Source organism: Medicago truncatula, chromosome 6 (assembly GCF_003473485.1).
Source record: "Medicago truncatula cultivar Jemalong A17 chromosome 6, MtrunA17r5.0-ANR, whole genome shotgun sequence".
Lineage (NCBI taxonomy): Eukaryota > Viridiplantae > Streptophyta > Magnoliopsida > Fabales > Fabaceae > Medicago > Medicago truncatula.
Genome location: NC_053047.1, coordinates 17,441,134 through 17,513,222, shown reverse-complemented (window position 1 = coordinate 17,513,222; position 72,089 = coordinate 17,441,134). Strand labels below are relative to the sequence as shown.

Here is a 72,089-nt window from a genome sequence, read left to right as displayed (position 1 = left end):
TGAGGTTTTCTGGCTTTGATGTGATCTTAGCCTGTGAACCAGAAGCTTCAGGTTCTGACTGAACAGCAGTTACAGCATTTGTACCTTCAGGCACAAAGGTGGATTTCAATCCATCCTTGATACAATCACAGTAGCTCTTGAGACTGTATTCTTTGGATTTCTCCTCAGAATAGCCAATCCCTTTGCCATTGTTCTTGTATGTGCTGTAGATCATAGAAGCAACTTTGCTTCTGTCTATTCCAGCCATAATAAAATCATCCAAGGCAATCTCATGTTTATTGCCTGAACCTTTATCACATTTTTCTTGTAGCTTCTGACAAAGAATTTTGAGTCTATCTTCATATGTTGTTGATATGAGGTTAAACCCTTTTAGTTCTTCTTCAGAAGCTTTTAGCTCCAATAGAGTTGACTTTTGTTGTTTCATTAAATCAACATATTTTTCTTTTAAATCTATCAAATCATTGGTTCTGTGCTCAAACCGTGATAAAAGTTCTTTTAGAGAATCCACAAGTTCTTGTCTAGGAATTTTGGAATATACCTCATTTTCATCTTCTGAATCTGATTCAGCTTCTGATACTGCTTCTGATGATACTGTTGCCACTAACCCCATGGCTGCTTTTGTATCATCTTCTGCTTCTTCTTTATCAGAACCAGATTCACTATCCAAATCTTCCCAGGTTGCCATCAAGCTCTTTTTGATTTGTTTTCGGAATTTACTGGAGCTGAAGCTTGATTTCTTTGATTTGCTTTTAGACTTCTCCTTCTGAAGATCAGGGCAATCAGCAATGAAATGACCAGGCTTCTTGCAGTTGAAGCACCCCTTCTGATCTTCTTTCTTTGAGTTCTTGTAGCCACCTCTCTTGCTCAAAAATTTCTTTTGCTTCCTTGCCAGATACTCAAGTTTGTTGGACAACATAGCCATCTTTACAGATTGATCTTCATCAGAATCTCCATCAGGTGATTCTTCTTCAGATTCACTAGCTTTATAGGCTTTAGAAGATTTTGAAGTCTTTCTTTTAGATGGTAAAGCAATGGATTTACTCTTCTTAGAGGATTCATGCTCATTTAAACTCATTTCATGCACTTTGAGTGAGCTAACAAGATCCTCAACACTTAAAGTGTTTAGATCCTTAGCTTCCTCAATAGCAGTTACTTTGGGTCTCCATCTTGAAGAAAAGCTTCTCAAAATCTTACTAACATGATCAGAAGCAACATAGCTTTTCTTCAGTATTTGCAATCCAGAAACTAAAGTTTGAAATCTTGAGTACATTTCTTCAATACTCTCATCATCCTTCATTCTGAATAGTTCATACTGATGAACTAGCATCAAAGCTTTAGCCTCTTTCACCTTCTTGCTGCCTTCAAAGTTGGCACATAGTGACGCAAACATAGCCTTCGCAGTAGATTTGTCACTCATCTTCATGTATTCAGTGCGAGGTATAGAAGCCACAATAATCCCTCTGATTTTGTGATGCTTCTTGTAAAGCTTCTTCTGAGCAGGAGTATGTATTTTTCTGTCTATAGCAGCTCCTTCTTCATCTAAATCCAGGTCATCAACTCCATCTTCCAATATATCCCATAGCTCTTCATCCAATCCCATGATAAAGCTATACATATTTGTTTTCCACCATGAAAACTCTTCTGGGTCTCCATTAAACTTTGGAGCTTTACCAGAGTCTGTTTTCTTGTCAGCCGTATCATAGTCATGTTTGACACTTGTGTATTTTATGGATGTAGTTGATTCTTCTCCTCCAGACATGTTTTTCTAAAGATCTTGAACTGTAACACGGTTAAGTGCTGTGATAACAGAGCAAGCTCTGATACCAATTGAAGGTGAGAAAAACACAAGAAGGGGGGGTTGAATTGTGTTTTCTTTTTCTCTCTTAAAATTCTTCTTCTGATAAACCTTCAGAAGCAGACTGTGAGTGCTTCTGATGAAATGATCAGAATCAGATATGCAGCGGAAAGAACAGAGCAGAGAAAAGAAAGACAAAGACACAAGCAGTTATCCTGGTTCCTTCCACAACACGGAAGTAGTCCAGTCCCCCTTGCCCTTCCAAGGAGATTTCACTATAATCACAAAGATTACAAATGCTCAATACTATCAAAGTATGAGACTTCACAAAACTGCTCAAGCACACACGCAAGAGTCTTCCAATGCTCAAGCACTAAGCAAGAGACTTCTAATGCTCAAGCACGCAGGCAAGAGACTTGTAATCAAACAAAAATTACAGAGAATTGAGTTTGACTTGAACACTTGATATACAATCAGTGGTGTTCTCAATACAATACAATAAAGACTCTAGACTTTGAATTTCTAAGATGTATCAAATCAGTGCAGAAATTCAGTGTGCTTTGTAGAATCAATTTTGACAGAGTTTTGGCGCTTTTGAACTTGTATATATCTCTATCTTATCTTCAAGTCTTCACTCCTTTATATAGAGGTGTGAAAGAGACGTTGAGATAATCAGCACGTCTAAAGAGTCGTTTGAAATGCTTTGATCATTCACCAGTGATCCTTTGCCTGATTTGGGTGTAGTCCTTTGAAGAATTAGCTTCAAATTCATTCCCATCTTGAAGGCAAATATTCTGCAGGCATAGCTGTTGTCTTGTCTTGTAGCGTGGACAAAAACAGAGTAGTGGAGGTAGTGGTTGTACACTTGTACTTTGTCAACTCAGTTAACGAAGGACAACTGCTCAGAGCTATCCAAATGACCGTTGATACCTCCCTTTCAATTCTTCGTTCTTCTTAGATAAGGTTGAAATGAGAAACAGCTACTTTGGATCTTCAGTTTGAATATATGGATTAAATGTAGCTTCTGGTGATGATATAGCTTCTGATGAAAAACTTTGCTTCTGATGACCTTCTGCTTCTGATGACGTCATCACTTCAGAAGCACTTTGAACTTCAGGAGCGGTTTTCTTCAGATGCTTGGAATTCTTTTTGCTTTTCATTGTTCTTCCAGAACCTGTTGAAATTACTTGACTAGCCTTTGGTCCTGTACACTTGAACAATAATTAGTAATAACCAATTGACAATTTTTAATACCTTGTTATCATCAAAACTCAATAAGGTTCATTGTGAAACATATTTTGTTCCAACAATACGGTGAAAGGTTTATCTATTTTAGTCACAACACGACTTGAGATTGTTGCATCCATCACGTGATCTCACCCTGCTCACCATTTGGTAGGTTTATATGATGATGACATTTGGTCATTATTTAAACAACATGCTGTTGGACCAAATGGGGAGGAGCGCGCAGAGCTTGCAGCAATAGGTAAGGAGATAGTGAGAAAATGCGTGGGTTCACCTCTTGCTGCCAAGGTTTTGGGAAGCCTTCTGCGCTTTAAAAGTGAGGAACATCAATGGCTTTCTGTAAAGGAAAGTGAGGTTTGGAATTTATCTGAGGATAACCCTATAATGTCTGCTTTGAGACTAAGCTACTTTAATTTGAAATCGTCCTTGAGGCCCTGTTTTACTTTTTGTACTGTTTTTCCTAAGGATTTTGAAATGGTGAAGGAAAATATCATTCAATTTTGGATGGCTAATGGACTTGTTACATCAAGAGGAAACTTACAGATGGAGCATGTTGGTAATGAGGTATGGAATGAATTAAACCAAAGGTCATTCTTTCAAGAAGTCAAATCAGATTTTGTAGGTAACATTACATTCAAAATGCATGATTTAGTCCATGATTTAGCTCATTCCATTATTGGAGAAGAATGTGTGGCTTCTAAGGTTTCAAGCTTGGCTGATTTGTCAATTAGAGTTCACCATATAAGTTGCTTAGATAGTAAAGAAAAGTTCGACTGCAACATGATTCCCTTTAAAAAAATTGAATCGTTGCGAACCTTTCTTGAGTTTAATGAACCCTTCAAAAATTCCTATGTGTTGCCATCTGTCACTCCACTCCGAGCTTTACGTATAAGTTTTTGTCATCTCTCTGCATTAAAGAATTTAATGCATTTGCGGTACTTGGAACTTTACATGAGTGATATAAGAACCTTGCCCGCGTCTGTTTGTAGACTGCAGAAATTGCAAACACTTAAACTTGAAGGTTGTGATATTCTTTCTAGTTTTCCGAAACAATTGACACAATTGCATGACCTTAGACATCTTGTTATTATTGCTTGCCGGAGATTGACATCTACTCCTTTCAGAATTGGGGAGTTAACTTGTCTGAAAACATTGACCACTTTCATTGTTGGTTCAAAAACTGGGTTTGGTTTAGTAGAGCTACACAACTTACAATTAGGAGGCAAGCTACACATCAAAGGCCTTCAGAAAGTGTCGAATGAAGAGGATGCAAAACAAGCTAATTTGATTGGCAAGAAGGACTTAAATCGCTTATATTTGTCTTGGGGTGATTATCCTAATTCACAAGTTGGTGGTCTTGATGCTGAGCGAGTACTAGAAGCTCTTGAACCTCATTCAGGTCTTAAGAGTTTTGGGGTGCAGTGTTATATGGGAACACAATTTCCTCCTTGGATGAGAAATACTTCTATTCTAAATGGTTTAGTTCATATTATTCTCTATGACTGTAAAAACTGCAGGCAACTTCCTCCATTTGGTAAATTACCATATTTAACTAATCTTTATGTATCTGGAATGAGAGATATAAAGTACATTGATGATGACTTCTATGAACCTGCGACTGAGAAGGCTTTTACGTCATTAAAAAAGTTGGTTTTGTGGGACTTACCAAATTTAGAGAAGGTGTTGGAAGTCGAAGGAGGAAGTGAAGTTAGATATAACAAATGTTGCCAAACTTGTGTTGCAGTCCCTTCCATCTGTTGAGTCACTTTTTGTTAGTGGAGGAAGTGAAGAATTATTGAAGTCCTTTTGTTACAACAATTGCAGTGAAGATGTAGCTTCCTCTTCACAAGGAATTTCTGGTAACAATCTTAAGTCACTTTCTATATCAAAATGTGCCAAACTCAAAGAATTACCTGTTGAACTCAGTAGACTTGGTGCTTTAGAATCTCTTACAATTGAAGCTTGTGTTAAAATGGAGTCATTATCTGAACACTTGTTGCAAGGTTTGAGTTCTCTTCGAACTTTGACTCTTTTTTGGTGCCCTAGATTTAAATCCCTGTCTGAGGGTATGAGACACCTAACTTGTCTTGAGACACTTCATATCAGTTACTGTCCACAGTTTGTTTTTCCACATAACATGAACAGTCTAACTTCCCTTCGCCGACTGCTACTCTGGGATTGTAATGAGAACATACTAGATGGCATAGAAGGCATCCCCTCACTGCGCAGTTTGTCTCTGTTCGGTTTTCCTTCACTGACATCCTTGCCAGACTGTTTGGGTGCCATGACTTCTCTTCAAGTATTAGACATCTATAACTTTCCAAAGTTAAAATCAGTACCAGAAAGGAAAAGGTGAAGATTGGCATAAGATAGCTCACATTCCTCAATTTCAATTGAATTGCCAATTGCAATCTGATGCAGAACCAACAAAAACAACAAGTAGTGGTAATTGAATTAAATGAGTCTCTTAATTTTATTCCTTTTGCTTTTTTCTTACTATATCAATGTCATTTTAGACTTATATTGAACAATGTGTGCAAAGGATAAACTGCCATCATGGGGGCAATTTATGGAAGTTCTTATAAAATACAATGTCCAGAGAGATTTTGACAGCATGATTGAAGATATAGACGTGTATCGCTCTGATTGAAAGATTTTCTGTATTTATTTGTATCTTTTTAGTGGAAAACGTTTGACCAAATTGATGTATGGTTCAACTATCTATTGAGAGCGTGTCCTACATACATGTGATATTATATGATATGATACATTTATAAATTCAAGTTTAATATCATAAGAATAAAATACTATTTCATAAGAGGTGTCTATTAAATGGGATCTTAGAAAATATAAAATATGAGTGGTTATTTGATTGGGAGAGAACCAAGCTCTCGAAACTTAGTGAAACTGTGTCTGTTTTCTATGAAATATTTTAATTCTACAGCAGTGTAAATGTTTGTATTCAATTTTCTGTTTGATACAACTTTCTTTTGAGTTTCCTTGATAAAATTGTTGTTATTAATGAATTTATCAATTTCCACTACCAAAGATATTTTCCCCACGCGTACGGAAGCAGGTTTGTTGTCAATGATTCGTTATAAAAACACATTTTTAGAGAGTACGTTATATGGATCGCGAGGATGTTTGAATTGCTGTATCACTAGGATGTTGGATGTTACATCTGAGAAAGAAAAATATGTGAATCAAACAACCTTTTTGTGTGTATCTAGTAGCACCAGATTGTCATTCTATTCTACTGTGATACTGAACCCAGAAGAATCCTTCAGTGGTTGGTTTCTGTTCGCGACAATACAACAATTGATTCAGACATGTTTGTGGAAATACTCAGAGGTGTAAAATCCCAGAGTGATTCTGTTCTGGTGTCTAATAAGGATAACGAGGTAGCTATAAATGATTGAACATTTTGCCATAAGTGAATATCATTGAAACAAGAAAGAGGTGAAGGTCCAATTTACTACAAGAGATATTTACTAGCCTTAGTGAATCCATCAAACTAAGTCCTAGGGATTTTTAAAGTTTAAAAACCTTGTTTAATATTCCATTTTTCTCAAAGCCTACTGGATTGTTCATGTAAACTTATTATAATTGGTAAAGACATTGATTAAGATTACAGAGACGTATGAAAATAATTGTGAAAATAGAGGTGTGAAATTCTGCGTATTGATGTATGGTTTTTTACGAGGGCTTGAAACTAGACAAATATTGTTTCTATCGCACCAACTTCTTAACAGTTTTTGCAATCTTCGTTTAGATGCACCAACTTCTGATTGGTATTGGTTATTTTATCATATGTATTTTTAGTTGAGTATTGCATGCCCAAGTAATATAAGCACAATGCATAGAAGTTTAACGGGTTATTATAATAAAACTAACATTAAGACGAATAGTCCTTAAAAGTTGAGGTTCTGTCTAGAGTATTAAAGAAAGACGCCAAGAAAGGATACCTATTATTTTGAGATAACACCAAACAGCTAAATTATACACTTGCCAACTTGATACCATCCCACCATACTTGATCCACTTGCACTTCAGGTACACTGCCAACTTGAAATATTAAATAATAATTAGTATTACAATTATTTGGTATTGGATTCTCTTTGACGAAATCTAGGCCACACAAGAACAAATGAACGGTCATGATGTTGTTTCATATGATAAGTTTTCCAATTTTGTTTTTTTCCTTTTCATGGCCATGTGCCTTCACAACTTGTTTTTTCCTACTGTCATTCACTAATTATTTATTTTTCTATAGCAGCCAATTTGGAGAAGAACTACATCCACTGATTTAATATATAATCTTTGAAAACAAATAACAACTCATATTTCATCTTCCTAGAGCAAAATCATCTCCAATCCAAACAACTTTGATTCATTTCTGTTCTCACATCTGAAAATGGCTGATGCTTTACTTGGAATCTTGATTCAAAACCTCGGATCATTTGTACAAGAGGAGTTTGCTACCTATTTGGGTGTTGGAGAATTGACCCAAAGCCTATCTAGAAAGCTCACTTTAATCCGTGCTGTCCTAAAAGATGCAGAAAAGAAGCAAATAACAAACGATGCTGTCAAAGAGTGGCTACAGCAACTGATTGATGCTGCTTATGTGATTGATGATATATTGGATGAATGTTCAATAACCTTAAGAGCACATGGCGACAACAAGCGGATCACTCGTTTCCATCCTATGAAGATTTTGGCTCGTCGCAACATTGGAAAGAGGATGAAGGAGGTTGCTAAAAAGATCGATGATATTGCTGAAGAAAGGATGAAGTTCGGATTACAACAATTTGCAGTCACGGAGGAGCGCCAACGACGAGATGATGAATGGCGCCAAACTACTTCTGCTGTCACCGAACCGAAAGTATATGGAAGAGACAAAGATAAAGAACAGATTGTAGAGTTTCTGCTAAGGCACGCCAGTGAGAGTGAAGAACTCTCTGTCTATTCCATTGTTGGCCACGGTGGATATGGAAAAACAACACTTGCTCAAATGGTCTTCAATGATGAAAGTGTAAAGACACATTTTGACTTGAAAATATGGGTGTGTGTTTCTGATGATTTCAGTATGATGAAGGTTTTAGAGTCCATCATAGAAGACACCATTGGAAAAAATCCAAATCTCTCCTCTTTAGAGTCAATGCGAAAAAAGGTTCAAGAAATTTTGCAAAACAAAAGGTATTTGCTTGTTCTTGATGATGTGTGGAGTGAAGACCAAGAGAAATGGAATAAGTTCAAGTCTTCGTTGCAACATGGAAAGAAAGGTGCATCAATTTTGGTCACTACCAGACTTGACATTGTTGCATCCATCATGGGAACTTCTGATGCTCATCATTTAGCAAGCTTATCTGATGATGACATCTGGTCTTTGTTCAAACAACAAGCTTTTGTAGCAAATAGAGAAGAGCGTGCAGAGCTTGTGGCAATAGGCAAAAAGTTAGTGAGAAAATGTGTGGGTTCACCTCTTGCTGCTAAAGTATTAGGAAGCAGTTTGTGCTTTACAAGTGACGAACATCAATGGATTTCTGTACTAGAAAGTGAGTTTTGGAGTTTACCTGAGGTTGATCCTATCATGTCTGCTTTGAGACTAAGCTATTTTAACTTGAAATTGTCATTGAGGCCATGTTTTACTTTCTGTGCTGTTTTTCCCAAAGATTATGAAATGGTGAAGGAAAATCTCATTCAACTTTGGATGGCTAATGGACTTGTTACATCTAGAGGAAACTTACAGATGGAGCATGTTGGTAATGAGGTATGGAATGAATTATACCAAAGGTCATTATTTGAAGAAGTTAAATCAGATTTTGTAGGTAACATTACTTTCAAAATGCATGATTTTGTCCATGATTTAGCAGTGTCTATTATGGGAGATGAATGTATTTCTTCAGATGCTTCAAATTTAACAAATTTGTCAATTAGAGTTCACCATATAAGTCTCTTTGATAAAAAATTCAGATATGACTACATGATTCCCTTCCAAAAATTTGATTCCTTGCGAACCTTTCTTGAGTATAAACCACCCTCAAAGAATCTAGATGTGTTTCTATCAACCACTTCGCTTCGAGCTTTACATACAAAGTCTCATCGACTCTCATCATCAAATTTAATGCATTTGAGGTACTTGGAACTTTCATCTTGTGACTTCATTACCTTGCCTGGTTCTGTTTGCAGACTACAGAAATTGCAAACACTAAAACTTGAAAAATGTCATCATCTATCTGATTTTCCCAAACAATTTACAAAATTGAAGGACCTTCGACATCTCATGATTAAAAATTGCAGTTCATTGAAATCAACTCCTTTTAAAATTGGGGAGTTAACTTGTCTGAAAACATTGACCATTTTCATTGTTGGTTCAAAAACTGGGTTTGGTTTAGCAGAGCTACACAACTTACAATTAGGAGGAAAGCTACACATTAAAGGCCTTCAGAAAGTGTCGATTGAAGAGGATGCAAGAAAAGCTAATTTGATTGGCAAGAAGGACTTAAATCGCTTATATTTGTCATGGGGTGATTATACTAATTCACAAGTTAGTAGTATTCATGCTGAGCAAGTAATAGAAACTCTTGAGCCTCATTCAGGTCTAAAGAGTTTTGGGTTGCAGGGTTATATGGGAGCACATTTTCCTCATTGGATGAGAAATACTTCTATTCTAAAAGGTCTAGTTAGTATTATTCTCTATGACTGTAAAAACTGCAGGCAGATTCCTCCATTTGGTAAATTACCATGCTTAACTTTCCTTTCTGTATCTAGAATGAGAGATTTAAAGTACATTGATGATAGTTTGTATGAACCTACGACTGAGAAGGCTTTTACGTCACTGAAAAAATTTACTTTGGCTGACTTACCAAATTTAGAGAGGGTGTTGAAAGTCGAAGGAGTAGAGATGCTACAACAGCTTTTGAAGTTAGCTATAACAGATGTCCCTAAACTTGCATTGCAGTCCCTTCCATCTATGGAGTCACTTTATGCTAGTCGAGGAAATGAAGAATTATTGAAGTCCATTTTTTACAACAATTGCAATGAAGATGTAGCTTCACGGGGAATTGCTGGTAACAATCTTAAGTCACTTTGGATATCAGGCTTTAAAGAACTCAAGGAATTACCTGTTGAACTCAGTACTCTTAGTGCATTAGAATTTCTTAGAATTGATTTATGTGATGAATTGGAGTCATTTTCAGAGCACTTGTTGCAAGGTTTGAGTTCTCTTCGAAATTTGTATGTTTCTAGCTGCAATAAATTCAAATCCCTGTCTGAGGGTATCAAACACCTAACTTGTCTCGAGACTCTTAAAATCCTTTTCTGTAAACAAATTGTTTTTCCACATAACATGAACAGTCTAACTTCCCTCCGTGAACTGCGACTCTCGGATTGTAATGAAAACATACTAGATGGCATAGAAGGCATCCCCTCACTGAAAAGATTGTGTCTGTTTGATTTTCATTCACGAACATCCTTGCCAGACTGTTTGGGTGCCATGACTTCTCTTCAAGTATTAGAAATCAGTCCACTATTTAGCTCCTCTTCAAAGTTAAGTTCACTGCCAGACAACTTTCAGCAACTCCAAAACTTGCAAAAGTTAAGAATTTGTGGTTGCCCTAAGTTGGAGAAGAGATGCAAGAGAGGTATAGGTGAAGATTGGCATAAGATAGCTCACATTCCTGAAGTTGAATTGAATTACAAATTGCAATCTGATGCAGAACCAACAATTAGTGGTAATTTAATTGAATGAATCTCTTTATTTTATTCCTTTCACTTTTTTTACTATATCAAATATGGTGTGATTTTATACTTATATTGAACAATGTGTGCAGAGGATAAAAAGCCAGCATCGACGCAATATTCGGATATTATGTTTGACTTCGTCGTGAAACAAGATTTTGACAACATAATTGAAGATATAGATGTGTAACGCTCAGATGTGCGCTGTTGTCTTCAATTTTACTGTTTATATATATTTATTTACTAGTGTATTTATCCCGCATCGTGGGTTACACATATAATTAAGGATGATCTAAATTATGTATGCACGGTATCCAGAAATAATATTTATCATGATTAGTACATGACAACTATCTTAACAGATACACGAATAGAATAAAATGAACCATATTTTAAGGGATTGCACTTCCGTAACATTGTGGTGGGCTATGTCACATGACATAGCCAGTAATATTGCACCATGTGTCACTTCTTTTTTTAAAAACAAAAATCAAATAAAATAATAGAAAGGAACAAAAATAGAACACGTTCAGTGCTACTCTCGTAGCAGACTCTTCTTCTTCTTCTCAAAAACAAAACACAACCACCGTCAATCATGTGTCACTTGCCAACTTGATGCCATCCCACCATACTTGATCCACTTGCACTTCAGGTACACTGCCAACTTGAAATATTAAATAATAATTAGTATTACAATTATTTGGTATTGGATTTTCTTTGATGAAATCTAGGCCACACAAGAACAAATGAACGAGCATGATGTTGTTTCATAAGATAAGTTTTCCAATTTTGTTTTTTTCCCTTTCATGGCCATGTGCCTTCAACACTTGTTTTTTCCCACTGTCATTCACTAATTATTTATTTTTCTATAGCAGCCAATTTTGACATGTTGCAGAAGAACTACATCCACTGATTTAATATATAATCTTTGAAAACAAATAACAACTCATATTTCATCTTCCTAGAGCAAAATCATCTCCAATCCAAACAACTTTGATTCATTTCTGTTCTCACATCTGAAAATGGCTGATGCTTTACTTGGAATCTTGATTCAAAACCTCGGATCATTTGTACAAGAGGAGCTTGCTACCTATTTGGGTGTTGGAGAATTGACCCAAAGCCTATCTAGAAAGCTCACTTTAATCCGTGCTGTCCTAAAAGATGCTGAAAAGAAGCAAATAACAAACGATGCTGTCAAAGAGTGGCTACAGCAACTGCGTGATGCTGCTTATGTGCTTGATGATATATTGGATGAATGTTCAATAACCTTAAAAGCACATGGTAACAACAAGCGGATCACTCGTTTCCATCCTATGAAGATTTTGGTTCGTCGCAACATTGGAAAGAGGATGAAGGAGATTGCTAAAGAGATCGACGATATTGCTGAAGAAAGGATGAAGTTCGGATTACATGTGGGGGTCATCGAGCGCCAACCAGAAGATGAAGGGCGGCGGCAAACTACCTCTGTCATCACTGAATCCAAAGTATATGGAAGAGACAAAGATAAAGAGCATATTGTAGAGTTTCTTCTACGGCACGCTGGTGACAGTGAAGAACTCTCTGTCTATTCTATTGTTGGCCACGGTGGATATGGAAAAACAACACTTGCTCAAACAGTCTTCAATGATGAAAGGGTAAAGACACATTTTGACTTGAAAATATGGGTGTGTGTTTCTGGTGATATCAATGCGATGAAAGTTTTAGAGTCCATCATAGAAAACACCATTGGAAAAAATCCACATCTCTCGTCTTTAGAGTCAATGCAACAAAAGGTTCAAGAAATTTTGCAAAAAAATAGGTATTTACTTGTTCTTGATGATGTGTGGACTGAAGACAAAGAGAAATGGAATAAGTTAAAGTCTTTGTTGCTAAATGGAAAGAAAGGTGCATCAATTTTGATCACTACCAGACTTGACATTGTTGCATCCATCATGGGAACTTCTGATGCTCATCATTTAGCAAGCTTATCTGATGATGACATCTGGTCTTTGTTCAAACAACAAGCTTTTGGAGAAAATCGAGAAGAGCGTGCAGAGCTTGTGGCAATAGGCAAAAAGTTAGTGAGAAAATGTGTGGGTTCACCTCTTGCTGCTAAAGTATTGGGTAGCAGTTTGTGCTGTACAAGCAACGAACATCAATGGATTTCTGTACTGGAAAGTGAATTTTGGAATTTGCCTGAGGTTGATTCTATCATGTCTGCTTTGAGAATAAGCTACTTTAACTTGAAATTGTCATTGAGACCATGTTTTGCTTTCTGTGCTGTTTTTCCTAAGGGTTTTGAAATGGTTAAGGAAAATCTCATTCATCTTTGGATGGCTAATGGTCTTGTTACATCTAGAGGAAATTTACAGATGGAGCACGTTGGTGATGAGGTATGGAATCAATTGTGGCAAAGATCATTTTTTCAAGAAGTTAAATCTGATTTAGCAGGTAACATTACATTCCGAATGCATGATTTTATCCATGATTTAGCTCAGTCTATTATGGAAAAAGAATGTATTTCTTATGATGTTTCAGATTCGACTAATGTGTCAATTGGCGTTCACCATTTAAGTATCTTTGATAAAAAACCAAATATAGGTTTCTTTTTTCTAAAATCAAAATATGACCACATAATTCCCTTCCAAAAAGTTGATTCCTTGCGAACCTTTCTTGAGTATAAACCACCCTCCAAGAATTTAGATGTGTTTCTGTCAAGCACCTCTCTTCGAGTTTTGCTTACACGTTCAAATGAACTCTCATTATTGAAGAGTTTAGTGCATTTGAGGTACTTGGAAATTTATGATAGTAACATCACAACCTTGCCTGGGTCTGTTTGTAGACTGCAGAAATTGCAAACACTAAAACTTGAACGTTGCCATTTGCTATCTAGTTTTCCCAAACAATTTACAAAATTGAAGGACCTTCGACATCTCATGATTAAAAATTGCCATTCATTGATATCAGCTCCTTTTAGAATTGGGCAGTTAACTAGCCTGAAAACATTGACGATTTTCATTGTTGGTTCAAAAACTGGGTATGGTTTAGCACAGCTACACAACTTACAGTTAGGAGGCAAGCTACACATCAAATGTCTTGAGAATGTGTCGAACGAAGAGGATGCTAGAGAAACTAATTTGATTAGCAAGAAGGACTTGGATCGTTTATATTTGTCTTGGGGTAATGATACTAATTCACAAGTTGGCAGTGTTGATGCCGAGCGAGTACTGGAAGCTCTTGAGCCCCATTCCTCCGGACTGAAGCATTTTGGGGTGAATGGTTATGGTGGAACAATTTTTCCTTCTTGGATGAAAAATACTTCTATTCTAAAAGGTTTAGTTAGTATTATTCTCTATAACTGTAAAAATTGTAGGCATCTTCCTCCGTTTGGTAAATTACCATGTTTAACTATTCTCTATTTATCTGGAATGAGATATATAAAGTACATTGATGATGACTTGTATGAACCTGAGACTGAGAAAGCTTTTACGTCACTGAAAAAATTGAGTTTGCATGACTTACCAAATTTAGAGAGGGTGTTGGAAGTTGATGGAGTAGAGATGCTACCACAACTTTTAAATTTAGATATAACAAATGTCCCCAAACTTACATTGACATCCCTTCTATCTGTTGAGTCACTTTCTGCTAGTGGAGGAAATGAAGAATTATTGAAGTCATTTTTTTACAACAATTGCAGTGAAGATGTAGCTGGTAACAATCTCAAGTCACTTTCTATATCAAAATTCGCCAATCTCAAGGAATTACCTGTTGAACTCGGTCCTCTTACTGCTTTAGAATCTCTTTCTATTGAACGTTGCAATGAAATGGAGTCATTTTCGGAGCACTTGTTGAAAGGTTTGAGTTCTCTTCGAAATATGTCAGTTTTTTCATGCTCTGGATTCAAATCCCTGTCGGACGGTATGAGACACCTAACTTGTCTTGAGACACTTCATATCTATTATTGTCCACAGTTAGTTTTTCCACATAACATGAACAGTCTAGCTTCCCTCCGTCAACTGCTACTCGTGGAGTGTAATGAAAGCATACTAGATGGCATAGAAGGCATCCCCTCACTACAAAAATTGAGACTGTTCAATTTTCCATCTATAAAATCCTTGCCGGACTGGTTGGGTGCCATGACTTCTCTTCAAGTATTAGCGATCTGTGACTTTCCAGAGTTAAGTTCACTACCAGACAACTTTCAGCAACTCCAAAACTTGCAAACGTTAACTATTTCAGGTTGTCCTATATTGGAGAAGAGATGCAAGAGAGGAATAGGTGAAGATTGGCATAAGATAGCTCACATTCCTATATCGCCTTCTTCTGTAGAAACAACAACACCAACAAAATCAACAATTTGTGGTAATTTAATTTAATGAATCTCTTTAGTTTATTCCTTTCTCTTTAATTTAATTATATGGTGTGATTTTAGACTTATATTGAACAATGTGTGCAGAGAATATTATAACAACATGGAGGATAGCAAAGGCAACATGGAAGATATTGTGGAACTATAACATGCAAAGCAGTGGGTTTGAGGAGATGATTGATTCAATAACCCAAGTACCATAATAATATTTATTTGTATCTTTGTTTGTTCATTTATAACAATCACTTCATTTATCCCTTTCTAATTAAAGGAAAGCCCCTGAAACACCCCTCCCCTTATAAAAGGAATAACTTCACTTTTTAGTGGAAAATGTTCGTTGAATGCTATTGTTTGGCCATATTATTATATGGTTCAGTTATATTATTTGGTTAGGAATATAAATTTCAACTATCTAATGAAGATGTGTCCTATATATTCTTGTGACTACAGATATCTGTTCTGCCTACACAAAAGTGTTAAGTTCTGTTAATCTCTTTCTTGGGATTTTCTTTGGAAAAGATAATTAACTTCATTTGCTATTGTATAAGTCGTTTTGACCTTTATAAAGGATTAAATAAGTAGATGGTCCTCTTAAATATACCAAGAGTTCATTTTAGTACTCCTCTTGAAATATTCTTTAGCCTTTTGGTTCGTTTAAAAAATTTCATCTATAAAATTAGTTCTTACATTTTAGTCAACACATGTCTAACCTTCATATTTTTAATCAAAAACATGAATTAAATATGAAATTTCATGTTTTTGGTGCTAAACAATTCATATTAAAATGATTTATTTAAGATATTGAAAAAAGAGATTAAAATAATTGAAAGAAAATAAAGTAATAAAGGTAAAGAATATGTTAAGAATAAAATAGCATTAATGATGCATTTATCGTAAAGTGATTTAAAATAAAACTATTGTGAATTCAATGAAAAATCACACCATTAAAATACTTGATGTATCAAACAAGTAATAATCAAGCAACAAAATAAAAGTGTATGGACGTTATAAACGCAAGCCAAAAGTAAAAACAGCGAGAGGAAGAAAGAGAGAACACAATTTTTTTTACCCAATTCGGTCCAATACTGACCTAGTCTGGGGCAGAGAGCAGTTCTATGTTCCACTATAATGATGAGTATCTTTACAAAAAGAGATATCAATGGGTTACAAAAATAAGTCTCCCGCCTAATTCTACCAAAAGCTTCAATCTCTTCTCATGACCAAGAGACTCAATCCTAATAGTGTTTCCCAACATGAATCAAACTCAACTCTAGTGTTTGTTGCTGAGAGAAAACGCTATATAAACCCTAGTTTGTTGCTTACTTCTAAATCCTTTTTTTCAGACCCCTCTATCTCAAGGTTTACTCTGATACAAGGTCTATATTTATAGAGAAATATAACTCATAAATTTGAAACGAATATCACACTGAAGATACGTTTCTTTTTTTTTTTTTCTTCAGTGAAAGAATATTTGCATCAAATTGTCCTTCATACAGTACAAAAATATATATATTGTCCATAAATATATTTTCAGCACGAAATATATTCGAAACAAATCTTTTATATTTTTAGCAACAATATTCTTCATCCATCAAATTTTGAGTTATACTGCAACATTCTCCATCAAATTACTGATGATGCCAATTTAACATCAACCACCATGTTTCTCTTTCCCTTGCTTCCCAGTACACCATGTAGCTCCACAATTTACACCTAACTTCTTAAACCATCGGAATGCCTTCCGCCTTTTTGAAGATTCTTGTATCCAACTACGCGGGAAATTTTAAGTAGCTCCACTTCAGCCATCATAATGTTTTCCGACTTCTCGAAGGTCCTTGCAGTCCAACTACACTAGGAATTTGAGGTAGTTTCCCAAGTATCCACCATAAGCTCTTCAGCCAACGGAATGTCTTCCGCCTTCTCGAAGAGCCTTGCAGTCCAACTACACTAGAAATTTTAGGTAGTTCCATATTCCACAAGTATCCACCATAACCTCTTCAACACAGGACATCTCCCGCTTCCTTGAAGATCTCCTTACATCCAATCACCCTTGGCTTTTTAGGGTAATCCCGCAAGTCGTGCTATACATTCTTCAAACTTTGGAATGCCTTCCGTCTTCATGAAGAAATCCCTTGCTCACCACTAGAGCATATCACCCAAGGTCCTCCATAGTCGTACCATTTCTGGTGTGTTCAATGTAACGCCCTATTTCTATTAAAGCGATAAAACACGCGAATAATATAATATTCAAGAAATAGACGTCACGTCATCAACAAAATCCTAAACAACATGCATGTATAAAAATTCTCAACAGTTGCAGCAGATATAAACCATACACCTCAAAAGTATACATGTCATGAGATCGAATACATCATCATAAAATTCTCCAAAACATAAATAAATCCAGGATAGACAATCTATAATAAATCATAAGACAACATCCTAGATCAGAGCCTATCCTACGACTCTACGGAACCGATAACGGAGATAGCTCCCGCTATCCAAGCAATCACCGAGCAACTCACCAAAGCAACTAATTCTGCACTTCGTCTACCCATCCATACAGACATGTAGGCGGTCAAAACCACTGGGGGTAAGTTTTACATCAATCATAATCAATAAAATAAATTTGAACATAAATGAATCATTTCAAGTTCCAAATAATTACATGAATATTTAATCTCAATAATAATTCGTAATGACAAATCCAAATATCACAACCAATCACTCGCGTCCACAAGCATATCAATTATTTTCACAATTAGGACTCATGCTACAATATGATATGCCCCTAGACACGACACATAAATTCATGCGGTACCGTCATCACCAACGTCTAGGCCGTCGCCCCATGATGCCAACAGAACACCATAATCACCTCAATTGGATATAAAATTCGTCACCATCAAACATGAATGCATGAACATATGACTCTACAACAATGCATATGTTCACACAAACCATTCACCACATTGGATATAAAATATGTCACCATCAGTCATGTATGTATAAACATATATCTCAACAACAATACATATGTTCACACAAACAATTCACCACAATCTCACCAAACACTTAGCATATAGGCATGGCAAAGGGGCGGAGCGGGAACGGTTTTTACCTACCCCATCCTCAAACCCAATTCCCTGATAAAGCCCCGTTCCCCGCCCCGTACCCCGACGGGGATGAATAATTGAACCCAAACCCCATCCCAAATGGGTTCGGCTATCCCCGCCCCACCCCCATACCCGCAGTGGATTCGGATTTTTAATAAACATAATCCCTTGACCTAAACTAGAACATATATTATGAACCCAAAATTCATCCGAACATACAATAAAATTATTTCAAATAAAGTAATGCAGCAACCATACAACTCGTAATCCAAATTATCAAAACCAATATCAAATTTATCAAAACCAAATAATATAGTACTAGTAGATAAGAGTATTCCAAAATACCATCAAAACAACCACATAACCAAACCAATATTCCAAAACTACATCATTGTTCATTGAAATTGCTAACACAAGTAGATAAAAATCATTGTTAATTGAAATTGCTAACAAAAGTAGCTAGATAAGCTGCCACCACCAATGTAGTCTTCTTTTTTTTCTCTTTTCTCAAAATACTATTGACCATCTTCAAAGAGGGAAGTAACGCCACTAGCTAAAATTTCACCTATATAAAATATAAAAGTTATAATATAAACATTAAAATTGATAAAATTGAGAATAACAAGTACAAAGAACTATAACAAATTGATAAAATTGCACAAGCAATTACAACACTAATCATCACAACTATAACCACCTAACCAAAACTAATAAACCACCAGACTATTAAGAGAAAAACAATGCCTTCCCAAACAGAACCAATGCTCCTTCAAAGCTAAATGACTACAAACTAGATAAAAGTTTGTTAATGCATAAACTAAAATAGATAACATCTTTATGCTGTAAATGAAACCTCTTTATCCAAAATAGAATAACACTAGAAACTAGTAATAAATGTAACCTCTTTATGTTGTTTGTTTTTAGGGGCTGCTGTCATGTGACAGCCACTGTTGATTTTCTTAGCTTTTTTTGGTTTACTTGTGCTGAGGTTTGATTATATAATATGCTAATTAAAAAAAAAACACTCCACACTAGAAAGTAGTAATGATAAATAAATGGAAGGAAAATCTCACCTTCATCCTCAGGCTCTATTTCATCAAGTAAACTAGTGTAGTCATTGCTTAATTTAGAACTCCTACCACCTATAAAAATGAAAGGCAGTACAATTTAAATAATAAGTAGTTAACAAATACAAAATCATTTGTCATTTCATAAGATATATAAATTGAAAGAACTGTAAGCATACCACTGTTTTCGGTACTCCATAACCAGCTTCTAGCACACATCAAAGTCTCTAAAGTTGTCCAATGAAGTCGACTGCGATGCGGGCTTAAGATATGACCGCTAGTACTGAATGCGGATTTTGAAGCTACTGTAGAAATAGGAATTGCTAAAATATCTTTTGCAATTCCTTGGAGTGTTGGATATTTGATGCCATTCAACTTCCACCACAATAGAATATCAAAATCAGGACTCCGCGGTAAAACTTCCTCTTCCAAATAATGATCCAGCTCAGTCCTAACTAATGAAGTTTTAGCTCTTTTTTTCTTCTGAACATATGCATCATAATCATCTAAACCATCATTAGCCACACGACTAGCTTCCAACATTGACGAGTCACCACAAGTGTCTTGATTGAACTTCAACTGATAATCAGCTATTAATTCATAACACAATTGTCGGATCGTCCCAACTTGCTCAACAGAGTCTTGTTCATACAATTTTTCATAATAATACTCAAGTAAATCCATTTTGTATCTAGGATCCAAGACAGTAGCAACTCGCATTATATCATGGGTGACACTCCAATATTTATCAAATTTTTGCAACATCTTTTTAGCCATTTCTTCAATCAATTTATTGGAGGAGTCAATCCAATCAGATATTGCTAATTTGATCTTACAAATCTCAGGAAAAAACATATTGGCAGTGGGATACTTAGTTCCAGAAATGAGTTCAGTGATAGCATTGAATAATTTCAATCTTTCACAAACATCCTTTGCAAATTTCCATTGTGAACTAGTTGGAACACAAGTGTATTGAGGGTCACATAACTTTAGTCGGTTAAATACATCCTCATACAAAATAGCAATGTCAAGCATCTTGTAAGTGGAGTTCCATCTAGTTGGACAATCTAGACTTAAATTTTTAGTGCACGAAATTCGCAATTGTCTAGCTATCTTCTCAAATCTTTCCTTCCTTTTAGGAGTTGCAGTCCAATAAGCCACACTATCCCGAATCCTTTCTATCCCATCTTTCACTACTTCTAACCCATCCTTTACTATCAAATTTAATATATGTGCATCACAGCGCATATGAAGTAAGGATCCATCCCTCAACAAAGTATTTAAGTTCAACTTCTCTTTAATTTTATCCACCATAGCATCATTTGTGCTACAATTATCTCGAGTGATAGTTGATACTTTTGTATCGATGTTCCATTCCATTAAACATTGAACTAAAGCAGCACAAAGTCTATCCCTTGAATGAGGAGCAGGGACATAAATGAACCTAACATGGATTTCGATAACAAAAGTATAATTATATCATATATACAATCTAAAATAATATATATAGATAATATGTGCAATAACAACCATATAAAAATAATATAAGAATTTGTAATCACCTCAAAATGCGACTCTGCCACTTCCAAGATCCATCGATATAACGCACAGTAACAGCTATGTACCCCTTTTTTGATTACTTGAAGTCCACATGTCTGAAGTAAAGGCCCCTCTTGACTGAAGATTATCTAACAATTTTGAAGTTTTTGACATCTCAAACTCGTACACTTTAAATATCTCCTTCTTGATGGTGTTTCTGCAAGGAACTTGAAACATTGGTTGTAGAAAAGCAGCAAATCGTCGAAAACCAATATGATCTACAATTGAAAGTGGATATTCATGCATAATTATTGCACATGCAAGCTCTTTCTTTGAATTTTCAGCATTATAAGAACCAACTCCAATTTCTTGCTTTCCTTTTGGTATGAGAAATGTTTGCCCTTTGTTTGTCTTGTTATCATGAATCTTGCGATGCAGGCATCTATCCTTGTTGTTATCATGGTTTTTGGGTACCAAGCCATTAATTGGACTTGAACCTTTCGACCGTTGATATCTCTATTTTTTCTTGGGAAGGGCAAAAGGAGAAAAACCCTTAAAAAGTTCTAGATTCGGGGGTCGTTTTCGCTACGGGAAGGTGTTAGGCACCCGGAGCGATTATGGTATTCCATAAGAACCGCTCTCCTAAGTTTATTTCTACGCTTTAATTTTATTGACTATTTGTAAAAAAGATGAAGGTGTGATTAGTTAAGAATGGGGGCGAGAAGAAGTAGAATTTGATTTTATTTCGGCTTGGATGAGTTTTGACTCATTGCCTACGTACCGTTTTACGGGATCAAAACCGGCGTAGTTCTTGCTAAAAGACTTGTTGTTTTTTGTTTTAATTGTTTGATTTTAAGTTTTGAAAATGGTTTTGAAGAAGGAGATTGGGAGGCTTCATGAGCATTAGATTTAGCAAAAAAGTGAGGTTTGATTAGTGATTAAAAGGAAAGTCTAAATGATTAAGATGAATTGAATTTTTCTTAAGAGAGAAAAAAAAAAGAAAGGAAAAAATGAAGTGTTGACTTCATATTTATTATGAAAATTTTTGAAGTGAAGTTCAATTGTTTTTTTTTGAAAAAAAGGATGGATTTTCTCTAGGTGTTTAAAACCTAAGCATTCACCTAACCATGCAATCCTATGCATACATCTAAGGTGAGTGTGTGCGTGTCGGTGCGCCATAGTGTCCATAGTCCATATTACAACATTGCCTAAATACATTCTATGGCCCCTTTGCCAAGCTACAAACCAATGATAACAAATTACATCACTAAATGAATCAAAACTTGCAAAAATAAATGCTAAGCTAAAGAAAGTGGAGGGGGTAGTGAAATCACATGGGGAACAAAATGTTAGTGCAACAAGGGAAAAAATATAATTGGAAAGATGCAAGATGTGCCAAATGAGTATGCAACATGAGAATTTAGCAAGCACGATGTATAACCAAGTCAAGATAAAATAATAAAAAAACAATTCAAAACAGCAAGATCAACATGTGATTAGAGGCATAAACATCTCACATCAACATATCAAAAGATTATTATCACATATTAACACATTAAGGATAAAAATACAATGAAAAACTCGTGGCAAATGATCCAAAAGGAATTAAAATGCTATGAATTAATCATGCAATACTTTTATCAAGCTCAACATGCAAAAATGTCATAGAAACAATAAGAAATCAACAAAACGTATACCTAAAAAAATCTAGGAATTTTTATCAAAATTTTAGTCAAGGCACAGGTTTCAATAGCACAGAAAAACGGTGTAAATAGCACAAAGGAGCAAAAAAACGTATGGAATCTTAGGCCCAAACCCAAAGCCCAAAGTCAAAACACAGGAAAGCGCAGGGACCGTTGGATTGATCCAGGAGATGGAACCCTAGATCCAACGGTCTAGATTGAAGGGAACGAACCAGAGCTGGACCGGTCCGGTTCAGCTGCTTATAAAAGGATTACAGGACCGGTCCAGTCCATTTTTCCTTCTCCTCTCTCTCTCTAACCCTAAACCTAGTGAGAGAAGCTCTCACCTCTCTCCTCTCCTCCGGTTGTCTTCTCCGGTGAGCTTCACCGCTCCGGTGTGGTGGCTTGCCGGCCCAACAGGGCGGCGCCGCCGCACCGGAGGCGAGAAACTCTACCGTTTTCAAAAAATTTTACAGATTAAGACATCCTTTTTCGTTCTAAACAAGAATATGGCGTTAGATTTTGCATGCAAGGTCTGAATCGTTATAGATCTGAGGTTTTATGTCACGGTTTTGAAACTCTTTTTTTCTTTGAAACTTTCTTGGATCAAATCTTTTTATCCTTCTTGATCTGTAACGATTCGCTTGCGTTGATGCTTTTTGAAAAGAGAAAAGCGAGATTTACGTGTTTACGGTTACGGTTACGGTTTGTGATTCTGGAAAATTTTTGATATGCTTGCGTGATTTCTTCAGGTTCAACTATGATTTTATTTTGAAAATGAGGTTCTGAGTTTTACCTGATGTTTGTGATGGAGATTCTGTTGAGTTTCTCCGGGAAACTTGATTCTGTGCTTTCTGTGTTGTTGATTCTTGGCTTTAACACTGAAAATAAATCAGTGATTCTTCGTCTGCTTCACCGGTTCAATCTTCTTCGTTTTCTTTCCCTCTTCTTCTCACTGTCTTCTTCGTGATCGTGCTTGAGTCCGTTGCTAACAGCGATGGATTCGCACTCGTATTGTGAAGGAGGCGATTCAATGATGAAGATTCAGTATTGAATCTCTGAGAATTGCAGAGAATTTGATGAATTTGTTGATGATTCAATGATTCTGGTGATTCTGAAAAAACGGTTAGGGTTTGAATGTTCTTGGTGTTCTTGAGAAATTTTGAGAGATTTTCTGTTTTGATTCAGTAGCTGAGAAAGAGAAAATTGAGTTTGTGTTTATGAGTTGGCGTGTTGTTCTTGGCTTTGAATCTGACTCACTGTTTATATAGTTGACATGTGTACACTTGAGCCAATGGAATTGTGACATCTGGATTTGTATGGGAGGGGCACGGCCTTGGACTTAAAATGGACTTTGGACCTTTTTGCAAAAATAAGAATTTTAAGGACTAAACTGCAAAATTAAAAAGAACTTGAAATGAAATAAATAAAAAACAGTTTGGACAAAAATGCAATTTTGGGACCTCAATTGAGGGACCAAAATGCAATTAAAAATAAAATTTGAATAAAAAACATAATTTGACCAAACGTAAAGTGAAACAAAAATAAAACTGACGAAACGGACTAAAACGAACCAATGGCTTAAATGAGGTACTTCAAAGTAACCTCCCTATGCCAAAATTTCGTGTGAAATGACCAAAATGCCCCTGGGGCTAAAAATGACCTAAACCAACTCAAATTGACTTTGTCACTGACTCAGATGCAAGTTTGAAATGAATTTAAACAGGGTTTTACTGATGAAACGTTAAAAATGAATTTGAAAAGACTCAGAGACAGTCACAAGGATGAAAATGGGTCCCACTGCAGGAAATGACCAAAATACCCTTCTGTATGACTTTTTTGCAAATTTTGAAATAAACTGTAGAAAAAGCAATGCAATGATTCAGAGACACTTTTGAATGACTTATAAGACAAGTAAAGACATTTCAAAAGGTTTTATGCAAGAAAAACATAGGTAAAAGATGTGATTGAAAACTCTGCGTAGCAGAGACAACTTGAACTGTGCAGTTGAAATTTGATATTTGACAAAGTTTGAAATGAAATTGGAGCCCAGTATTTTTAGGTCCAAAAACAGGGTATAACAGCTGCCCCTATTTAAGTTTCTTTGTCTGGAGAGTCAAGAGACGGAGTCTTTGGCTTGACAGGACGAAGATACTTAAATATTAGCATTTGCACTGTGTTTGGACGTAAAAATACGCCTACCCATTTTCAAATAATATGCATGCCATGCATCATTTGGATTATGAATGCAAGTCCTCATGGGGATTGGAATTAACAAAATATGTCGTATCCATTGCGGGATTGGTAGACATTGACGAAGATAGTGAATAGCAGAGTAACGGGAAACTAGAAACAAGTTGGACAGGTACAAGCTGTTCTTGGATTCAAACTAGCCACTTGACCGGGGATGAAACAAACAGACAACTGCGAGTTGTTCTTATGGATTCGAACTGGTCACTTCACAGGGGATAGAGGTTACTGGACAAACATGAGTTGTTCTTATGGATTCGAACTGGTAACTCACTCGGGGATATTGGGAAGTGCGAGTTGTTCTTATGGATTCGAACTGGTGACCCGACTGGGAAAAAGAGAAAATTGGCAAGTACGAGTTGTTCTTACGGATTTGAACTGGTGACTCGACTGAAAACATGTAAAATTGGCAGGTACGAGTTGTTCTTAAGGATTCGAACTGGTTACTCGACTGAAAGCAAGGCAAATAGACAGGTGCGAGCTTGTTCTTGGATGCGAACTGGTTACTCCACCGGGCAGAAACAGATAGACAGGTACAAGCTGCTCTTGGATTGAGCTAGCCACTTGACCAAACGGAAACATATTGACAGGTACAAGCTGCTCTTGGATTGAGCTGGGCACTCGACCGATAACATAAGCAAATTGATAGGTACAAGCTGTTCTTGGACTTGAACTAGCCACTTGACCAAACAGGAACATATTCACTGGGGATTAGTTTGTTTGACAAAATATAGATTGAGATTGACTTGACGTCGATTTGGTTTGAAAGGTAGAAATTGAGACTGATGTTGACATTGGAAATGCAATATGCATGGTTGATATAACAGTTTCATTAAATGCATGGATACGTAATATGCATGATTATGCATGTATGAATGCTTGTAATGCATGACTGTTGGCATTTTGTAGGCACGACTTCACGGGGAAGACAAGACATTAGAGCATTGGGCACGTAGTGGCTCGTGCTATATTACACATTCTTGGAAATCCTCTTTGGAGATGACGTTGTTGGGAGACGTGTCGGAACCAAAGCTGAGGGCAGGTAGATATACAACTTGCTGGAGATAGAATCTTGGAAGACCTGACTGGGGAAAATGCCGTTGTGCTGGGCATTTCAGGGCTGGGTATGTTGTAGACATTGCATCTGTGGTCAATGCTTTTTGCATGTTATATTCTTAATTTCATTCATTCATTTTTTGCATCCCATTTTTGCTTGGATCGCCCTTTCGGGTTTTCGATCCACCGGGGAAGTAAATTCTTTTCAATGCCCCATTTTTGCCTGAACTGCCCTTTCGGGTTTTCAATCCAGCGGGGTGCTCATTCTTGCCTAAGCCGCCCTTCCGGGTTTTCGACTTAGCGAGCCTTTTCATTTTCATGCATTTTCATTCTGTTTTTTCATTCTTGCCATTGACCACAGACTATCCCGGAGGAGAACCTGCTTGTAACATATATTGAAATAGACATTAACATACTCTCGCTCATGCATGTTTCATTTGATCGTACCCTGTTGCTCAGGTTTGCTTTTCAAAGTAAACAAAAAGTTTTCAATTTTCAAAAATGTTTGTTTCAAGCATTGTCATTATCAAAATGGAAGGAAAATGTTTTGTATATAGCTTTGAAAGTAGAAGAAAATAGAGTTTCAAACAAAAGCACAGGCTCAAATTGATGTATAAGAGTGGTGGTCAGCCGAAGGCGTGACTCCACGGATTTACAAAGCTTGGAAAATGGTAATTTTTATTGGTTGGTGGTACATTGAACACAGTAATCACTACATTTCCTGGAAATTTTGAATTCATAAGCACAGAAACTTCTGATGAAGATGGTCATTAACAACTGCAGATGCCCCAAGGGGGACGGTGGTTGGCCAGATATAGTTACTTGCCTTTTGTTTCAATCTCATTTTTGCATGAACCGCCCTTTCGGGTTTTCGGTTCATCGAGACGCTCATTCTTGCCTGAGTTGCGTGCAATCTCAGCGAGCTTTTCATTTTTGTTTTTTTGTCCCTTATTTTTGCCTGGACCGCCCTTTCGGGTTTTCGATCCACCGGGAAGCGCATTTTTGCCTAGGCCGCCCTTTCGGGTTTTCGACCTACCACGCTGTTCTTTTCATATTTCTAGGCAAAGTATTTCTTGACTATATCGGCATTCACTGGATTTGGAAGTTCTACACCATCCATGTGTGTAAGGATTAAAGCACCACCGGAGAAGGCCTTCTTGACAACATAAGGACCTTCATAGTTAGGCGTCCACTTGCCCCTTGGGTCGGGTTGCTGGCTTATCCTCCTTTTCAATACAAGTTCCCCTACCTTGAATTCTCGAGGATGGACTTTCTTGTCAAAGGCAGTCTTCATTCTTGCTTGATATGACTGTCCACGAGCCATGGCATCCATACGTTTTTCCTCAATCAAATTCAACTGATCATACCGGCTTTGGCACCATTCAGCCTCAGATAACTTTGCTTCCATGATCACACGGAGAGATGGGATCTCCACTTCCAAAGGAAGAACTGCTTCCATACCATATACAAGAGAGAAAGGGGTTGCCCCGGTTGAACTGCGCACAGTAGTACGGTAGCCATGCAGAGCATAGGGTAACATCTCATGCCAGTCCTTGTAAGTGGTTACCATCTTCTGGACAATTCTCTTGATATTCTTGTTGGCGGCCTCAACTGCACCATTCATCTGAGGTCTATAAGGAGAAGAGTTATGATGCTCAATTTTGAATTCTTCACAAAGAGCTTGCACCACATTGTTGTTCAGGTTGGTACCATTGTCAGTAATAATCTTGCTGGGAACACCATATCGACAGATGATGTTGTTCTTGATGAACTTAGCTACCACTTGCTTGGTCACATTGGTATAAGATGCTGCTTCGACCCACTTGGTGAAGTAGTCAATTGCCACTAAGATGAAACGATGACCATTTGAAGCTTTCGGTTCAATTCTTCCAATCATGTCGATGCCCCACATTGAGAACGGCCATGGGGATGACATAACATTGAGGGCGTGCGGAGGCACATGAATCTTATCAGCATAGATTTGACATTTGTGGCATTTTCTGGCGTACTGGTAGCAATCATGCTCCATAGTCATCCAGTAGTAACCTGCCCGTAGCAACTTTCTTGACATAGTATGCCCTGTAGCATGGGTCCCGAAGGTACCGTCATGTACATCATGCATTAACTGCTCTGCTTCATGTTCATCAACACATCTTAACAATACCATGTCATAGTTCCTCTTGTACAGAATATCTCCATCTAACAGGAATCTACCGGCCAATCTTCTCAAGGTCTTCTTGTCTTGTTTGGAAGCACCTGGCGGATACTCACGGCTCAGCAAGAACTGCTTGATGTCATAGTACCAGGGTCTATAGTCAACCACATTTTCACCAGCCTGATCGATCACATCCCCAATAGCAAACACATGCGAAGGTCTTTCAAGGCGTTGCACTTTGATTATTGGCACATCATTCCAATGGTTTACTCGAAACATGGAGGATAGAGTAGCAAGAGCATCAGCCATTTGGTTCTCATCACGAGGAATATGGTGCAGCTCAACCTTTGTAAAATATGTCAGCAAACGTCTCGCATAATCACGATAAGGAATCAACTTAGCATGGTGGGTCTCCCACTCACCCTTTATCTGATTGATGACGAGCGCAGAATCTCCATAGATGTCGAGGTGTTTGATTCTCATGTCAATTGCTTCCTCGATCCCAAAGATACATGCTTCATACTCAGCCATGTTGTTTGTACATTCGAACAGAATTCGGGCGGTAAAGGGAATGTGATGCCCTTGCGGGGATACAATGACTGCCCCAATTCCTTTGCCATAAGCATTGACAGCACCATCAAAGACTAAACCCCACTTGCTAATGGGATCTGGACCTTCATTAATCAACGGTTCTTCGCAGTCTTTTGATTTCAAATACATGATTTCTTCATCGGGGAAATCAAATTCAATTGGTTGGTAATCATCAAGAGGTTGATAAGCGAGGTGATCGGCAAGAATGCTACCTTTGATTGCCTTTTGAGTTTTGAACACAATATCATATTCAGACAAAAGCATCTGCCAGCGTGCAATCTTCCCAGTAACAGCAGCTTTCTCAAAGATATACTTTATCGGATCCATTCTGGATATTAACCAAGTTGTATGATTCACCAAATAATGACGCAGGCGTTTGGCAGCCCAAGCTAGAGCACAACAAGTCTTCTCAAGCATTGTATACCGAGTTTCACAGTCGGTGAACTTCTTGCTTAGATAGTAGATAGCATGCTCTTTCTTTCCAGTTTCATCTTGTTGACCAAGCACGCATCCCATGGATTCATCAAATACTGCCAAATACATGATCAAAGGCCTTCCTTCCACGGGAGGGACAAGGATAGGTGGTTCCAGCAGGTAATTCTTGATGCTATCAAAAGCTTCTTGGCATTCATCATTCCATACAATAGGCTGATTCTTCCTTAGTAGCTTGAAGATCGGCCCGCAGGTTGCGGTCATGTGAGATATGAATCGGGAGATGTAATTCAAACGCCCGAGGAAACCTCTGACTTGCTTCTCTGTTTGTGGAGCTGGCATTTCTCGGATGGCCCGGACTTTATCAGGATCGACTTCAATGCCCTTTTGGCTGACAATGAAGCCTAATAACTTCCCGGATCTGACGCCGAATGTACATTTGTTGGGATTCAATCGCAGCTTGTATTTTCTCAACCTTTCAAACATCTTTGTTAAATATTCAACATGCTGCTCCTCATCTGTTGACTTCACAATCATATCATCCACATATACCTCAACTTCTTTGTGAATCATGTCATGAAACAGAGTGGTCATTCCCCTTTGGTAGGTAGCACCAGCATTGATTAGGCCGAACGGCATCACTTTGTAGCAGAAAGTACCCCATGGAGTGATAAAAGATGTCTTTTCTCTATCTTCAGGAGACATTTTGATCTGATTATAACCGGAAAAACCGTCCATGAAGGAGAACACCTTAGATTGAGCAGTATTATCAACAAGCACATCAATATGAGGTAATGGAAAGTTGTCTTTTGGACTGGCCTTGTTCAGGTCTCTGAAGTCAACACACATCCGGACTTTACCATCCTTCTTTGGCACAGGCACAATATTGGCAACCCATTCGGGATACTCAACTGTCATGAGGAAACCCGCATCAATCTGCTTTTGAACTTCACTCTTAATCTTGAGAGCCATATCAGGATGAGTCCTTCTCAATTTCTGCCTGACGGGAGGACATTCAGGCTTGGTAGGGATCTGATGCTCCACGATCATAGGGTCTAGACCTGGCATATCTTCATAGGACCATGCAAAAATATCCGGATATTCCCGGAGGAGTTGGATGATCTTCTGTTTAACCCCTTCCTCTAGAGTAGCACCAATCTTGATTTCTCGCTTGTTTTCCTCGGTACCTATGTTGACAAGCTCAATCTCTTCTTGGTGAGGCTGAATGGCTTTCTTTTCCTGCTCAAGTAGCCGAGTAATCTCATACGGTATGTCATCACCTTCCTCATCTTCGGCTTCATACACAGGGAAATCAAAACTTGGAGGAACCGTAGGATTACTGTGTTCAACGGGTTTATTATGGTTCAACCTGCATATAATGATTGGATGATTTTAGAAAGAGTTTTTTTTTTTTTTTTTTTTTTTCATGCAGATTTTTGAAATTAATAAGAAAATACAGACGTTTTGGTTTTTTCTGGCATTACCATTGTTTCCAAGGGAAAAACACTAAAAAAAAGAGTAGTCGTGGAAGAAACGACAAAATTTTATTAATCAACGGCAATGCCGAAACAAACATGCCCTTACAGAAAATATCACTCTCGCTTTGGGCAGAACGAGAGGATCGTTATTTTGAAAACAAAGCATTAAAGCAACAAGACACATTACTCAGAAACATGCATGATTGAAGGAACGTCAATGGCATTCCAATCTCTCGCAATGCCTCCTGGTGTAACAAATACAGGCCTGAGACCAGATCCAGTGGCTTCTTCAGAGATAGCATTAACAAACCCAGCACTGTGGAAGACTCCCGAGGAAACCCTTGATGACGGAGAGAACCCGAGACCTTCTTTACGCTTGTTCTCACAGAGCTGTATCACCTTGCCCCAACCGGCAGTCTGACCTTCCTGGATAACCTTCTGAGCATCTTTCAATGAAGCCATAGCAGCCCCAGCTTTCTTAGGCTCTGCACCTTCAATGGTCAAACCTTGGAAAGCAGTCCCTTCAGCAGACCCTGCTTCAATACAAGAGAAAGAAGTCAGCTGGCTGACTAAATATGCTTCCTCACCATGAACGGTAACAAGTTTTCCATTCCTTATGAACTTCAACTTCTGATGTAAGGTGGAGGTTACCGCACCCGCATCGTGTATCCACGGTCTTCCCAGCAAACAACTGTAGGATGCATTAATGTCCATCACTTGGAAGGTAATCAAGAAATTCTCAGGGCCAATGGTTATTGGCAAGTCTATCTCCCCCAGCACATTCTTTCGAGATCCATCAAAAGCTTTGACCAAGAAAGTACTTCTCCTCAAAGGGGTCCCACGGTAGCTCAACTGATCTAGAGTTGTCTTGGGCATTACATTGAGAGAGGAACCGGTATCCACCAACACATTTGATATCAAGTCTGATTTACAATTCACCGAGATGTGCAAAGCCAGATTGTGACTCTTTCCCACTTCCGGCAGCTCTTCTTCACTGAACCAGAGGTTGTTACAAGCCGTAATATTTCCCACTATGCCACCGAAACGATCTACCGTAACCTCGTGGTCAACATAAGCCTGCTCTAGCACTTTCAACAAGGTATTCCTGTGAGCCTCGGAACTCAAGAGTAATGACAAGACAGATATCTTCGAAGGAGTCTGCAGCAACTGATCAACGATCTTGTAGTCGCTCCTCTTTATTATCCTCAGAATCTCATCTAAATTCGAATCCTCTATAGATTTGCCTGGCTGATTCACATCTGTAGCAATGGGTGAAACAACGGTTGGAGTTGCTTCTTCAAATGGTGGAGTGATTGGCGTAGCTACCTTCTTCTGAAATAATGGCGGACGAACCTTCCCGCTTCTTAGCGCTGCAGAAGTCCCTTCGGCTATATTGCTTACTGTGGCAAAGGAGGCTAGAGGCACCTCTACTCCATTTTCTATTATAGTAGCATTGTACTTGTATGGCACTGCCTTGTCCGAAACATAAGGAATTGGTCCTGGCAGCCTTATCACCAAAGGCTCAGCATTCTTCTTCAAAGGTACACTCTTGATAGGCGGATCGTGAAAAACTGGCACAATCACGCAAACATCACTGACAGTCAGAAGATTATCATTCATCAAGCTTTGGATGTCGTCTTGAACAGCATGGCAACCCAAAGGATCACGGAGGCATCCTAGACACTTGGCATGATCATGGCTGAACAGAGAAGCTTTGCACAGCTTGATGTGCAGAGGCACCAGAGGAGTTGCGACGTTGCGGACATCAAGTCTAGGAGCTTCCTCACACACTTCGATCATATTCACAGCGGCATGATTTGGAAGAGGATTGTCAAGGACATGTGGAACATTATTCTCAAAAGTCAGCTTTCCCTGATCAATGAGCTTCTTCACGATATACTTCAAAGCATAACACCCCTCGACATCATGTCCTAAGGCACCTTGATGAAAATCACATTTAAGATCAGAGCGGAACCTTGGAGGTAAAGGGTCCGGTGGAGGCTTGCCCTGCCTAGTCGTGCAGTGTCCTCTCTGGAGTAGAGTTGGAAGAAGTTCTGCATACAACATTGGTATAGGAGGAAAAGTTGGTCTAGTATACTGCTGCTGCTGCTGTTGCTGTTGTTGTTGTTGTTGAACCGGCAACTGTTGTTTCATCTGTTGGGCAATTGCATTGACGGGCACTTGAGGCTGGCCCGGTGGCAAAGGGTACTGATGATAAAACGGTGGGAAGAACGGATGCTGAGAATACGGCATATATGGGTATGACGGAGGCATTTGGGCTGCATTGATAGGAGCAACAGTAGCCATAGCTTGACCGGCTCCAGCTGACACCATTCCCACTTCCGTTTCTTTCTTCTTGTGGTGTCCATTACCATACCTCTTCGATGCATTCACAGAGGATTCGGCTTTCTCAAACACAATGATTCCATCCCTGACGGCTTCCTCAAGACGGGTTCCCATGGTGACCATCTCCGAAAAGTTGTTCGGGGCAGCGATGATCATCCTCTCAACATAATCTTTCTTCAAGGTCTTTAAGAATGTCTGGGTCATTTCTTCTTCATCTAAAGCAGGGGTGATACGGGCAGCTGCCCCTCTCCACCTTTGCGCATATTCACGGAAACTTTCCTCCTTTTTCTGAGATAGGGACCTGAGGAACTCCCTATTCGGCTTCAAACGAGTGTTAAACCCGTAGTGGCTCTTGAAAGCAGTGGCTAGCTCATCAAAAGTATGGACATCGTCTTTGCTCAGACTAGTATACCACTCCGCAGCATCTTCCATCAGACTGTCTTGGAAGTAATGGATCATAAGGGAATCATTGTCCTTGTAGTTGCCCATCTTCCGGACATATTTGACAATATGATTTTGAGGACAAGTCAGCCCGTTATACTTGTCGAACTCCGGGACTTTGAACTTTTTGGGAACATCTACCTTCGATACTAAGCAGAGATCCTGGGTTTTAATGGAGTCTCCATTTCCCCTGTTGGCCTTAATTTCCCGTCGGAGCTCTTTGGCAAGTTCTGCCATTCTCTCTTCTATAGTTCCGGTTGTGGCAGTACTCCCGTGGTGCGCATTAGCATGGACAAATAGAGGCACCGCATTCACAATGGGCTCGGTAACAGTTGTTGCAGCTTGAGTCAAGGCGGTACTAACAGGGGTTAAGTTTGCCCCTGGGATTGGGCCATTGTTGGTAGTACCAGAGGTTCCTGCCCCTGTGTTAGCAGTATAGTACAGCGGAAGTCCGTAAGGATACCCGGATGGCATGATAGAGCGGGGATCAGTTGTTACGGTAGGAGTCACATTTGCGGCTGTAGAAACTACAGGAACTGGTTGTTCCTGAGTAGCCAACAGAGCAGTCATAGCATCATGAGCTTTGGCCAATTCCTCCCTTAGAGATGCCAATTTGGTACGGAGCTGTGTGTTTTCTTCTTCCATAGCCCTTTTCTTTCTTCTGTATTCTCTGGTTCGATCAATTCTATCAGGTTCGTAAATTCTCTGAGCACGAGCCACTTTTCACACTGCGGCAGAGAAACCAGGAGGTGGTAAGCACTTGGAAGCCTTTGGGACCGATGCATGATGCATATGATGCATGATATGCAAATGCAAATGCGAAAGACTTATTTTTTTCATCGAAGGATTTTTAAACAAATTAGAAATCTTGCAAATAATCAAAACTACATAGCATTTTCAAAAGGAAGACTTTGAAATTTCAACAAGATAAACAAATGAAGCTCTCAAGCATAGGAAGTAGTCGGAAGATCATCGGACTCGGAATCTGAATCACAGTATCTGGCAAAGAAGTCTCGTCGTCCTCGAGCTCTCTTGGAGTCCCTCATAAGCAGCTCATCTTTCTCTGCCAATTCCCTCCGGGCCTTAGCTAGCTCTTTCTTCAACATTAGATTCTCATGAGTCTTCTGCTCATCTCTACCATCCAAAGTCATGATTAGATTCTCGGCTTGATTGTACCGAGCTTTCCACACTTGTTTCTCACGACTCTCCATAGCTAGATGCTCCTGATACATATCCTGAGTCGCGGGAAGTAGAGGTAGAGGCATAGACGGAGTGAATGAAGACACGTATCTCATAGCTGGATAAGGCATACCAATCTCCTCAGCTCGGTCTATCACCCACTGAGTATAAGCCTCATGAGCAACACCAGATCTCACACCTAGATGCTTCACACTCTTCCTTCGGACCTTAGACCAAGCATCCATGAAAGCTTTCCTTTGTCCTGTAGGGGCATTCGTGTAGAAGAAGAACTCTGGAGATGTAGCAAGATTGATGGGCTTCGACTTCATAGGAAAACCAAACTGTCTCATAGCAAGCTCGGGATTGTAGTTGATTCCTCCGCGGGTACCAAGAAGAGGTACATTGAGAAAGTCTCCACAACCCATGATAATTTCCTTGGCTTGAGAGGCGGGAGTGATCCAGACGACCTCGTCAGGAGTGAGAGCCATAATCCGCTGAGAGTAGGACCAATTTTCCGAGTTATCATGGAAGGAACTCGGAAGGTGCGAAATAAACCACCTATACAAAAGAGATGTGCAGCAAAGAATATACCCACGGCCCTTGAGAGTCCTGTCATGAATGGCGTGGTAGGTATCCGCTAGCAAAGTAGGAACCGGGTTCTTGGAATGGAAGACCTCGATAGCATTCATGTCCACGAAGTTGTCGAGGTTCGGAAAGAGAATGAGCCCGTAAATAAGCAAAGCAAGAATAGCCTCGAGTGTATCCTGACGAGTAGTACTGAGATTAGCCTGATCAAGAAGATACTTTGAAGTGAACCCCCGGATGTGAGACTTGGTAATAAGATGGTTGGAGACGTCGGAAGTCTTGAGGTAGAGATCCTTAGCAATAACCAGAGGAGTAAGAGAAGTCCCGGGACCAGTGAAAGGCGTCTTCTCGGCTATAGATAAACCCACTAGATTGGAGTAAGCCTCGAGGGTGGGAACCAACTGGAAGTCCGGGAAAGTGAAGCAACGGAAGCTCGGATCATAAAACTGCACTAGAGTGTGCACTAGCTTCTCGTCCACATCGGTTCGGAGCAAAGTAAGCAATCCCCCATACCGGAGTCGGAACCCTGTTTGACTCTTGACCTTGAGTGCCAACTCTCTCAAACTAACCAAATCCACTTCCTTGAACTTGTAGCACTTAGTCTTCTTCATACCTGTGATTATTTACAAGAATTTCCATTTGTTTAAACCCTTCGATGAATGCATGAAAAATGTTTATGCATGAATGCATGTATGCATGATTTGTGTTGTTAAAGAACGAGGTGGGTTGAGTTTCAAAGTAACGGGGCCACGGATGGACACGGCGTCCGGTGAACTAAGGCTTTGGATAGTAGTAACCAAGGTTCTAACACAGTTCCCAAACTGCAACCTCTCTCACATATATCATGGTAGTACAGGACGACACCTGTTCCATGATTATTTGTGAGAAGGTCTAGTTTGAGTGTAGTATCGCGTGACGACTAAAGCTTGAGACAACACTCAATTTAGCCACCGCACTACGTCCTAAAAAGGCTAGGATGGGTTTGGTAACTACGGTTCATAGCTTCGTCGAACAATTGAAAGTGAAGTGCCTAAGCATGACAACACACGCCGACAATATCACCTTCAAAATGCCTCAGCTATGTGAGATTGATCGCATAATCCAATACACGAGGCAACCCCCGGATCGAATTGTCGATTATATCTCTACCTAAACATAAGTTCACTCAGCCCGGGTTAGGACTTTTGATATTCTCACCCCACACGTTAAATGAAAGTAAACAAGTATTCACATAAGCAATAAAACAAAGCGTAAATATAAACTAAGGAAAACTAGGCGCGACCCGCTAAAAAGATAAGTCCCCAGTGAAGTCGCCATTTCTGTTATCATGGTTTTTGGGTACCAAGCCATTAATTGGACTTGAACCTTTCGACCGTTGATATCTCTATTTTTTCTTGGGAAGGGCAAAAGGAGAAAAACCCTTAAAAAGTTCTAGATTCGGGGGTCGTTTTCGCTACGGGAAGGTGTTAGGCACCCGGAGCGATTATGGTATTCCATAAGAACCGCTCTCCTAAGTTTATTTCTACGCTTTAATTTTATTGACTATTTGTAAAAAAGATGAAGGTGTGATTAGTTAAGAATGGGGGCGAGAAGAAGTAGAATTTGATTTTATTTCGGCTTGGATGAGTTTTGACTCATTGCCTACGTACCGTTTTACGGGATCAAAACCGGCGTAGTTCTTGCTAAAAGACTTGTTGTTTTTTGTTTTAATTGTTTGATTTTAAGTTTTGAAAATGGTTTTGAAGAAGGAGATTGGGAGGCTTCATGAGCATTAGATTTAGCAAAAAAGTGAGGTTTGATTAGTGATTAAAAGGAAAGTCTAAATGATTAAGATGAATTGAATTTTTCTTAAGAGAGAAAAAAAAAAAGAAAGGAAAAAATGAAGTGTTGACTTCATATTTATTATGAAAATTTTTGAAGTGAAGTTCAATTGTTTTTTTTTGAAAAAAAGGATGGATTTTCTCTAGGTGTTTAAAACCTAAGCATTCACCTAACCATGCAATCCTATGCATACATCTAAGGTGAGTGTGTGCGTGTCGGTGCGCCATAGTGTCCATAGTCCATATTACAACATTGCCTAAATACATTCTATGGCCCCTTTGCCAAGCTACAAACCAATGATAACAAATTACATCACTAAATGAATCAAAACTTGCAAAAATAAATGCTAAGCTAAAGAAAGTGGAGGGGGTAGTGAAATCACATGGGGAACAAAATGTTAGTGCAACAAGGGAAAAAATATAATTGGAAAGATGCAAGATGTGCCAAATGAGTATGCAACATGAGAATTTAGCAAGCACGATGTATAACCAAGTCAAGATAAAATAATAAAAAAAACAATTCAAAACAGCAAGATCAACATGTGATTAGAGGCATAAACATCTCACATCAACATATCAAAAGATTATTATCACATATTAACACATTAAGGATAAAAATACAATGAAAAACTCGTGGCAAATGATCCAAAAGGAATTAAAATGCTATGAATTAATCATGCAATACTTTTATCAAGCTCAACATGCAAAAATGTCATAGAAACAATAAGAAATCAACACAACGTATACCTAAAAAAATCTAGGAATTTTTATCAAAATTTTAGTCAAGGCACAGGTTTCAATAGCACAGAAAAACGGTGTAAATAGCACAAAGGAGCAAAAAAACGTATGGAATCTTAGGCCCAAACCCAAAGCCCAAAGTCAAAACACAGGAAAGCGCAGGGACCGTTGGATTGATCCAGGAGATGGAACCCTAGATCCAACGGTCTAGATTGAAGGGAACGAACCAGAGCTGGACCGGTCCGGTTCAGCTGCTTATAAAAGGATTACAGGACCGGTCCAGTCCATTTTTCCTTCTCCTCTCTCTCTCTAACCCTAAACCTAGTGAGAGAAGCTCTCACCTCTCTCCTCTCCTCCGGTTGTCTTCTCCGGTGAGCTTCACCGCTCCGGTGTGGTGGCTTGCCGGCCCAACAGGGCGGCGCCGCCGCACCGGAGGCGAGAAACTCTACCGTTTTCAAAAAATTTTACAGATTAAGACATCCTTTTTCGTTCTAAACAAGAATATGGCGTTAGATTTTGCATGCAAGGTCTGAATCGTTATAGATCTGAGGTTTTATGTCACGGTTTTGAAACTCTTTTTTTCTTTGAAACTTTCTTGGATCAAATCTTTTTATCCTTCTTGATCTGTAACGATTCGCTTGCGTTGATGCTTTTTGAAAAGAGAAAAGCGAGATTTACGTGTTTACGGTTACGGTTACGGTTTGTGATTCTGGAAAATTTTTTATATGCTTGCGTGATTTCTTCAGGTTCAACTATGATTTTATTTTGAAAATGAGGTTCTGAGTTTTACCTGATGTTTGTGATGGAGATTCTGTTGAGTTTCTCCGGGAAACTTGATTCTGTGCTTTCTGTGTTGTTGATTCTTGGCTTTAACACTGAAAATAAATCAGTGATTCTTCGTCTGCTTCACCGGTTCAATCTTCTTCGTTTTCTTTCCCTCTTCTTCTCACTGTCTTCTTCGTGATCGTGCTTGAGTCCGTTGCTAACAGCGATGGATTCGCACTCGTATTGTGAAGGAGGCGATTCAATGATGAAGATTCAGTATTGAATCTCTGAGAATTGCAGAGAATTTGATGAATTTGTTGATGATTCAATGATTCTGGTGATTCTGAAAAAACGGTTAGGGTTTGAATGTTCTTGGTGTTCTTGAGAAATTTTGAGAGATTTTCTGTTTTGATTCAGTAGCTGAGAAAGAGAAAATTGAGTTTGTGTTTATGAGTTGGCGTGTTGTTCTTGGCTTTGAATCTGACTCACTGTTTATATAGTTGACATGTGTACACTTGAGCCAATGGAATTGTGACATCTGGATTTGTATGGGAGGGGCACGGCCTTGGACTTAAAATGGACTTTGGACCTTTTTGCAAAAATAAGAATTTTAAGGACTAAACTGCAAAATTAAAAAGAACTTGAAATGAAATAAATAAAAAACAGTTTGGACAAAAATGCAATTTTGGGACCTCAATTGAGGGACCAAAATGCAATTAAAAATAAAATTTGAATAAAAAACATAATTTGACCAAACGTAAAGTGAAACAAAAATAAAACTGACGAAACGGACTAAAACGAACCAATGGCTTAAATGAGGTACTTCAAAGTAACCTCCCTATGCCAAAATTTCGTGTGAAATGACCAAAATGCCCCTGGGGCTAAAAATGACCTAAACCAACTCAAATTGACTTTGTCACTGACTCAGATGCAAGTTTGAAATGAATTTAAACAGGGTTTTACTGATGAAACGTTAAAAATGAATTTGAAAAGACTCAGAGACAGTCACAAGGATGAAAATGGGTCCCACTGCAGGAAATGACCAAAATACCCTTCTGTATGACTTTTTTGCAAATTTTGAAATAAACTGTAGAAAAAGCAATGCAATGATTCAGAGACACTTTTGAATGACTTATAAGACAAGTAAAGACATTTCAAAAGGTTTTATGCAAGAAAAACATAGGTAAAAGATGTGATTGAAAACTCTGCGTAGCAGAGACAACTTGAACTGTGCAGTTGAAATTTGATATTTGACAAAGTTTGAAATGAAATTGGAGCCCAGTATTTTTAGGTCCAAAAACAGGGTATAACACTTGTGTTGAAGCAAATGTTTTGTTCCATTTCTCGATTTTCCACCAAGAAGTTTCTTGCAATATTTACATTGAGCCTTATCTTCACCATTAACTTTCATCCTTGTAAAATGTTTCCATGCCTCACTCCTTAATCTCATATTCTCATTTTCAGCCAATTCCGCAATATTATCACCTGTGTCCATGTTAGCAGCACTCTCACCATGAGGTGTTTCAACTATTTCATTCGGTGGTGTGAGAGCATTAGACGAAGGATTGGAACTTCCTTCCATACCAGGTGTAACACCCCGTTTTCCCAATATACAAATTTCTTAAAACATTTATCAGAGTAAGCATCGTAAACAATGGGATATCACATAAAACGTAATCCAAAACAGTTAAATAATGATTTAACCAAATAGTCGTAAACATTGCAGCGGAATTTAGTTCATAATCCATAAATCAGTTTGGAACGTAGGCCCCATCAAAATATCTCAAATGAGTTAAATCAACTTAACAAAACATAATAAATGTTCAACATCATAAAACATAAACATGATAGTCACGTAAGAGAATGAAGCATGCATAATCATAAAGCCCCATCCCGTTACGTATCAGAGCGACCTAGACGACACAGTGAAGGCAAGGCCACTCACGACGGAATCAGCACACTAAGCACGATCACCTGCACGTTACCCACGGTCGAGGTAACATTCAAACAGAAGGGGTGAGATTTCATAACAGAATAACATTAATCAATGCAATAAAGAATCATGAATTAACATCCTAATTAATCTTGATCATAATCAATTTAAAACATAATCATCATTGTATCCTTAATAAGCATTTATCAAGTAATCACATAATTAATCATCTTCAACAATATAACGTTATCACGTAATCACATAATCAATCATCATCAACATAGCATAATAGACATGACAATGTGACAATGCTCCTAGACTCCATATATGCATGTGGTACCAATCGTCATCATAAGTATAAATATACTTTAGTCGTGCGGAGGACAAAGCTCCTAATAATCGTGCGGAGGACAAAGCTCCTAATAAAACGTGGTGAGGACTAAGCTCAATGATATGCTATGCATGGACTCTTAACAACAAAACATCGTAATCATGTGCATTCAATAACTTGAAGCGAAACGTCATCATTTTCATTATATTCATAAATAAACATTGCATACTCAGTTAAATAACAGCAGCAGCATAGTCAAGTCACATATCAGCAGGGAGATATCAATATATCAACAGCAATTCAATAGAATCATAATTGTTTCATTATATCTCACATATTGCATAATACATTAATCATGCTCAATTAATATCAACATATCTTAATAGCTTTACAGACTGCATTAAACGTTATCATAAGGTTTCATTACCAAATAGGGGTTCACTCTTGATCAAAAGGTGCGACACAGATCGCACAACCACTCAAACAGCTACATTCTGGACTTGCTCGCGAGGCGAGAGTTCTCACTCGCCATGGCGAGTACCACTCAGATTCCCAACTAATGTTGTTTTGGGTTCAATCCTGTCCTAAAATCATTCCTAATCATCTCTAGGTGTGTTTAGGCACTTAAAGGCACTCAAGGTCCAACTAAAAAGTCGAAACTACAAAATATGACATGCACTCTGCCTAAGCTCGCGAGGCGAGGAAGGGTTGCTCGCCATGGCGAGTTGCACCAAACAACTCGCGAGGCGAAGGGAAAAGGCTCGCGTGGCGAGCGACGAACTTCATCACTCGCGAGGCGAGGATCATAGCTCGCCGTGGCGAGCGATGAACGTCGCTACGGCCAGGCTTCCTAAAAACACAAAAATCCGTCGATTCACATGGTTCTAAGCTTGGTTTTGATTCCAGAATTCTTCCTAAACATATTCTAAGGTTAAAGGACGGTTCTTTCATCAATCTAAACAAGTTTTACCGTTTATTCTCAAATTTTAGGGTTTTGACCTAATTCCAAAACTTCTCTAAATCAATCCTAACTTTGTCAACTAATCATCAGAATTACAGAGATTAATGTTACTGAGTTATTAGTCCCACCCTTACCTGGTTATGAAGAAAATCGCAGCCCTCTTGGTCTCTTGCTCCTCTCTAAGCTTTTTCTCCCTTTTCCAAAAGTTTTCACGTACAAAGTGTTTTTTTTCTAAACCTAGGTCTATTCTTTTATATCTCCTCTTAAAATACTTATCTTATCTCACTTTTTCCCCCAAAACTATCTAAAATATCAAAACAGCCCTCAACTAAATATTTTATATTATTTTCAAATCTTTATTCTATTTAACAATAAAATAAATCTCATATCATAATCAAATCCTCCAAAACTCATAACTTATCACGTCATCAATCAAATCACTAAATTCATCGTGGATCACCAAAACATAACAAAATCACGCATATACTATATAATTATAATATAATGGCCTAAACTCGATTAAATAACGATTAAACGAAAGTGGGCGTTACACCAGGAGCTTGCTGGTGTGCACTTTCTTGTGAAATGAGTGGGTTAGAATTACCAAAACTTTCCATGTTAATTTCCATGTTAACTTTCTCAATTTTGTTCTTCTTGGGGGATAAATAAAAGTAGGAGGGTCAATTAAACAAACCCAGTTCAAGGAATCAATTTTAGATTTGAGATGAAGAGAAAAATTAGAGTTTAAATTGTGAAGCAAAAACAACAAAAATGGAACAATTGAACTTGCAAGAAGAAGACTGATGAGGAGTTGAATGTTGTTATGGGTTCCGATTTTCAGTGAGGATGGATTATAAGAAATGAGAGAATGAAAATTTGAGACGGTTGGAATGGTACTCATAGACAGAAGAAACCATTATTAGTGTTTTTTTGGGAAGGAAAAATTTTGGAAGTGAAAAAGAGTCTTACTTGGAACTCGAAGTGAGGAAGTGAGAAAGTTCAGAGAATGGTTAATTGAGACTTGTGGGAAGTGACTACAATATGATTAATTGAGACTTTCTATTAAAATAGGGGTAATTATGTAATTTAATATAATCGGGGCGGGTTCGGGGTGGGTATGTGTTTCCCCATTACCCGCCCCACCCCCATCCTTTAAAATCGGGGAAAACCCAAACCCAAACCCAGTCAAAGCGGATTTTCCCCGTCAAAATCGGGACGGGTTCGGGTGGGTACCCGCGGGTACGGGTTCTGTTGCCATGCCTATTAGCATATATGCATTCACTAACAATTCACCATCACATGTCATATATGCACTCACCAACAATTCACCACAATCATTCAATATCAATACATGAATTTCCACATTCCAAGTAAAGATGAAATACAATAATCTTATGATGAACATCATATCCAACACTTAACAAGTCACTCACATAACTTCATTTAACCATACAAAGCTATTCACCACAGATTTACAAGTTAAACGGGTTTAAAGAATCATTATCGACAAAGTCTGTATCAAGTGGCAAAACGGCCAACATTGATAATTTTCAAAGCTAGGTAACTTATTCAAGTTTTAAACCCTACAATTCCATCTTAATCAATCATGTAGTCATGAGCTTAAGCCACCTACGAACTTTTAAACATTAGTTCAAAGATTAGCTTAAGTTCGTCTGAGAAAACCCACAGTTCACATATTCCACATTCCCACCCGAAAAATGAAGTTTGATATGATTAAGACATTAAACCACTATACAAGCCTTGCCTAAGTCCACATGGACTGTAGACTCAACTTGTAATCCATTTTAGTTCACAAAATTCTGTTTCCGGCAAAATCCGAAAATCGCCAAAAGTTCAAGTTTCAACCAAAATAGAAAATTCCAAAATTCGAATGAGTAAATCACGTTCCAGTAGGTTTAGGAGTACAAACAGAGATTAAACAAGTTGAAAGAAGCATTTTACAAAGTTTGGATTGGCCTCCTAAAGCTCGGAACGAAAATCAAAGGTTGCTGAAACTAGGCTTGTTCTCTTAAGCGACCACGTGGTTCGCTTAAGCGACCAAGTTCCAGAAGCTACAGCAGTTGTTCGCTTGTTGTTCACTTACCGGTTCGCTTAAGCGACCGAGTTCTAGAACCTACTGTGATTGTTCGCTTACGCGTTTGTATAAGCGAACAGTCATCAGTTCTGTAGAAAATTACGAGTTTCACCCATTTTTCATCCAAAAATCCCAATTTTGATCTCCGAAGGTTCAAATATGTTTCCGATGTTTGTTTACAGGTCATAGTACTTAAAATGGCTCTCAAGAACACATCAAACATTACAACAAATACCCTTTAATCATAATTCACCAAATCCACCCATTTCAACAACAACCACTCATTTCTCATCATCAATTCATCATTTATACATACTCAGGCTATGAATCATCAACAACAATATTTCTTAATAACAACAATCATCAATTAAACATGAATCTCATCACAAATCAACAAGAACATAGCACAATTCAACAATTAAAGCACAATTCACAATATATCATTTTCACATACTATGAACAGGCAATTTCACCAACAACAATTCAATTTTCACCAATTTCATGTACTCAAACATATCATCATAACAAGAGCACGAATTTCAACAACTAAGAGCAAAATAATCACTTACTCAATTAAGCACTTAAGCATGCAATTAATGAAAAAATTACAACTAATTGATTATGGTTGAACTCTAACTCCCTTACCTCAATTAGCAACTAATCCTAGCCAAAGCTTCAATTTAGCTCCTAGAATCTCTATCACCTCTTGAGTCTTCAAGCTTTTCTCCCTTCTAACCCTTTTGCTCCTTCTCTTGAACTTTCTCTCTCTACCTCTCTCAACCCTAATGCCTTAGTCGGCCTAGCCCACTCATTCACTAATTCTAAAATGTTTCTACTCACTTAATAATAAAATAATAACAACGGTCACTTACCGGCTCACGACTAATTACCACACAAGTAACTTAGTAAAATAATGGTTCTCAGTTGAAACACTACAGAATAATCCTCACCATGAAATTACTAATTTACCCTTGCTCAATAATGGCCAAAATACCCGAGTCCAAAATGACTAAATTACCCTTCTAATCTCGAATTCTAATAATCCGAACCAAAAATACACACAGAGGCAATTAATCACATAAAAGCACATATAAACACATATTAACAATTAAGAAAAATCTAGCGAAAATCAGGCTATTACATTCAACTCCACCTAAAGCTGAGCTTTCTACCTCTCAACTAGCAAATGTGTACATCCCACTATGTCTTCCACCTTGAAACTCGAGAGAAAATATTCTCCAAGTCATCAAGGATTTTTTGAACTCCGCAAGTTTCTCCATGATGGCCTTTGACTCTACCATCTTGAATGAGTAAAGTTGTTGCTTTTGGAATTGCCGATGAGCCAAAGACTTTATCATATACAAATATTCGAACTTTGACCACATCGATGTCGCAGTTGGTTCCTTTGCTACTTCCCTCAAAACTTAATTCTCGAGGCACAAGACAATAGCAATCATGGCCTTGTCCACCATCTCGGTCTTTTCCGTTCGTGACATGGTGACCTGTAACGCACCTTCACCCTTCAAAGCTTTCTTACATTTTTGTTGTATTAAAACCGCTTCTATCTTTACCTTCCATAACCTAAAATCGTTATCTTCGGTAAACTTCTCAATATCCCACTTTGAACCTATGGTACTTGATTATCCTTTTACCGTTGCCCCACGGTGGGCGCCAATTGTTGTGAATTCGATGAAAAATCACAACAATAAAATACTTGATGTGTGGAGCAAATAATAATCAAGCAACCAAAACAAAGTGTATGAACGTTAAAACACAAGCCAAAAGTAGAAAATAGTGAGAGAAAGAAAGAGAGAATATGAAATTTGTTTACCTAGTTCGGTCCAATACTGACCTAGTCTGGGGGAGAGATGATCTCTATGTTCCCTATAACGATGAGTAACTTTACAAAAGAGATATCAATGAGTTACAAGAATAAGTCTCCCGCCTAATTCTACCAAAAGCATCAATCTCTTCTCGTGACCAAGAGACTCAATCCTAATATTGTTTCAGAAGGTGAATCAACCTCAACCCTAGTGTTTGTTGCCAAGAGCAAACTTTATACAAACCCTAGTTTGTTGTTTACTTCTAAACCCTTTTATTCAGACCCCTCTATCTCAAGGTTTACTCCGATACAAGGTCTATATTTATAGAGAAATATAACTCATAAATTTGGAACGAACATCACTCTGAAGATACGTTTTTTTTTTCAGTGAAAGAATATTTGCATCAAAAATATAATATTCCCTTTCAAAATATATTTGCATCAAATCGTCCATCATACGGTACAAAAATATATTTATTGTCCATAAATATATTTTCTACACAAAATATTTAAAACAAACTTTTATATTTTTAGCAATAATATTCTTCATCCATCAAATTTTAAGTCATACTACAATAAAAACCAAAACATTTTGTTAAAGTAACTTATAATAAAACACGGAGCGACTATGATTTATATATGCAGTTGCAATTAAATATATTCAATTGTATATTGGTTTCATTCTAGCTGGATCCCTCTGGTACATCCTTATTAAATTGAGAGAGGAGATAAATAAATAAATTCATATATAGTTTCAGTGTACTTGTTCACAAAAATATCGTATATAACTAGATTTTTTACCCGTACTTCGCACAAGTTTATTGTAAAGGAATTAACACATAAGAGATTGTTGCAGACCTAACAAAATTAATAAATAAGAATTAGGGTATTCTGTTTGTAAACGTGTTAAATAAGTGTAGAAAATATTGTCCAAAAAAAAAAGGCATCAGGATAAGAATGAAATTTGTGCGATGCATTTTTTTAGTATTAAATAAGTGTACAAAATATTTCCTTAAAGAAAAAAGCGTACAAATTATTGTAAAAAAAAAAAAAAAAAAAAAAAAACATGAAATTGGTGCGATGCATTTTTTTAGTATTAAGTAAGTGCACAAAATATTGTAAAAAAAAAAGCAAGAGGATATGAATCAAATTGGTTCGATGCACTTTTTTAGTATTGCTAACATAATACATCAAATGAGCGGGAAAATATTAGGTTAAATTGCTGCAGACTTAGAGCCAAAATTTTAGGATTGAGTTGTTGCAAACCTAATAGGGATTAGTGGAGGGAAGAAATTAGGTTAAGTTGCTGCAGACTTAACAAAATTAATAAATATGGATTTAGAGCCATAATTTTAAGATTTAGTTGTTGCAAACTTAATAAGGGATTAATGGAGAAAAAAATTTGATTAAATTGCTGCAGACTTAACAAAATTAATAAATAAGGATTTCACCGTAATTTTTTTTTCTTTCTAGGGTTAATCAATCAATAAATTTTGTTAACTTTATTCATAACTAAGCCATGTATTCGATAATTTTTAATTTACCGATGATATTTACAAATTAAAACTTAACTGGCAACCTAAATTCTTAAGGAACTTCTACCGTACACCCGTAAATTAAAGTGTATCGGTACTCCTACTTCAAAAATCTTTAAATTAACTATTAATTTTATAGGATAAAGAGTTATTTGTTGATATTTATATTTTAGAAAATGTAATTTTATAAGAAAAAACGTCATTTCATTGTTTATAAAAATCATACTATTTTTTTTATATATATTTTATTGTAAAAATAATCAAAATTCTCTATTATGAGTACAAAAAATTCAGAAAAATTAAATTTTATTTCTTCGACGTTTTTGGTAAATAAGATTTAATTATTATAATTATAGGTGATATAAAACAATTTTTCTCTTCAAAAAATAACACATTTAACTATTAATTTATTGAATTGGTGTACTAATACATCCAAAAATTTTAGTGTAGCATAGAATTTGCCAAATTTTTATGCAATTGATACATCTTCAGTCGTGCTCCCCCTATTCTGTTGCAATTAGAGCTCTCATGTCTATAAAATGAATTTGACTTGTTCTTTGCCTTGCATTCCGCCTATGTGGCACAATCTCTCCCTTTGCCCAAAACCTCTTCTTACGCTTGGATTTTTCCTACATGGCACTTCTCTACAGTCTTTCCAATAATTAAAAAAATTAATGATACATAGTCAAGTAAACAAAAATTCATGTATGGAAAACAACAACAGTTCCATTCCCACTAGCCATTTATAATGTTAAATATGGAAGAGAAAAAACCAATTCATGTACCACAAAAAAATAATGGTTCCATTCATTTGGTTTTATTTTACGAGCGGCTATATGGTACGAGAGAATCTGCACGACGTGTTGATCTACATGTGAGATTCTCTCTTAATGAATACTAGCTTGTAATTTTTTCAATATAAAAGACAAAAGAAGATAAAATAAACACTTAGAAGTGGAAAAATCCTTGAATTGTGTACTTCAATATATATCCACTTTTTGACACATCATTGGAGATGTAACTAAGAAGCTAGAGTGATATATATGAAAAAGCACAGTTAGAAGAAAAAGGTGCATGTAATTTCTCAAATTCTTATAAAGAAACATATATGAGATACTAACATGGGGTCAAATGACAATAACATAGAGTCAAAGGTGCAATGGGTTTTAATGCTTCCAATCACTTATTTTTTAACTGCTCTATTAGGCATGGTGTTCAGCAAATAAATTCTTCATGGGTGTACTTTCAAATGGCATGAAATCAATCATACGTGCTTCTTTTAAAATAAAAATGCTTCATTAGAGGTTAGATATCAAGCATGAAAATTAGAAGTCCAGTTAACATAAAGGACATTAAGAGATATATACTAATGTCATAAAGGAGAGTCTTTCAGGTAGAGAGCGAGAGTGAGGCAGTGGCTCGGGGAAACTTGGGAAACCGTGAAGACAATCCTTTTCGTCGGAGGTGAGACTTTTCAGGGGGAAGGGGTCCAAGCAGGGTGTCAGCAAATGGTGGGGGTGGGGGGGTTCAAGGATGGATGGACTGATGTGAGACAAAGACGTCAGAAAGCGTCAGGACAGGACAGAGACGACAGGAGGTTTTGCGGCAAGGAGGATACGGGGATTTTCATTTACGGCAATCTAGGTTTCGGTCACGTGTTGGTTCACGACGAGGACATAGTGGGGAGCGGAAAGCTAGAATTTTTGTAGGGTACGGTTCACGTTATCACAAGAGGGAGGATAAGCATACCGCACGATCAAACCACCATAACAGGTCTGCTCGTGGTGCTTCACTGGGCAGCAATGAAGGCCGCGATTGTGTGAACTCAGAGGAAAGGATGTAGACGTCTTGGGTTCTGAGTTTCGGCCGTTTGTGACTTCCTATTTTACTAATGTTCCGGAGGCAGTATCAGTTTTCCATCTAAAGAAAGAATTTGAGGTTTGTGCAATCTTAGATGATGTATTTTTGGCATGTAAACGTTATATGCATGGCAAGGTGTATACTTGTAGTTTTTGTACTCTTTAAAATTATTCAATATTGGTTCTTTGGGGTTGCCGCTACTTATGTTTGGTTCATTTTGTTGGTCTATATGACAAACTAAGAGAATGCGTTATAGGAGGGTGAATAGCATTTATGAAAATTTTCATGAGTTTAGCGAAAGTGTAGTTAGAAAATATTACGACTTTTGGATTCGTGCACAATATATGATAACAAGAATTAAAGACAACGAGTAACACTAAGATTCACAATGAATTGAGAAGTTCAAAAGTAGAATCTTAATTAATACAATCAATTATCAACAATCACAATTTACAAAAAAGCTCAAACTAAATCTAATTGGTATAATTGCCTGTTTGGTATAGTGGTGGGGGGAGCTTAAACCACGTTTTGGCTAAAGCTCCAAATTGGAGCTTCTACTTTTTCACGTTTTTTATGCATTGGGAAGTGTGAATAGTGCATTGGAAAGTGGTTTCTAGCTAGCTTCCAAAAGCCTTCCCAAACACACACTAAATCAATTGTGATCATTGTGAATTTAAAAGGATCTTAATTCAATGAATTAAGACCCGGTCAAGTCTCAAAATGAATCGCAATTAAATCAACTAGTAACAATCATTAAACTTCATATGCATCAATTAATGCAAAATCAAAGTGGGAAGGGAATAGAAAAACAACAGGATTTATTGTAGTTTCCCCTTTCATCATCGCTTTGGGGTACGTCTACTCTTTTTGATAGAATATGTCTCTATCAAGGACTTCCACCGTTGCACATTTGCTGAACTTTGATTATAATTGTTGTGATTACAAAGAATTCCCTCAATTACCCTAATCTTTAATCCTAAGCAACCGTAACCCCCAATCTTCATGTAACCCTTGAAATTGGTGGTTCTCCAAGTCTTCAAAATCTCAAACTCCCATGCAATCCTTGAAGCTCTTCACCTTGAACTCTTCTATGTTATGTCGAAAGCTTGGATCCCATTGAACTTGAGAAGATTTGTAAGAACCCTCATTCCCCTTAGAGGTGGAATGAAATCACTCTATTCTCTTTGTACCCTTGATTCCCAATCAGGTTACTTGAATGAAAACAATATACAATCCCTATAGCACTCTGACAATCTATGACTCAAAGACCATAAAGATTCTTAGAAAAAGTTTTTTATATGAAGAACTGGTGGAAATAGTTGCAATTTATTTAGTATTTCGGGAGTTGTGAGAATAAAGTTATATATAGAAATGAGTGGCAAGTGTAAATTTTTTCACAAAAACAATGTATGATTTGAATTACCAAAAGTTTGGTTCGATTCAGGTTCCATCCTAAACAATGTATGATTTAAAAAACAACAAGTACCATCCTACACTAATTTCAGGTTCCATACGTCAAACGAAATTTTTTTATAAATAGAATCAGTATAAGGTTTAAGGTACAAGGTTTAAGGTGGCATTGTACTTTAAATCTTACACTAATATTATTTATCAAAAGTTGTTATTCGATCTATCATACCTGGAAGGCTAGCAGGGTTGTCTTCTATGAAAATTTACGACACGGATACAAGTGGCAAGAGACTCAAGTAAGGGCACATGTAATACAATGGCTTCAATATACAATTAGTATCCATGTATTATTAATATGTGACCTTTAGTACTATTAAGTAGCTTACCTCCTATTTTGTTTAACACTTTTATTAATTTTGAATCTGAAAATGAATTATTATTATTATTATAATAGAATCTCACCAATTACATACAAGGATAAAGCTTTTGATCGATTGGAAAGGATATGAAACATAATTTTGTTGTGTTAGATTGCTAAGGTGTAGACTTCAAATTAAGGTGATGAGGGTTGAATTCATTTCCTACAAACCCCAAGAGGTTTTACGACGCAATGAGAACATGGCTGAGCCGGAGAACAGCAGGACCGTAATGGCTGCATTAGTGTTGTGTCATTGATATAAAATTACGGAGATAATGCTTTGCGATATATATCACTACGCTCTTCATGACGAGTGCGCTAACTGAGTTGCAAGGAATTTTATCATGAAAAGATTCAAGGACAGGTAGTAAATCCATCTTTATTCAAATGTGTACTTATTACGGTCAAGTGCATGTTGAGTGTTTTGCATTTCAACTTGCAATAATTCATGCATATACAACAGTTCATGAAACAACTAAATAAAACAGAACATCAACAAACTTTGACAGTGATAACTTCAGTCGGTAATGTTGTCCGAATGGCTAATGGTAGAAGTTGTTCCATTAATATGTGGCCATCATGACTCTTCAACATTCCTTTCAACTTAAGAGCTTCCAAGTCAATGCATCTAGAAATGTTGCTTGAATAACCATCCGGCACTGTGATATTCTTTAAAATTGTTAAAAATTCCCTCTTACATTTACCAGTCAAAGTAAAAATTGTCGGAGAAATTTTTCCATTTTCATTGCACCAAAGGTCAGATCTTATGCCCATAACTTCAAGGTCTCTTCGAGCATCAACATGGTCTTTATTCTTTGAACTATCGTTAAGCAAAGTATATATGATATTATCCAACACATTTTTCTCGATATGCATCGGGTCAAGATTATGACGCAAAAGATTGTCCTTCCAATATGGAAGTTCAAAGAATATGCTTTTCTTCTTCTAGATTGGAGGGTCATCTTTTGTAGATTGCCTCTTGCCTGTCCTTTTTTTCTGGTTTGGAGGGTCACCTTGTGTAGGTTGTTTCTTGCCTTTTCTTTTTCCCAACCCTGCTTTCTTTGGCTTTTTACCAAAAATGACCTTTATGTTTTCAACCTGTTGAAGAACTTGATGTCCAGATAATGTTACCGGTGGACTACGCATTTCTTGCTCACCATCAAAGTGAACCTTGTTCAATCTAAATTTGTGTCTCCGATCAAGGTAACGACTATGACCCATAAAACACCATTTACTGCTATTTTGAAGACGACAAGGTTCAGTGTCGGTGTTACACGAAGGACATGCAAAACCGGTGTATGTGTTCCAACCAGAAAGCATACCTAACCCCGGAAAGTCACTAATCGTCCACATCAAGGTTCCGTGTAATGTGAACACCTCTTTCTTAAAAGAATCATATGTGTCCACACCAGTTGTCCATAACTCCTTCAACTCCTTGACTAAAGGTTGTAAGTAGACATCGATATCATTTCCTGGCGAATATTTACCAGGAATTATCATCGACATTATAAAAGATGTATCTTTCATGCACAAGCATGGAGGAGTGTTGTATGGGATGAGCACAGCTGGCCAAATGCTATAATTTGAACTCATTACACCAAATGGATTAAAGCCATCACTAGCTAATGCAAGACGCAAGTTTCGCGGATCTGATGCAAACCAAGTGTGTTTCAGGTCAAATTGTTTCCAAGCTTCAGAATCTCTAGGATGCCTCATCATTCCATCGTTGTTATTATCAACTGCATGCCATCTCATATCCTCGGCAGTCTTTGATGAAAAAAACAGTCTTTTCAATCGAGGTTTTAATGGAAAATAACGAAGAACTTTTGTTGGAACTTTTTTTCGATTATTGACAACACAATCCTTTTCCCCTGATTTCCATTTTGAAGTGTTACAAATTTTACATGTCTCCCTCTCTTCATCTTCACCCCAATAAAGCATACAATCGTTGGGACATGCAGGTATCTTCACATAATTCATACCAAGTTTTGTAATTGTTTTCTTTGCTTCATAAAACGAACTTGGAATACTTGCAAATTCAAATGCATCCTTTAATAGCTCTAAAATCATTGTCAACGACTTATCACTCTACCCACACAAACACTTGATGTGATACAACTTTAACAAAAAAGACAATCTTGAATATCTTGTACACCCTTCATACAAAGGTTGTTCTGCATCTCTAGTTAATTCATAGAATTCTTTGGCTTCATTCCTTTCTTCACTTACACTTGGTATCACATCTTCATCTCGATCAATCTCTACATTTGATGCAATGGGTTCCTTATTTGTCTGATCCCTATCAACTCCAAACGCATCATTGATCATGTTTTGAATAGAATCTTCAACAACCACCGTGTCTTGACCTATATTTGGAATAGTACTAGTTGAGACGCTACTAGTTTCTCCCAAGGACTCCCCATGATGCAGCAAAACAGTGTACCCCTTTGGAAATGGTGACCACTTTAGGTGGTCGAACATTACGCTCCTACTTTGCGGTTTTTTGAAACGGCAAACTCTACAGGGGCATATTACTTTACCATTTTCCACTTCGTCTTTAAAGGCAAAATTAATAAATTCCACTATCCCTTGCTCGTATGCAGCCGACGTTTGTGGTTTCATAATCCATGAGTTATCCATTGCTTTAAATATAAAATATGGATTTCAATAAGTTGACATATCCGGTCAACGGTGGTGTCCGGTAGTCAACGCCGGTGCACCACCACCTTTTATTTATTTATTTTATTTTCAGCTTTGGACTTAAAAAAAAATATGTTTTTGGGCTTATACAAAAATAAGCATTGGGCTTAATTAAAAAAGGAATTCTGAATGTCGTTACTTTCTGCACCAATTTATTAACAAAATAATTAAGTAAAACCAATTAATTAACTAAAAAATTATGTTAAAAAAATTTAAAAAATAAATAATGCATTTTATTAAACGGATTGGATGGATAATCCATCCATTTAAATTTAATAATAGATGGGTTGGATGGACATAAAACCTAATGGATGGATTGGATGGTTTTTTTTTTTTTAAAAAAAATTTGGTGAATTTTAATGGATTAATCACTAATGGATTTTTTTGGTCCATCCATTAAGATCCAAATCCATATCCATATAATCCACCCATTTTACCACCCTAATAATAGCTATACATTCTATAATCCAGCTTTTGTCAAAAAAATAAATAAAAAGTTCTATAATCCAGCTATTGGTATTGCAATATACTACGCGTCAATCTTCACGATTCATAGCAATAGCATCAAATCAATCACAATCCCTAGATTTACTCGATATAGTATTATTTGTGTGAACAAAATATAATCCTCCACTGTCGGTGTGAAATAATCACGTTACCGCTCAATCCTCTCTCTCTTTATCTTCCAAATATCCTCAATTTTTCCAAACTAGTCCAACAACACTTGTCCCTTCCTTTCTTTCTTCGGGTAATTGGGTTTTCATTCTTCATTTTTGTTTTCTTTGATGTATAAGGTAATGTTTTGAAATTAATCAATTATCACATTATTACAACAACTGGGTCATTCTGAAAATTGTAAAAGATTACATTTTTTCACTGTTTTTTTGTATATGATCAAATGGGTGTGTTTGATTTGATGTATTTGAATCATAACAACAATTGGGTCATTTTTTGTCCCCTCCATCTTCTCTACAAAACCCATTTAAAAATATCAGGAACAGACAACCTTCGCCGGTGACCACCACGCCGGAGCTTGCAACCACCGCGCCGGGAAAGAGCTTGCAACCTGGGCTGTTGTCTTCATCAAGGTCAAGTTCTTTACATATTTTGTTTCCATTACATGCAACAACAACAATACAAATATGAAATTGGATGTGATTTTGTTTTATGTCTAGAGATGTAAATTTTTTTTTGTACATGAATCTTTTTTAGTTCCGATGCTACTGATAAAAAAGTCTGTTTTTTCAATGAATCTTTGATAGAACAGAACATATAATATACATATCTTATCTAAACAAAACATAATCTTATAAGGTTGAATCCTTGAAAGTGAAGAAACCAATGAGCAAGCTAATAATAGAAAAATGAATCTTGTTTTTGTTCATGATGAAATGGGTGTGTTTGATTTGATGTGTTTACATAGATTAATCATTGATTTGTTCTTTTAGAGATGAGTTTGAGCAATGCTTTGAAATTAATCAAGTATCACATTATTAAAACAATTGGATCATTCTGAAAAGTGAAAAAAAATAAATCATTTTTCTATGTTTTTTCTGTCATGATCAAATGGGTGTGTTTGATTTGATGTGTCTGCATAGATTAATCATTAATTTGTTGTTTTTTTCTTTTTCTTACAGAGATGAGTTTGAGCAATGGTAAAAACCAGTCACCATTACCAACTAGTAATGGTGATGGTAATGGAATAGGTGCACCCTTCAAGATCTTTGTGGGTTATGATCCACGTGAAGACATTGCATTTCAGGTATGTCGTCATTCAATCATGAAAAGGTCTTCAATTCCTGTTGAGATCATACCAATTAAGCAATCAGATCTGAGAAAAAGTGGTCTTTACTGGCGTGAAAGAGGTCAATTTGAGAGCACTGAGTTTTCTTTTACAAGATTCTTAACACCTAGTTTGGCAAATTATCAAGGTTGGGCTATGTTTGTGGATTGTGATTTTCTTTATTTAGCTGATATTAAGGAATTGGTAGATTTGATTGAGGATAAGTATGCTATTATGTGTGTTCAACATGATTATACTCCAAAAGAGACTACAAAGATGGATGGTGCTGTTCAAACTGTGTATCCTAGAAAGAATTGGTCTTCAATGGTTTTGTATAACTGTGGTCATCCTAAGAACAAGGTTCTTACTCCTGATGCTGTGAATTCTCAGACTGGTGCTTTCCTTCATAGGTTTCAATGGCTCGAGGACGATGAAATTGGTTCTGTACCTTTTGTTTGGAATTTTCTTGAAGGACATAATAGGGCTGTTGAGAATGATCCAACTACTTCACCTAAGGCTATCCATTATACTCGTGGAGGGCCGTGGTTTGAGGCTTGGAAGAATTGTGAATTTGCTGATCTATGGCTGAATGAGATGGAAGAGTACCTTACTCAAGCCAAAAAAGAAAAATCTGATAATTAGAGATTTGAAGATGCATTTGGATGTTTTAGTATTGATATCTGTTTAGAGTCGGTCAATTATGGCTATGTATTATTCTTTATGTCAAATTTGTTATTCTGCTAAGTTTGTATCTGATGATGCAAGTTATGAGAATAGGAGTATGAATGTTGCTAGTTCATATCTTATGTAAATGCCTTTCATGATGTATTTGATTTTTTATTTGTTTAATGACCTCTGGAGGCCCTGACAAGAGGTCTAAGAATAACTTTGTATTGAGTGTTTTAAACAACAGGGCTTTATTGTTGCGATTACGCATTGTTCTCGGTTTTTAATCATAAGATAAGATGAGCTTCAATATATTTTGTGCAGGTTCTGCTCATAGTATGTCTCTGATGTTGAGTGCAGGTTCTGTTTCATCATGAACAAAAACAAGATTCATTTTTCTATTATTAGCTTGCTCACAAGATTCATTGTTTTTTGGATCAAACATAACTGGTATGTTTCTTTCTTTCTATCACTTCTTAGCTTGCTCATTGGTTTCTTCACTTTCAAGGATTCAACCTTATAAGATTATGTTTTGTTTAGATAAGATATGTATATTATATGATCCACTTTATCTTATCCATAAAGTTAATCTTATTAGATTATGTTTTTGTAACTTCTAAGTTGCATACATGCTTTAATATCCTACCTTTATTAACATAATAGTATTGTGTATTAACATGCTTAGTGTTGTGTTTTGTGGTAATAGTAATAGTAATTGTAGTAATAGTCAAAAGTTGTATAGAATATGTCATGGAAAATAACCAACAATGGCATGTGCTATCACTATTTGAATTAGGCTTTTATATTTAAGGTTGAATCCTTATAAACAAAACATAATCTTATAAGGTTGAATTGGTCAAACACTCAAGAGTTGAATTTGAATTCTTGCAGAGCTCCAATTCAACTTGTTGAATTAAATTCAATTTTAGCAGTTGATTCTTGTTTGGATGGCCATGAAGATTTGTCATGAAGAAGCATGCATGTTAGCCATGAAATCCATTCATAAGCTTGTTCTCTAACAAACAATTTGAGTTTATGGTATGAATGAATCATCCTTAACATTATCCATGGCAAGATATTATTTTCAACTTTGTTACAACCTAACCTATAATGCTTTCGTGATATGATTTTTCTATCTTTGTCAATTAAATCTAATACTTCCTTTATTTGGTTCGAAAGTAAGGGTATGTTTGGACGGAGGCTTTTGGAGGAGTTTATTTTTCTTTTCTAAATTAAGAAAGCTATACAAAGTTTTTAGAATTGAATTTAGTGAGACCGAATGTTACATGATCATGTATTATGTTATTCTTTCAAAAACAATTAAAATCTCAATCATATACCAAAATATAGACTTAGCCCTTCAAAACCCTTTATACAAGGATACCCAAATCTCAAATACTTGAATCGAGAATGTTGCATGAAGAAGTTAGAACAATGGTTTATTGAAACAACTTGATTTTAATGAGGCAAAGGCGAACAAATGAATGTATGCAGCAGACCTAATAAGGTGCATTTCAGAAAGCTGACTAATGAGTAACACATAATTCAGTCAAGTAATTCGGTTCTAGGCTTAATGTTACTTTTAAGGAATTAGTTTCCTTTACATTTACATTTGTTATATATATCCTGCATTTAGAATTATTTTCATTTGGCTAAAATATACTTTTGGTCCCTGCAAATGTAGTGAGTTTGGGTTTTGGTCCCTGATAATATTTTTTTTTAAAATCGATCCCAGCAAAAATTTTTGTTTTTTAAAAAAGTCCCTGGACCCACTTTCTTGCTGATTTGGCACATTTTTGCTTAGGTGGTAGCTGATGACTGTACCAACTTGAACATGTGGCGCACACATGGAATTTAATTTATTTTAAACATTTTATAAATCCTTTTAATAAAATTAAAATTAGTTTTTCAAAACTAAAAATAAATTTAATTAAAATAAATATATAGAAGAATTAGAATCAACATATTCATTATCTCTACAAAAAAGCAGTGCAAACTTGGAACCAGAAAAGCAATTTATTCATCTTTCTTCAGCTGCATTCATCATTGGTTCTTCACTAGGTTACCCCAGAATCCATCAAATCCCCACATAAATCACCTCCGATCTCGTCATTAACCACCATCGCTCTCTATATTCCTCCGGCCACATTTGTTTTATCACTCCTCGAAAGATGAACGATTGAGGGATTGAAATGGATGGTCGATTCAAACGATGAACGGCGAAGAAGAAGATGAAGAATGATGGAGGGATGGAGATTAATGAAGAAGAAGAAGGGGGAAATTGGAAACCCTAAGATTTTCCCCTTTCCACCATCTGGGTTCGGGTTTCGCTTGCCGGTGTAGCTTGTTCCGATTCTCGTCGCAGCCGTCTTCTTTGTCGTCTATTTATACAGCTTTGATTCATTAACAGTCCGTTGCAAATCGTAATATCCGGAGTTTGATTCATATCTAATTTTGATGATTAATGACAGATCTGATTCATATTTGAAACACAACTTAGCCTTACCACCATCACCACTGTAAATCGGTTTGATGAATGAAGGATTGGAATAGTATGGTGAAGGTTTGGGAATCCAAAGTGATTTGTGTTTTATGAGTCAATTGGTTTGTTGCTTTAATTTATTTTATGGCTTTGTCGTGATTTTGGTGATGAAGATGGATTTGAATGAATGATTTTTGTTGAGCAATTTTTTCTTGGGTTTGATATGCAGCTGGCTGGAAATTTATGAGTTTTATTCAAGATTACATTGCTTTACTCGTACACGTATTGTTATCATGGTTTTTGGGTGCCAAGCCATTAATTGGACTTGAACCTTTTGACCGTTGATATCTCTCTTTTTTCTTGGGAAGGGTAAAAGAAAAAAACCCTTGATTTTCCGAATTCGGGGGTCGTTTTCGCTACGGGAAGGTGTTAGGCACCCGGAGCGATTATGGTATTCCATAAGAACCGTTCTCCTAAGCTTATTTCTACGCTTTACTTTTAGAGACTATTTGTAAAAAAAGAAGGTGTGATTAGTGAAGAATGGGGGTGAGAAGAAGTAGAATTTGATTTTATTTCGGCTTGGAGGGGTTAAAGTCCCTTGCCTACGTACCGTTTTACGGGATCAAAACCGGCGTAGTTCTTGCTAAAAAGACTTGTTGTTTTTTGTTTTAATTGCTTGATTTTAAATTTTGAAAATGATTTTGAAGAAAGGGATTGAGAGGCTTCATGAGCATTAGAATATGAAAAAGTGGCGGTTTGTTTAGTGATTTCGCAAAAAGGTCTAAATGATTAGATTTATTTGAGAATTTTATTAAGAAAATAAAAGGGGAAAAATTGTTGGAGTTTTGACTCCATTTTTATGAAAAATATTTGAAGCGAATTTGTTTGCATATTTTTTGGAAAAAAAACTGGATTTTCTCTAAGTGTTTAAACCTAAGCATTCATCTAACCATGCAATCCTAGCCATACATCCACACATGCAATCCTAGGCATACATCTAGGGTGAGTGTGTGCGTGCCGGTGCGCCATAGTGTCCATAGTCCATATTACAAAAATTGCCTAAATACATTCTATGACCTCTTTGCCAAGCTACAAACTAATGATAACAAATTACATCATCGAATGAATTAAAATTTGCAAAAATAAATGCTAGGCTAAAGAAAGTGGAGGAGATAGTGAAATGCTATGAAATGTATGGCACATGAAATGAAATGGTTAGTAATCATAAAACACAAAATAGTAGGAAATAAACAAAAAGAAATTGCATAGGAATGGCAAAAAGAAAGTAATAAAGTGGTAAAAAACCTAAAAAATTTGATATGATACCTATATGTGCTTGTGACCCATAATTCTCACATCATGGCAATTTTGAAAGAGATTTTGTTTCAAGCCATGACATGAAATCAACAGAGACACATACAAGCAAAGTATCACACCAAATTCATAGAGAAATTTGACACTTTATTCCTTAAGACAAACACTTGTTGCTTGCAAAACAAGAAATTTACAAAATCATATCCAAAAAACAGCAAAAAGGACACATGACCAGAGGCATTTTCATCACAATATTGGATATCTTTCATCCATGTCACATATCAAAGTGTCAAGAACAAAAAAACATAACCAAAAGAATACCAAAAATGTAAAAACACATGGGAATTAATTCATGCCATTTTACCATTTTTTTTACATGCAAAACACCATAAAAATACCAGAAATATATCAAGAAACACCTAGGATTTTTAGGAATTTTTGTAAAAAAAATGTGAGCAAGAAACAGGTTCAGATAGCAAGAAAAAAACGGTGCAAATAGCAAGAAAAAACAAAAACGCAGGAAAAAATAAAGAACAAAGCCCAAGCCCAAAACTACAGGATCCGGATGCACAGGGAGCGTTGGATTGATCCAGGGAGGGAAACCCTAGATCCAACGCTCAGGATTGAAGGGATTGGACCGGTCTTGAACCGGTCCGGTTCAGTTGCCTATAAAAACACACTAGCACCGGTTTTTTCATTTTTCACTCCCCTTTCTCTCTCTACACTCAGAGCTTCTCTCTCTTCTCTCTTCTCTCTTCTCTCACCTCGCCGGATTCTGTCATGGCACGCCGGAGAGGATGAAGAACTGGCCGGAACCTTCATAGGTCCGCCGGAAACTTCATCTTCTCCGGTGAAGATCTAGGGTTCCGCCATGAAACTTTTCAGAAACTTATGATTTTTACATCTTTTGATTCGTCCTTTAACCCTAAACACGAATCCAGCAAAGATTTTCTCAAACACAGCTTGAAACGACGTAGATCGGAAAATCTTCGTACGGTTTTGAAACTAATTTTTTTGATCTTTTTTTTTGAAAGAAAACGTTTATATCTTTAAGGATCTACATCGTTTCGTCGTTTATCACTTCTCTGGTGCTTGTTCTTGCTTTCAAAACTTGGATCCTTATGGATCTAGGTTTTGGTGTTTACGGTTTGGTTTTAGTTTTTAATTCTGGAAACTTTTGGATTCTGTTTGTTCACGTGATTTTACAGGTTAAACTATGATATCACTTTTGAAAAGGAATTCTGAGTTTTACCTGAAGTTTTTGATTGGAGGTTTTATGAGATTCTTCAGAAATCTTGATTCTGTTCTTGATGAGTTTTGATTCTTCTGCTTGTTCTTTGGACCGAAAATAAATCGGTGATTCACTGGTTTAATCCCTTCATCTTCTCCGATTCTTTCTCTGTGATTATACGCTTGAACTTGCTTTCCCTCTTCTGATCTCCTCTCTGTGATCAACGCTTGAGCTTGCTTCAATGCGAGCTCGCGTTTGGAATTGCAGAGAAACGATCAATTCAGTGATGAAGATTCCACAGAATCTCTGAGAATTGATCCAAAAATTGTTGATTCTGATGAATTTTAGGGTTTCTGGAAACGGTTAGGGTTTTGTGTTCTTGGTGTTCTTGAGAAATTCTGAGAAATTTTCTGTTTTGATTCAATTGCTGAGAGAGAGAAAATTGGATTTGTGTTTATGAGTTGGCGTGTGGTTAATGGATTGAAATCTGACTCAATGTATTTATAGCTGACATGTGTACACTTGAGCCAATAGAATTGTGACATCTGGACTCTGATTGAAAAAAAAACGCAAATTTGACCTTTGAGCCTTTTCTGCAAAATTGAAAAATTAAAGGACTAAAATGAAAATAACAAAAAGGACTAAAAATGCAAATAAAAAGAAATCTGGACTGAAATGCAATTTTGGACCTCTTCGAGGACCAAAATGCAAAAAGGTAAAAAAAATAAAATTGAATTAAAATTTGTAACCTGACAAAACGTAAAGTGAAACCCAAAATAAAATCAACAAAAGGACTAAAACGAACCAATGGCTGACATGAGGTATTTCAAAATACCTTCCTGCCAAAATTTTAACAGGAAAAGACCAAAACGCCCCTAGGGACTAAAATGACCTAAACTGACTCAGATGCAATTTGAAATGATATTTTTAAAACAGAGATTTTAACAATGATGTTATAAAACAATTTGAAAAGACTCAGAGACAGTCACAAGGACCAAAATGGGTTCCCCTGCAGAAAATGACCAAAATATCCTTTTGTATGATTCTCTTTGAGACAGAGACAGTAAAAAGTGCAGATGAAACAGAATGAACATTCAGAGTAAAGCAACAATAATTTGACATTTATCAGTAGTAAAAAAGTTTGAACGAGTATTTTTAGGTCCAAAATCAGGATATAACACGTATTCATAAGATGGATGAAGATGATTGTTTTTTGAAATTTTAATTAAAAAAATAATTATTTGTATTTAATTAAAACAAACAAAAACCATTTTAGCATTTTTATTTTTTTCATTAATATTTAAATCAACATAATTGCCACATGTACCAGTCCTACACAGTCATCATGTGCCATATGGACAAAAATGTGCCAAATCAGCAAGAAAATGGGGCCAAGGACTTTTTTAAAAAACAAAAAATTTTACAGGGATTGATTTCAATTTTTTTTTTTTACCAGGGACCAAAACCCAAATTCTTTATATTTGCAGGGACCAAAAACATATTTTAGCCTTTTCATTTTAAGGTGCAACTCAGAAGTTGTTTTGATTTGAATAATATTTCAGGAACATTCTTGGAAGTGTTTGTCCTTCTGAAGATGAGTGGAGAAGAAAACAAGATAGTAAAACCAAAGACTGATAGTGAACTCTTTCTGAATAACGCTAACCAGTGCGATTGGAAAAATTTGAAAAATGACTCGTGTGCAGGTGCATATGCAGCTTCAAGAGCTGATATGACATTAGCTACTACTGACCCTCTTTCCGAATTAGTTTGGTCTTCAGATAAAGGTTTAAGTCTTAAATGTGCCGATTCAAGCTTTGCTGATAAAAATAGTTCTCCTTTTCTCGATGTTGGACCTAGCTGCTATAATCAATGTAAGAAACATATAGGTTGTTATTTTAAATACAGTTTCCAACATTTGAAATATACCCTCGATGTTAAAAAAAGTAGGTTTATTGAATTGAATGTTTTTATTAGAGAAATTTAGTTCTTTCTTCTGCATGCCTTAATAGTATTCCTCGTTCTGAATTTTCTGCAGATCAGGTTGATCAAAGGCCAACGGATGATTTATTACTTCAATTAGATGAACCTAAACCTATTATGGAGCAAAATTCTCCATCGAGGAGACCTTCCAATGAAGGCGTAAATTATGGTACTAGTACTGCAGTTGAGCCTATAACTGAATACAAAGGCTTTGGTGCTGCAGGAACTAATTTAACATCCTCCAGCAGGAATCCTATATAAAAACTGGAATCTAGTGCCGAGAATGATTTAAGAAATGTTGATGCTGAACCTGCTTGTGCTGCGACATGGGTAGGTATTGTTAGTGAGACTAAAAACAAATATGAGGACAATGAATTGACACTGCCTTGCGATAAGGTTCTTCCTGTTTTGCATTCTCCATGTAACAGCGAAATCCGCATCGCAAAAAACAAAGGCAAGGAAAAGTCCTTATCAGACGGGGATGCAAATGTAAGATTATCCATGGATAATGACAGCAATTCAAGTGTTGAAAGCTGTAACAGTGCTAGGTTTTTTTCCACAGGTAAGAAGCGGAATAACTTTCAACAACAGTTGGTAATTGGGAGTAAAAGAGTCAAAATCGACAATGAAGAAACTTCTGGTTCCAAATCGTACATTAAACAAGAAAGCTCATTTAGAAACTGGATTTCAAGCATGGTGAAAGGGCTCTCACAATCAACTCAAGATGATTCGAACACTTTAGCTGTTAGCCTTGCAAATCCAAATCTTCATAATGCATGGTTTGACGAGAAAGTATCACATGCAAAACGAATCAAAATCCTGAGCCGAAAAATACAGGATTCAAATCCATTTTTCAGTCCATGTATTGTCCAAGTTTGAAGAATATAGGAACAAGAATGTTTCATCAAGGAGAAGGTGACGAGGATTTAGAGCCAAGTAATAACACGGTACATGGAATAAATGCTACTCCAATAACTTGTTTTCTAGAGAGCAATTTCCTTGACAAACGGCATTTTCAATCAAATAAGTTTGAGCCTAATATCGAACCTTTAAATTTTTATAACAGTCAGGAAATAATCAAAATTAACCCAGCAGAGAATGAAAATTGTTCAAACTTGTGCCTTAGTAAGGATAAGGAAGAAATGGTATCAAATTCATCTTCAATCACATAAAATACAAATAATACTGATAATGTAGATTCCAACGCACCATCCGAGAGAAAGGAAGCAGAGAATATCTGTCACCGGAAAGACAATCTAGGGAGTCTATGGATAACTCGATTTGCTCCAAAATCCAGTGGTTTTGAGGAAGATGAGAGAAGTAACAGCCAAAAGTTGAAGTATATGTTCAACGACCTTTCATCATCTTCGCGAGGATTCACAACCTCGGAGCAAATGGCTTCGACGTTTGCAAGGAGATTTGTTGGCCCCAAACATATCATGCCAAAAGACAAACCAGAATGTACCTCACAAGTAAATCTGTTTTGTTTGTTTTGTGGAAAAAGAGGTCACCAACTCAGTGATTGCTCAGCAGTTGCAGAAAGTGAGCTAGAAGATCTTCAGGAGAATGTAAATTCATATGAAGGTCCGGAAAATTTTCCTTTGATGTGCATTAAATGTTTTCAGCTCAACCACTGGGCAGTTTCATGTTCCAGTTCAATCTCAAAAAGGAAACATGAATCGAAAGTCAAAACTTTTCTCCATGAAGGGAGTGCAAGACCGGCGGAGATTGACGAGGCAGACATGATTTTATCTGGCGGTGCTATCCATGATGGAATCCATCCCAAAACAGATCAGAATATGAATTTAAAGCGGAAATCCAATGACGTTATAAACGCCAAGATAGAATGCAATGCATCATGCAAGAAATATTGTGGTTCTAGTTCAAAGGAAAACAAATACAAAGAGAAACCTAGTATAACATCTCCATCGAGATTGGCTGAAAAAAAGATTTCACATGTGCCAGAGGGAATTTTTGATGCAGTGAAAAAGCTTCAATTGTCCCGCACCAACATCCTGAAGTAAGTAATGCAATCCCACTAACTTATACTGTGACATTTTGTATCATAAAGCTAGTTATATCTATTGCCCAATTACATTAAGGATGAAATATACTAGAACAGTAACTCTCTAAGTTACTAAACATTAAAAGATTAATAGAATTCAAAGAAAATTGTGTATAAAGTATAAACATATCATACAGTAAGTTAAAGTATAAAGTTAAACATGAATATGAATCTTACAACACATGACTTATACCAAAAATTAAAGTTGTAGTTAGTTAGCTTGCTGCAAAGTCCAATTTCCTTTTTAAGTGGTGGTAAATATAAGCCACATGCTCAAATTTTTATGGCTTACTTACCAAATAACACATTCCCCTATACTGTCGTAACTATAAGCCAACATATGAGTACTATGATCTTCAAGTTTGAAACTTTAAACTCTAAACACAACATATGAGTACTGATTCACTTAAATAAAACAAAAGAATACATCAATGAAGTGTAATCATCTTTTAAGACTAATAACTCTGTTAAAGTTTTTGAAACAAAAAACTCTGACCACAACATACAAGTACTGATTCAGTCAAATAAAACAAAAGAACACAACAATGAAGATAAAAAAACATAAACCAGAGAAAAAAAAATGAAATGGGTTTAAAAATCAAAAAATCATTTTGACCTAAAATAATAAACTATCCGAAAAACAATAAAATCTCAACTTGATATGTAACATTATGCCTTCAATAAGATTATAGATGTAGTATTTGATATGAAATCTGAATCCAAAACAGGAAAAAATAGTGGGTGGTGGTAAAATCTAATTTCAAACCAAAAAATCAGGCGCCCAAATTTTTAAGTGGCAGTAAATATAAGCCAAATTCTTTAAAAAATAAAAAATAAAAACAAAAATTATCCAAAAATTCTTTAAACACGATTCAGGAGAACAAAGAGTGAGTGAGAACCTTTTGAGCACCGATTCAGTGAGTGAGTGAGAAGATTCTGAGATTGAGTGAGCTGAGTTCCGTTTGAGCAGTTTATTATTTTCTTTTTTGTCCAGTTTATTATGCACTTTCAACATTCAATTTTTATTATCAAACTCACTTTTAACATTCAATTTTTATTTTCTTTTTTGTCCAGTTTATTATGCACTTCATACACGGTATGTTTGTATTAAGAGGATTTGAAGTTTCTCCTGTTTGGTATAGGTGAGAAGGAAGTTTATGCGATAAAAACAAGACAGATATTTATTCTATCAGATACTGCTATAACTTGTTCAATGAAACACTTTTGATCCTCGTGAACTCACTTCAGTTAGTAGAAACTATGCATAATATATGCAAGGTTCTGTTCAAACCCCGGCCACCACCAAAAAAATAAAACACTTTTGCCACTTCCATCGTATTTAACAAAGGCCATGCCTATTAATCTTCATATTTGAATATTAACTAAGCACAATGCATAAAAAAAGTTCAATATTAAACTACGATTGAATTAAACTCTATTAACAAAAAGTTACTTATTATAACTTTTAATTTGATTAAGCCCAAAAAATGAACCAATTTGTATATTGCTCGCAAAATCGAAACCTCTCTTTGTAAAGGAGAATAACATTATTTAAAGTCTGATATCAGTCTCAAGTATTATGTGATAAATTGGTTTGGAAGTAAATCGACTTATTCTGTGATGTTACAACACCATGTCCTTTGTGGCACTGATTTCCTAAGCCAATTTTTCCATATTTGGATCCTAAATTGTTTAGAGGAGCCAACTTTGAGGAAATTATTTGGCCAAATTAATCTATGGTTCAATTGTTTGGTTAGAAATTTTAAATTTGAAAAATTTGTCTTATATATTCGTGTGTTAGCAAATGTATGTTTTTTTTCATATTTTTTTTAACTATCATGCTCTTTTTATTTCTAAACAAAGGGATCACAACAATAAAGTATCCTCTCTTGGTTTCATTACGAAGAATATTCTGATGCTGTTTAACCCAGCAAGCGATGGTTCTTTTATTAGACTGAAGGAGATGGACTCAACTCCATAAATTAAACCGAAGAAATTCAATATACAACATTTTATGAACGAGGATTTTATTTGTTTCCTTACTATCATGTACCTTAACAACTTGTAATATGTTTATTAGTGGACTTGCATGGATCGACCAGTTAAAGAACAAATGTCTACGCTTTAACAGGCTTGACGCTTGGTGGATTGTGGACTAACATGGGTAGACCATTTTCATTTGATTGTTCAAGTCAAGCCAGCCAGCTAAACACGTCTTCAGCCAACACTGGATTGATTGTTCAAGTCAAGTCAGCCACCGCAGCACGTCTTCAATCAACACTTGATTGAATGTTAAAGTCAAGGCAGCCAGCTTAGCACGTCTTCAGTCAACACTGGATTGATTGTTCAAGTCAAGCCAGTCAGCTCATCTCATCTTAACTTAATACCGCGTGTCATGTACGGACGATCATCGTGTCTCAACTCCACGCGCCTAGTACGGATGAGTTGCTTCCTAGTCTACGCGCGGCCGTACTCAAAGCAGACAACCAATAGGAGGCTCTGGATCACAACTCAATGGGCCTTGAATGATCAGAGAAAGGCCCATTAAACCAACACTTTGAGGACTATAAAAGGGGAACACTTGGATGTTTGATGGGACAGATTCCATATATCGAAAATGGTGTATTATTCATTTACTTCTTAAGAGTGCTCTTGAGACTCCACCTAAGATGTTTCACATAGCAGCTCACCTGTAGTAATTGACTTGTGTTTACATACGCGAACAATTAATATTATAAGTTTACAATAATTTGATAGAACTATTTATTATTGTTTTGAGGAGCCAACTTTGAAACTTTACTCAAGAATTAATATAACCATTAATTTAATAGATAATATATATCTTTGAAACTTAAATGTGAACAATTTTTCTAAATTTAATAGATGTTATCATATGAAAAGATTCGCAATTTTGTTTTTTTTTAATTTATTACATGAAAAGACCTAATGAAGTATATTTGTATACATTTGTGTTTATTTAGACTTTAATGTTTTTAGATTGATCTAAGTTAGCAAGCCCCTATACTAAGGGCCCGTTTGAATTGACATAGTTTTGAGCTCATTAAAAACAACTTATATAAACATATAAATTTTTATGTATTATTCATATATTTGTGAAAGTATTTTAAGAAAAAACAGTTTATGAAGATATGATTTTCGTTAGTACGAACTTATAAATTAACATAAAACTTATTCAATTGCATAATTTGTTTTTCAAAACCTCAAAAAATAAGTCAAATCAAATGGGCCATGAATATATGTAATTGAAGACTTTTTCTACTTATTGAGCAAATGAATGGACAAGATGTTTCATATGAGATGATTTCCATGGTTTTTTCTTCACTGTCATGTACCTTCACAACTTGTTTTTCTCATTTAGAATAATAATATTATAAGACAAATTTTATGGTACACCCAATAAATTTGGGTGTATCGGTACACCAAGTCATAAAATTAATAATAAATAAGTTGTTTTTTTGAAGAAAAATAATTATTTTCTATCATTGACAACTAAGATAATTAAATTTTATATAACAAAAGCTTCGACGAAATAAAATTTAATTTTTAAGAATTTTTATTACTCATAACAATGAATATTGATTATTTTTTATGATAAAATGTAAATTTTGTAATATAATCCTTATAAACAATGAAATGATGATTTTTCTTATGAAATGATGTTTTCTAAAATATAAATATTGACAAATACCTTTTTATTTCATTAAAGTGATCTTTAATTTATATATTTTGTGAAAGAAGAGTACTTGTGAGTGTACCATAGAAGTTCCCATATTATAATACTAGTTATTGATTGTTGTTTAAAGGAACCAAAAGTTGTCCCAAAATGGTTGTTCAATCATTTTTCTAACAATTTGTACAATTTTTCTAAACTGTAAGAGTGGACTCAACTCCATAAGTTGAACCAAAGAAATTCATTATACATCGTATGAAATGATTATGATAGAGATAAAGATTACTGCAAATTCAAAATTGAATGAACAAGGAGAGATTAAATATATTCTTGATGTCTCATTTGAAGCCTTTTATTGTATGTCTGATTTTGTTTTTTTCCTTACTGTCATGTACCTTAACAACTTGTAATATGTTTTTTAGTATTACAATATCATGACAGTACTAATTATAATTGTTTAGAGGAGCCAACTTTGAAACGTTACTCAAGAATAATTATAACCATTAACTTAATAGATAATCTTTGAAACTTGAATGTGAACAATTTTTTTTTTTTTTTTTGAGAGAAAATGTGAACAATTTTTCTAAACTGATTAGTATTATAAATAAACAATAATAAGATAGTGCTAATTATTATTGTTTAGAGCAGCCAACTTTGAAAAGTTACACGAGAACTATAACCATTTTAATTAAGAGATATATTTGAATACAAATAATTTAGCATAACAATTTTGCTAGAGCAAAGTCATTTCCAATCCAAAATTTGGTTCATTTCTGTTCTAATATCTGTAAATGGCTGACGCTTTACTTGGAATCGTGATTGAAAACCTCGGATATTTTGTTCGAGAGGAGCTTGCATCCTTTTTGGGTGTTGAAAAATTGACCCAGAAACTAAATGAAAACCTCACCACAATCCGTGCTGTACTAAAAGATGCTCAAAAGAAGCAAATAACAAGCAATGTTGTGAAACAATGGCTGCAGAAACTGTCTGATGCTGCTTATGTACTTGATGATATATTGGATGAATGCTCAATAACCTCAAAAGCACATGGAGACAACACTAGTTTCCATCCTATGAAGATTTTGGCTCATCGCAACATTGGGAAGAGGATGAAGAAAGTTGCTAAAAAGATTGATGATATTGCTGAAGAAAGGATCAAGTTTGGATTTCAACAAGTGGGAGTCATGGAGGAGCATCAACGAGGAGATGATGAATGGCGCCAAACTATTTCTACTATCACAGAACCGAAAGTATATGGAAGAGACAAAGATAAAGAACAGATTGTAGAGTTTCTTCTAAGACATGCTAGTGACAGTGAAAAACTCTCTGTCTATTCCATTGTTGGCCACGGTGGATATGGAAAAACAGCACTTGCTCAAATGGTCTTCAATGATGAAAGTGTAAAGACACATTTTGACTTGAAAATATGGGTGTGTGTTTCTGATGATTTCAGTATGATGAAAGTTTTAGAGTCGATCATTGAAAACACTATTGGAAAAAATCCACATCTCTCGTCTTTAGAGTCAATGCAAAAAAATGTTCAAGAAATTCTACAAAACAAAAGGTATTTACTTGTTCTTGATGATGTGTGGACTGAAGACCGAGAGAAATGGAATAAGTTCAAGTCTGTGTTGCAAAATAGAACGAAAGGTGCATCAGTTTTGGTCACCACCAGACTTGACAATGTTGCATCCATCATGGGAACTTATCCTGCTCATCCTTTGGTCGGCTTATCTGATGATCACATCTGGTCTTTGTTCAAACAACAAGCTTTCGGAGAAAATGGAGAAGAGCGTGCAGAGCTTGTGGAAATAGGTAAGAAGTTGGTGAGAAAATTTGTGGGTTCACCTCTTGCTGCTAAAGTATTGGGAAGCAGTTTGCAACGTGAAACTGACGAACATCAATGGATTTCTGTACTGGAAAGTGAGATTTGGAATTTACCTGAGGATGATCCTATCATTTCTGCTTTGAGACTAAGCTACTTCAACATGAAATTGTCACTAAGGCCATGTTTTACCTTCTGTGCTGTTTTTCCTAAGGATTTTGAAATGGTGAAGGAAGATCTCATTCATCTTTGGATGGCTAATGGACTTGTTACATCTAGAGGTAATTTACAGATGGAGCATGTTGGTGATGAGGTATGGAATCAATTATGGCAAAGATCATTTTTTCAAGAAGTTAAATCTGATTTAACAGGTAACATTACATTCAAAATGCATGATTTTATCCATGATTTAGCTCAATCTATTATGGGAGAAGAATGTATTTCTTATGATGTTTCAAAGTTGACTAATTTGTCAATTAGAGTTCACCATATGAGTCTCTTTGATAAAAAATCAAAACATGATTACATGATTCCCTGCCAAAAAGTTGATTCCTTGCGAACCTTTCTTGAGTATAAACAACCCTCCAAGAATTTAAATGCGCTACTATCAAAAACTCCTCTTCGAGCTTTACATACAAGTTCTCATCAACTATCATCATTGAAGAGTTTAATGCATTTGAGGTACTTGAAACTTTCCTCTTGTGACATCACAACTTTGCCTGGTTCTGTTTGTAGACTGCAGAAATTACAAACACTAAAACTTGAAGATTGTGTTTTTTTATCTAGTTTTCCCAAACAATTTACAAAATTGAAGGACCTTCGACATCTCATGATTAAAGATTGCCCGTCATTGATATCAACTCCTTTTAGAATTAGGGAGTTAACTTGTTTGAAAACATTGACCAATTTCATAGTTGGTTTAGAAACTGGGTTTGGTTTAGCAGAGCTACACAACTTACAATTAGGAGGCAAGCTATACATCAAAGGCCTTGAGAATGTGTCAAATAAAGAGGATGCTAAAGAAGCTAATTTGATTGGAAAGAAGGACTTAAATAGCTTATATTTGTCATGGGGTGATGATGCTAATTCACAAGTTGGCGGTGTTGATGTAGAGGTACTGGAAGCACTTGAGCCCCATTCAGGACTTAAGCATTTTGGGGTGAATGGTTATGGTGGAACAGATTTTCCTCATTGGATGAAAAATACTTCTATTCTAAAAGGTCTAGTTAGTATTATTCTCTTTGGCTGTAAAAACTGCAGGCAGCTTCCTCCATTTGGTAAATTACCATGTTTAACTACTCTTTTTATATCTGAAATGAGAGATTTAAAGTACATTGATGATGATTTGTATGAACCTGCGACTGACAAGGTTTTTACATCTTTGAAGAAATTGACTTTGTACAACTTACAAAATTTAAAGAGGGTGTTAAAAGTCGAAGGAGTAGAGATGCTAACACAACTTTTAGAGTTAGATATAACAAAAGCCTCTAAATTTACATTTCCATCCCTTCCATCTGTTGAGTCACTTTCGGTTCAAGGAGGAAATGAAGACTTATTTAAGTTCATTGGTTACAACAAGCGCAGGGAAGAAGTAGCTTATTCCTCTTCGAGGGGAATTG

At 36.4% G+C, this 72,089-nt stretch overlaps 7 protein-coding genes across 8 annotated transcripts in view; 6 read left to right on the top strand and 1 right to left on the bottom strand.

Moving 5' to 3' along the window:
* The first annotated feature begins 3,514 nt into the window (after positions 1–3,514).
* On the top strand, positions 3,515–5,396 carry LOC112418219 (disease resistance protein RGA2). The gene is made up of 2 exons (XM_039826969.1): positions 3,515–4,690; positions 4,785–5,396. Exons 1-2 carry the CDS (start codon positions 3,515–3,517, stop codon positions 5,394–5,396), a joined length of 1,788 nt encoding a protein of 595 aa, XP_039682903.1.
* Positions 5,397–7,306: 1,910 nt separating this feature from the next.
* On the top strand, positions 7,307–11,176 carry LOC25480409 (putative disease resistance protein RGA3). Its single transcript, XM_013587139.3, has 2 exons — positions 7,307–10,773; positions 10,873–11,176. Exons 1-2 carry the CDS (start codon positions 7,455–7,457, stop codon positions 10,968–10,970), a joined length of 3,417 nt encoding a protein of 1,138 aa, XP_013442593.1. The 5' UTR covers positions 7,307–7,454; the 3' UTR covers positions 10,971–11,176.
* A 126-nt stretch (positions 11,177–11,302) lies between these two features.
* Positions 11,303–15,575, top strand: LOC25480408 (disease resistance protein RGA2). The gene is made up of 2 exons (XM_013587138.3): positions 11,303–15,121; positions 15,216–15,575. Exons 1-2 carry the CDS (start codon positions 11,803–11,805, stop codon positions 15,329–15,331), a joined length of 3,435 nt encoding a protein of 1,144 aa, XP_013442592.1. The 5' UTR covers positions 11,303–11,802; the 3' UTR covers positions 15,332–15,575.
* A 36,103-nt stretch (positions 15,576–51,678) lies between these two features.
* On the bottom strand, positions 51,679–53,373 carry LOC112422785 (uncharacterized). Its single transcript, XM_024786446.1, has 2 exons — positions 52,963–53,373; positions 51,679–52,821 (listed from the first exon to the last, which is right to left on the bottom strand). The coding sequence occupies exons 1-2, from the start codon at positions 53,371–53,373 to the stop codon at positions 51,679–51,681; spliced, it is 1,554 nt and encodes a 517-aa protein (XP_024642214.1).
* A 584-nt stretch (positions 53,374–53,957) lies between these two features.
* LOC11442842 (protein CDI) lies at positions 53,958–56,148 on the top strand. Its single transcript, XM_039835204.1, has 2 exons — positions 53,958–54,521; positions 55,071–56,148. Exon 2 carries the CDS (start codon positions 55,073–55,075, stop codon positions 55,856–55,858), a length of 786 nt encoding a protein of 261 aa, XP_039691138.1. The 5' UTR covers positions 53,958–54,521; positions 55,071–55,072; the 3' UTR covers positions 55,859–56,148.
* A 132-nt stretch (positions 56,149–56,280) lies between these two features.
* Positions 56,281–64,562, top strand: LOC120580922 (uncharacterized). Its single transcript, XM_039835205.1, has 3 exons — positions 56,281–56,332; positions 62,472–62,780; positions 62,945–64,562. Exons 2-3 carry the CDS (start codon positions 62,504–62,506, stop codon positions 63,148–63,150), a joined length of 483 nt encoding a protein of 160 aa, XP_039691139.1. The 5' UTR covers positions 56,281–56,332; positions 62,472–62,503; the 3' UTR covers positions 63,151–64,562.
* A 4,714-nt stretch (positions 64,563–69,276) lies between these two features.
* LOC11443651 (putative disease resistance protein RGA1) overlaps positions 69,277–72,089 on the top strand; it is a 3,967-nt gene continuing 1,154 nt past the window's right edge. Inside the window, exon 1 of one of the 2 annotated variants that reach the window (XM_003619292.4) lies at positions 69,277–72,089. This exon is cut by the window's right edge and continues 651 nt beyond it. In XM_003619292.4, coding sequence (XP_003619340.1) covers positions 69,437–72,089 — 2,653 coding nt within the window. In that variant the 5' untranslated portion in view covers positions 69,277–69,436. The other variant, XM_024785740.2, reaches the window with a different exon arrangement.

Excerpts from the sequence above, each read along its gene's own strand:
- LOC112418219 (XM_039826969.1), top strand. The coding sequence starts at position 3,515 with ATGGTGAAGGAAAATATCATTCAATTTTGGATGGCTAATGGACTTGTT. Across the intron at positions 4,691-4,784 it reads TTACGTCATTAAAAAAGTTG|TCCCTTCCATCTGTTGAGTC; the intron begins GTTTTGTGGGAC and ends CTTGTGTTGCAG.
- LOC25480409 (XM_013587139.3), top strand. The coding sequence starts at position 7,455 with ATGGCTGATGCTTTACTTGGAATCTTGATTCAAAACCTCGGATCATTT. Across the intron at positions 10,774-10,872 it reads TGCAGAACCAACAATTAGTG|AGGATAAAAAGCCAGCATCG; the intron begins GTAATTTAATTG and ends CAATGTGTGCAG.
- LOC25480408 (XM_013587138.3), top strand. The coding sequence starts at position 11,803 with ATGGCTGATGCTTTACTTGGAATCTTGATTCAAAACCTCGGATCATTT. Across the intron at positions 15,122-15,215 it reads AACAAAATCAACAATTTGTG|AGAATATTATAACAACATGG; the intron begins GTAATTTAATTT and ends CAATGTGTGCAG.
- LOC112422785 (XM_024786446.1), bottom strand. The coding sequence starts at position 53,373 with ATGGATAACTCATGGATTATGAAACCACAAACGTCGGCTGCATACGAG. Across the intron at positions 52,822-52,962 it reads ATGAAGATGTGATACCAAGT|AGTGATAAGTCGTTGACAAT; the intron begins GTAAGTGAAGAA and ends TTGTGTGGGTAG.
- LOC11442842 (XM_039835204.1), top strand. The coding sequence starts at position 55,073 with ATGAGTTTGAGCAATGGTAAAAACCAGTCACCATTACCAACTAGTAAT.
- LOC120580922 (XM_039835205.1), top strand. The coding sequence starts at position 62,504 with ATGAGTGGAGAAGAAAACAAGATAGTAAAACCAAAGACTGATAGTGAA. Across the intron at positions 62,781-62,944 it reads ACCTAGCTGCTATAATCAAT|ATCAGGTTGATCAAAGGCCA; the intron begins GTAAGAAACATA and ends AATTTTCTGCAG.